Source organism: Macrosteles quadrilineatus, unplaced genomic scaffold (assembly GCF_028750875.1).
Source record: "Macrosteles quadrilineatus isolate MER2022 unplaced genomic scaffold, UCM_ALF_1.0 Scaffold_3__2_contigs__length_128488019, whole genome shotgun sequence".
Classification (NCBI taxonomy): Eukaryota; Metazoa; Arthropoda; class Insecta; order Hemiptera; family Cicadellidae; genus Macrosteles; species Macrosteles quadrilineatus.
Window position 1 is genome coordinate 102555401 of NW_026542596.1, and position 72089 is coordinate 102627489.

The following is a 72089-nucleotide window of genomic DNA, read 5'->3' on the forward strand; positions in this document are numbered from 1 at the left end:
ACAATCATACAAATTGAATGAATTCCTTGATTCTTTATTGAGTTCATTATTGGAAAAAAAAATCATAGTTCAAGTCCGAACAAAATTAGATACTTTGTGTGGCTTTTAGCATAGATTAAAAGAAGTACACGTGTATTATGGATTTTTATTATGGATTATAATTTTTAGAGTACTCGCTCTAACCCGCTCTTTCCCAGGGTCGTTACCTCTTCTACGACGCTCTTGGCACATCCGTACATCCGTACATCCATACATCCGTACATCTGTACATCCGTACATCCATACATCCGTACATCCGTACATCCGTACATCCGTACATCCGTACATCCGTACATCCGTACATCAATACATCCGTACATCCGTACATCCAGACATCCGTACATCCGTGCATTCGTACATCCGTACATCCGTACGTCCGTACATCCATACATCCGTGCATCCGTACATGAGGCTGATGAAAGTATTTTAATTAAATTTGACTGACATTATTTATCTAGCTTTAGAATCCGTTGGAAACTTAAATTTAAGTATTTGTGATTTACTAAGAAAAATTAAACGTACATAACATGGGTTAAATATGTTACGACATGCTTATATGCGCTACTAAATCGGTAACGAAACTATTTTTTCATAAGACCCCATACCTTGAGTGTAGCAATAAGTTTTGATATCAAATTACTTTATAATAACCCCACTGCAGCAAACCTACATCCAGCGAATTCCAACTAACCTGATTGGATTTGTATTACAATTACTTTATTAAACAATACATAATATTTATTCCCCTTTTAGATTGCATTAGATTTAACGAGTGCTCAAGTTGGTACCGGGAAGTTAAAAATAAGTTTTGATTGAATCTAAATCATATGGAATTAAATTTTAAAATTGTCAAATTCGATCAACATATATCCATAAACAAGTAAATTACAACAGTTATTACAACAGTCATTATTACAGTTTTTTTTTCTCCGAAACCGTTAATCGTAAAAACACTTAAGATTACAAAATTATAATTTTTTTACTTTACAAGATGGCTGTAATGAATATGGGGCATTTCAATTTTTTTAGGGGAAAAACAATTTTTGAACAATTTTCAAACTTAATATTACGTTTCCATAACTCAATCTTACTTGTTCGTTTAAGTTTATCCCACCCTACACCTTCAAGCAAAATTTCATCAAAATCAGGTGGAAATTACTCAAGTTATCGCGTTCACAGACGTATATATAAATCCCGAGGTGCGCCCTTTCTAATCAACTTTATTAGACATTTTAGTGAACTTTTATTACAACTATGGCGAAGGATTGTTATTCTAGGTATAAAGATTACGGGTTAAATCTCAAAAACTGAGGAAACTCCTATTTTCAAAACATACTTCCTACATTTAAAACGCTCATGCTTATCTTATGGAAAAAAGAAAACTTTTGTAGTCTGCTTGTTTATGGATACTCCTTTTATCTATGCTTTTAGTAAAGAGTGTTGTTTTAGGCAAGAAACTTTTTCTTAACGCTGAAGTGGCTAAATTAATTTGGTCTCAGATAGCATCCCAGCATATTGAGGACCATCAACCCTTAGGTTAAGGTTACTAAGAGTGTTTTTTGACGAATTTTGGTTCTGGTGAATTCTGATGATTTCGTACGATGTCATCCTAACGTTATCTAAAAAATTTCAACACATGTTCTCTAATGAGTGCGTATACAGTAGCAGTGACCTTTACGTCACAATAGACACGAAGTCGTCAGAACAATTTGTGCGTTCAAACAAGTTTGATTTTTTCATGCGACCTGCGACTGTTTGGACCAATGATTGTGCGTTGTAGCAATAGTGTGTTGAATTTCGATTATTTCACCACTAATAGTGGTAAATCAATCAGTCTTGTGTATACAAATGTTGCTGGTATCATCCTAAAATATTTATAAAAAGTTTTTTTCGGTTGGTCCTACAACTCGTGAAATCACATTTCAAACTCTCCTTTCCCTTCTCTACAAACATCTGCTTATTATGGTTTGTTTTTCCACTATTCAATAACAATAACTTTAATAACGGCCCCTCAAGAAAATATAGTTCATCAAATGCATCCATTTTGCTGCATTAGTTGAAAGCTATTTATGATCAGCCTGGGAACACCTCGGCAGAACAGGTTTTGGGAACACAATTTTACAAGAGAGAAGTACATTTTTACCACAATACTATCAGTAAACTATTGTAAAAAGCATTGACTCACTTTTGTCCCATAATTTCTTATGTTGACAACTGTACTAGGTTACGTATATTGTAATGCTTCCATTCGTGTTCTTAGGTTGTTACGTGAAAGAAACCTGTTTCATTCAATACCGATGAAATGCTTGCGAATTACAATACTTGGTGCAAACGTAATCATAAAAAAGCCATATGTAACATCGATGTAGGGTGTTGTCCAATATCCCAAATTTTGAAAGAGGAAAAAATTGTTTTACTAATACAATTTATTCTTTGATACTAATTTTTTTGGGTGGTAGAAAAACTTGTTACAGCTGAATACTATGTAAATAAGTGTCTTGTATAATAGGCCAGTAAATATACAGTGTTAAGAATGCGGTACTGACCAATAAATTAATCGAAAATTAATTTTTATGTTAAAGAAACGTGGGCCTATACTGCAATGTTCGATGGTTGTCGTAGTTCCAGCAGTTGCCGATTTTCAGCGCTCTCCAACAATGCCAAACTGTGCTGCACTCTAACGTGAACTTCGGAAACTATTACATAACAGAAGGAAAATAACATCTTGGGGTAACATGTATATAAGAAGTTAGGTTCACATTGTGAGCATATTATGTTAGTGCAATTGAGCATAAATTATGGTTTGACATTTAGTCATAAATAAAAGTGTTTCGTACTAACGTACGTAGATTACTGTGTAGGAGATATATTATTATTCAAATAATTTGTAATAATTTTTTAATAATTTTTAATAATAAATAATAATAATAATTTTAAATAATAATAAATATTTTTTTATAATAAATAATAATAATAATAATAATTTTAAATAATAATAAATATTTTTTTAAGTGTGGTGTAGGTGTAAATGAATTCAAACCATGTTATGTAGATAAGCTACGCCTTACAAATTCTATCACGATAACGTGTCCAATATAAAATGGGTAGCCAGACTCACAGAAGCATAAATGTGGCTTTAAGTTGACCCATAAAAACATTAGGAATCAGATCCAGCTTATTCGATGATGTACGAAATTCAACCGAAATAGCAAATTACAATTTTATTTGTGCCCCAATTGTCAAGAAAATGCTTAATAATATGCTAGTGCTACAATAAAATGTACAATCTTGAGTAGATTTTAATCTTACAAAAAAGTCAATGAACATTTTGTCTAGGACACTTGTGTTAACTCACGAGATGGTAAATACGTACAAAAGATGGTAAGTAAAAAAATTGATTATAATGTCTAACCGAAGTCGATCACTACTTACCACTTTTTTAAAATTTTCCCGTCTTTTGAGTGAACATTAACAGTATAAGTGTAAATGTATGTGTTAGGTCTTATTGATCGTGTTTTTATTTACTTTCCATAAATTCAATATCACGTACAATATTCGTAAAGAAATTAATAAAATTTAATCTGCATCTATATGTAATAGTTATTATTCTTTGTTCACATATTTAGGAAAAATCGTTCATTTAAACGATACATTCCCTAAAAATCACTTTTTTATCTTTATCTTGTCTTGCATGTTGCCAAAAATTACAACACAAATAGCAACTAGATGGGAAATAAATTTCACTATATTTAAATCAGTATAAACGTTGTATAACACGTATATACCCTAAAACTTCAAAATGGTTTCAATGAGCCGACTCTTTTCCTTCTTTTACACTCACTATTAACCTTTGGGTAGCTTGTAGATCTATTGTCCAGATTTTAAAACTCCTTGATAAACTCAGCTTTGCTTAAGGCAATTCTATAAAACAAAGTTGCCGCTAAGACTCATTAATATAAATTGAGCCGCGGGTTTGGTCCGCCTCATCTTCCTCTTCTTACTTTTGAGAACACTTTGGTCATACAACAGCTGTTCTGAAGTAAGGTTGACAGTTAACCTTTAAAAGCCGTAATTTCCGGAAGCTGTTCTAACTGTTCTTGTAAGTTCTTCACCTTTTTAATATAACAATTTAAATAAACGGTATAAGTAATCTGACAAATACTTTCTCTTATTAGCTCGTCGACAACCTTTATCATGGGTAAACAATGAGAGTAACTAAGATATTTAATAGATAAAATCACAAAAGTTTCATTAACTTTTGAACATTAATTTTTAACAGGAATTAAGGGATGCACTACTTTGTTTAGAATTCTAAGAATTATAACAGAAGAGTTTCATTCAAAATCGGTTTTGTAAAAAAAAATTAATTTTTCAGTTTTTAAATTGGTGTTTTATGGGAAAATAGCATAAGTTACAATAACTTTTGAACCATAATTTTTACAGCAATGAGGGGGGGGGGGGTTGCACTATGTTCAAAAATACGATTTTCTTTTATTTAATGGGGTTTTTTAATGGCAAAATAACATGATTTACAATTACTTTTGAACCGTAATCTTTACAGAAATGGGAGTTGCACCATTTTGATCAGAATTTAAAGGGCTACAACATACAAATTTTTATCAAAATCGTTCTGGCCATTTTTTGAGAAAATTCGATTTTTCCGTTATTTGATGGGTTTTTATGGGAACATCCCCATTAAAAATCTAAATTTCAAAAAAATGAAAAAAACATCTGGAGATACTATGGATTAGTACCTACATACCAAATTTCACCAAAATCGGACTAAAGGTGTGGTCTGTAGCTCTGTACACATCCAGACACACGCACACACAGACACACACACACACACACACACTTCGAAAACCACTTTTTCGGCTCAGGGGGGCCCAAAACGGATATATCCACTCAAAACTCAAACTCGAAAATGTTGACGAAAACAATACTTTCTCCATATACTATGTATAGGGGGAGAAAGTAAAAACAATCAAATTTGCGTTATTACATTTTTAGTGGAAGGGGCTCCGATGTAGAGACAATTGACTTCAGCCTAGAGGTCTATTGTTTATTTACTTGTATGTTATATGTATAGATTTATAGCCTCGTTTGGGCTCCAAACCATGAGGTAGCTAAATTTATTATTACCAGGATAAAAGCCCCCGATGATTTTAATAATTAGTTGGACTTGAACCCGGCCTCCAAGCCAAGAAGTAGGCCTACACTGTACTGCTCTATCCGAAAAACTACCGTGCCTCAGATATAACTCAGTTTAACTTGAGGGATGTCATAAAGATGAGCTATTAAAAGATTTTCTAGTCATGAGTAATCCCGGCTTTGTTGTCAACAAAATTTAAAACAATAAGATAAACTTCACTGGAGTTAAATTTTAAATAGCTTCGAAACTCTGTCCTGTATTTTTCATTTTCAACGAGACGTAATTTAAGTTTATTTTTGCTAAAAACTAGTACAATGTTCAAATCTTAAGATACACATCAAGATAGCCAATCCACCCCTTCGCATAATTGAGTGTACGTAGTTTAGTCATCTCACACTTAATATAGATTGACTGATCAAGATTATGCATGACACGCCACTAGTTTTGTCGATAAAACTGAATACTTCAGTCCTGGAGCCACCGGCACCAACAACAGAATTGTTTTTACTAGACTCTAACCCTGGAGTTGTTTATACATTACTTCAGGTTAGGTATGGTGTATGGGTTCTGGTGTTACCTTTTAGATAAAGTCCATTTGTGGTTGGAAAGCTTTGAAGCCAGGACCTTGGTGACCAAACTCCCACGTTCTACCACCAGACCAGCCAACTCCCTTACCATCTCATAAGAAACTGTGACAATCCCCTAGCAATGTTAAAATTTTGAGACAAATTAGTGTAAGGAGGGTTTAGACCTATGTGCAGTATTTAGCAACGGAAATGATATGTGTCTCAAGAGGGGAAACTACTCCTGTATTAAAGAACTATTTCCAAAATCTGCATAACAGTTTGTTGAATGTAACTCCCATATCCTTAACATTAAAAAATACTACTTATAATTGTACAAGAATCAATTAACATATCAACAATATATCAACCCTGTAAACTAATCGTACAAAAATAATCTTATAACAATCACCTACTCTTGGGTGAGCATACTTAGTGTCGAAAGGACATGACATCCGAAAGTGGAGTAGTACGAGCTTCACTCAGTCATAACACTGCGGCAATGATTTACTGTCTTGTAATTGACTATACTTGTTCTGTAAAAATTAAAAATAATCCACTTAAGTTTTTCATTTGTCTTTATTTACTTTTCTTTTACATCCTATGTTTTTCTTTTTTCTCGGGCATTTATTTAACATGGTGATTTTGAATCCAGTAAATTGATTTGTACATGTTGATGGTGTGAAAGTCATAATTCATAACTAATGTGAATGATTTAATACCGAACTTGCATTACAAAAAAACATTGTTTCCCCAATTTTCTTAGTCCAAACTAATCGGAATCTTTGTTTATTTACTTAATTTAAAGTTATCAAATATTATTTGTAAAGTAATAAATACAAATTGATTCCGGTACTCATTACTGCAAATGTTCAATGACAAACACGAGTAAATATAAATACACCCGTACTAATCAGGACTTTGCCGCTTTTCCAAGTGGAAAAGGAGAAAAGTTTTAATCAGGGAGGCGCGTGCCGTGTTTGTGTGACGTCACGCTAGGCTGACTCCCCGATATCAGCTGGGGATGACGTCATCCGTGAACCCCAGAGCCATTGTCTCTCCGAGTCTACCGAGATGAGTGATCAGCAATGCAAGTGCTAGTTGTGGGTTCTCTGTCTTATGTAGTTTGTTTTGCTTTTATTTTCATAAAATGAAATAATATTGACTATGCAAAAATTAATTTGGTATTAACATTTTGGATTAATTTCAAACTTATAATATAAACATGAGACATTGGCGTGCTTTAGTAGTTGAAACTCGTAAAAATCATTCGTAGAATGTATTTTTATTGTTTCATACAAATCGATTTACATTTGCACATATATTGTAACACCGAATAAACAAATGACTGCCGTTTTGGTTGTGAGCTTAACCCTTTTATTAAAGGTCAATACATAATATTTCCTAAATTTATTACTTCTTCAGTAATCCGTTGCAAATTGAATAAGAAGATTAAGCTTAAACAAGCATGATGCACAATTTTCGATTAAACTTAGTACATTTGTTTCGTATAGGTTTTAAAATGTAATTAAAATTTTTCCTTACACCTATAAAATGATATAAGACTATCAATGAATCAACTAATTTATAATATCGTATTACATGATCCCTTAGTTCGTGATGGTTGATTAAAAATCACTATTTTGACAAATATAATTAAAATACTTTAATACTTTTCCGATATAGATTCTTTAGTTTGAGTATTAAATGTAAATTTTCAATTCACTATATTGAAACAAATTATTTTCACAAAACTACTATCATCGGGTAACATGACGTATTTTACAAAACGAAATGCATCAATGACCCATCTCTTCAAAGGCCATCCATTAATCCGTATTAAAAAGCTATTTGCAGTCATTAAAACGTACAAGTGGATAAAACATCAAATGGGAGTGGCCAGGGGACACAAGGGTTGTATCGCGGTGGAGGGGAGGGGACCCAACAATATGTTGCCATGGAGACAACAATGGGAGGGTGGTGGTGGGGGCAACAATGCGTTGCTATGACGACAGCTGAGGCGATGCACGCTGACGCCGCGCCAGTGTCTGACATGTGCCCGCTCAGCAATGCTGCCTCTGCCGCTACCGATACTGCTGACGTTCGTACTCATAGCCTCTGGTACGTCTACAAGTAATTAGTAAATAAAACATACCCCTGTCCATTAATATAGCTAAATTGTACAAATAGTTAAATAAATAGTCTTAAGTTGCTTAGGTAAAAGAATGTTTAAAATACACAAAGCACACAGCGAAAAACTGAAATAAAATTAAATAGTTTTTTGTAAACGTGTTTTATAACCAATGATATTTTAGTACTAGAAGAGTATAAGTCAGTTTGTGAAAGATGAAAATAAAACAGACGGTCTGATTTTACAGTCAAACATGAATATTCACAAATTTATTTATTTAATTAATCTAACTAATTTTCTTCAGCTCTGATCCAAAGCTATGCATTATACTCTTTTATTATTACAAGAAGTACAAACAATATGTATTGGCAAACTTGTCAAATGTTTCAAACCCTAGTCAATTCTAAGAGGGTAATTAAAGGAGGATTAAACGTATTGCAGTCCTAACGTTTAATATCTAGTAAAATATTGTAGCAACATTAATGCACCATGATGAATAGTTTGTTACGATAATAACAATAAATCCATTTTCGCAAAGTTATTTTCCCATTACGCGATAGTCGTTTGATGATGTTGATGGTATTTTGATAAAATGTTAAAATGTTTCAATCGTAAGTATTTTTTTATGTTTTCTTTAACTAATATGGTTTTTAATGAAAAGTATTATTTTATGCAACTAGCTGTTACCCACGGGCTTCATCCCGTTTGACTTTTTAAGTATTAATAAAACTATTTGGTTAAGTTATGCTGAAAAAAAATAAGAGTAATACAAACAAATAAGTACAGCTGAGGTATTTTTAACATTAGGTATATGGAAAGTTCCCTTTCGAGAGAAATTACGACCTTTAAGAGCAATTTATGAAATAATGGATAGTTTTTTGCAAGGTTTCTCGTCATGACGAACATTTTAAGTATGTGGTTAATGGGAGTGTGACTTTTAGTTTTCTCAAAAGTTAACGGGTACTTTGGGATTTATATTACATGCAATATGTTTTGTATGTAGTCCAGTGAGAAATATTTCTTAAAATCTTTGGACATTTATTTCAATTAGTTTTATACAAAGTTCAATTAAAGGTGGGATGAATTACAGATTAGTGAATGATAAATGTTTTTCTGACCTCAATATCACCATAAATGTCCTTGATTCGTTTCTAACAAACATTTTTGAATTACCAAACCACAGTAATAACAATTCATACGACTGCAGCTCATTTCTACTCAATGCTGCATTTTTACAGTTATTGTTTTCAAGTACTTTATGAAACTAAAAAAAATGACTAAGCAATACGTATTGATTTAAAGAAAATAGTATTTTCCTAAACAATTTTCTTGTTTGTGATAGTTTCTTTAAGACAGTTAATAAAAATATGTGGGTTTGTATCGTAATACTATACTACTAGGTACACTTCATGAACTAAATATTAGGACCATGTGTTGTTGTTTAAGTTATTCGTCTCATCAACACAAAAGCCGTTTAAAGTCATTAATACAATATTAATTACAGACACATTTATATAAATAACACACAATATAAGAGTGCGGCTAGACTAATAATTAGAGGGCAAGTCTGTTTTAGAGCCCCAGGTCTGAATTCAGGCGATTATAAAATTTATATTAGTTCTGCGGCAATGAAATGGATATGTGGTTTGGAACTTATCTTCAGACGTTCTTCTACTAAATTATAAATAATGAATATATATTAATTTCTTGCCTACTTCGCAATCCAGAGGTAATGCGGCTATTTTGGAGATCCGTGTTTGAAGTGTTAGACTAAACTAACAGTTTTTATTGCGTCAAAGGTTGAAATAAATATTGTATACTCGTACGACATTCGACATGAAAACGAAGAGATGAACGTAAATGGTTTAAATATTTTCGTTCAACTGCAATATATAAATAAAAACTGCAAAAATGCAAAAAAGGATACTCAGGCGTGTAAAATATCCACTGTGTTAATCCTAAAGCCAACAGTCAACTAATATTCTGTGTTAATGTGATACTATTGTTGAACTATAGTGTAGTTACTATACCGATAAATGAGGCTTACGTCAAACGACTTTTTAAACCTACATAAATCTTACCTACCAATGTAAAAACAGAGTTAACCTAGCACAAGACAAATTGAAATCAATAACTTATCCGCAAATCCCAAGCATGTTCAAATATGAAAAAAGCAATTGAAATGTTCCCAGTTAAATCTAAGAGTTCTAATAACGCTTTCATGACATAATGTTCACGTTTATCGCGAATGCGAATTACGTCATAATTTAACTCAGACTAAGCGGGTGGAGAAATTCGTCCGGAATAAAAAGGGGAATCTTTTACAAAAGCTTTTCGTCAGTGAATTTAAGTTTAAATCATTTGCGAGCATCATTGTGTTGAACGTATTGTTTCTGACTCGCTGTTAAACTTAGTCTAGAAACAATGGACGATACAACTGTTAAAATGCACTTCAGGGTTAAAACTGCCATATAAAAGCTATTTTTATGTTTTGTTTCACTTTTCTGTAGCTGGATTGTGTTTATTTGTAATGTTTTAAATATTAGAAATCAGAAAATCTTTATTGTTTCATAGATTGAGTGAGAGCGTACACACATATGTTTATATAGTGTATATGATTGTTTCGTATGGTTTTAAAAGTACATTAAATATTAAGTCAAAAGGGTGAACCATGAATAAAATGCATTAAAAGACACTTAAGCATTATTTGTTTTAATCTAAAATGATAATGAAGTTATATGACTCTTTGCTGTTTAAATATACAGTATAAAATATAATTTAATAAAATAGAAAAAAGAAACACTCTTCACTTTTTAGAAATTTTGGAACTAAATAAAAAAAAAACAATTATTTAACTGTTGAAAATAAAAGGGTGATTCACTAGTAAGAAAATGTTAAGCGATATGTTATATTTAATAAAATAAAATCATTAATGCACAGGAGGAGGAATGAGTATTAAATTCGTACAATATTGAGTTTTAAAACTTCTTTTCTGCGTTAGGTTCCACTAACACAATTTATATAATATTTTCGTTATACTATTACTTCGGATTGCATCCTACGTATTCTTTTTCTAGAGATTTTTCTAGACTCAAATCTGTTTTTAATTTACCAGGCGAATGTTTTAATAATTATCTTTCCATTGATTTAAGTTTTAATACCTTTGTAAATAAGTTCCACAGTGACGGTTAGTCAGGATTGAATTAATGTTATTAGTAAGGCTTTTCTAGAATTTATTTAATGGAAAAATGTTTTATAATAAAAAGAACATAGTCCTCACAATCGTTCACATTTAAATGTGACATGTGTTAATAGACTGTTTTAACAAGGGGGGTCAACCAAATTAGACAGAAGGAACTTATCGTTTCGGTAGCTCGGATATGTACTTTATTTAATTTTACCAAGCTCTATCAAAAATCCAAAATAGCCTTTTGCCATTAAAAAAATTATCAGGAAGGCGTAACAAACATTTAAGCACAACTTAAATCGTCTTGTTACAGTAACAACCGTAAAAAATATTGATGGTCATTTGAACGATATAATATAGTTTTGAAATATAGTTTTCAATCTTTACTATGTAAATTGAGTTGTTGTTTAAATCTCCTTTCATTATATATGTTTTCCAACGACGTATTTAAACAGGTATTTTATGGAATTCCCATGTAATCAATGTATCGTCTAAAATGAGTCAGAAAAATAAATAAATAAATCCAAACACACAATTTACCAAGTCATTTCATAAAATTAGAACTGGAATTAGAATCCATGTTTTCACTAGAGGGAACGTATAAATTCACTCTAGTAGAACATTTTTTACTTGTGTTTCCTTGTTTAGAAGAATCTATTCTAAACCAAAGCAACCTTGCCTATCAACAGAAAAAATATGAATACTTTATAGTAAATTTTTTTATGAAATAAATCTCTTTATTTAAAACTTCACCCAACAGATCTGAGGGCATTCTAGAAAATGCCTAGTGTAGCCATTATATATAATGCTTAATCACACGCATAAAAGCTTAAGGAAGAGGCAGAATGCCTGGAATAGTTATGTTGCGATACACTAGCGAAACTTTTTTAATTCACCAAAGATAGTTTTGATTTAATGGTTTCTTTAAGGTGTATTTCAAGTTAATTAAAGATCGACAAATAAAATTAATATTTTAATTTTAATTTTTGAATGGTATAAAAAATGCCAATACAAAGTTCACCTTTAATATGAACCCTTTAAAAGCTAAGATATCCCCGTTATACAGGGTGTCCATAAAAAACGTTTCAGGACTTTGGGATATGAATACTCATACTACAGTATAAGGAAGAAAATAATTTATGTGAAGGTATGTCCGAAAATTCACATTTAACTAAATATCAATTTTGTTTTTTTATACATAACTATTTTTATTTTTGAAGTTTTTTAACTGATGATTACGATAACTTGTAAGCATGCTACACAAGACCTGTTATAAGAAAAATTACCCCCGCCACAGCAAACCTGCAGACTAAGCGAATTTAAACTTGTCTGATTACATTTTTACTCTAATACTTCCATAAATAAGACATAGTTATTACCAATTTAAATAACATTGGAATCAACGAGTGCTTAGTTTTGCTGCTACGGGGAAGGTAAAGCGTGTTTTTTGACCATAGGTCAATAGTATAGGATGAAAAAAATAAATTTGCCAAATTTTATCAACATATATCCATGAACAAGTAAACTACAACAAATTTCATTTCCTCCATAAAAATAACATGGCAATTTTAAATAACTTTTTTTTATTTTCTCTGTGACCGTTAGAGATACAACAACGCTTTAAGATACTAAATTATTTCTATTTTTAAGCTCTACAAAATAGTTTAGAAAGAAATTGCAAAATCTTTTGTTTTTAGGGGAAGAAATGGTAAAACCCCATTTTACCCCGTAAACCCCCGTTTCCATGGTCCGATTATGCTGGTCCGCGAACTCGTTTGAATAAACATAGGTTTACACGTTTGTACACAATTTCATCAAAATCGGATCACTTTTGCTCGAGATATCACGTTAACGGACCCACAAAAGTAAATCGGTGCCAGGTCTCACCATGAGACCTACGGTAAAAGCTTATTCCCTATATGGGAAATTCGCAAAAAAAAAAAAAAACAAAGTTGGTCCGATTAAAAATTTCAAAATGGTGGCAGTTTAAATTTCTATAACTTTAATAACTCGAAAATGGATAATTTTATCAACAAATGTCAAAAACACTTTTTTTGCATTTTTAATTCTCTATCAAACAAAACCAAGATCAAAAAGATTGGACGGCAAGTAACTGAAATAGAACGTTTTTTATTTGTAAGATAAGACTAAAGGGCACCCTGACTAACTTTGCATTTTTACACCAAAAACGTTCTATTTCAGTTATTTGCCCTCTGACCTGTTTGATCTTGGTTTTGTTTGATATAGAATTAAAAATTCTAAAAAAAGAGTTCTTAAAATCTTTTGATAAAATTATCCACTTCCAAGTTATTAAAATTATAAAATTTTAAACGGTCACCATTTTTAAATTCCTAATTGAACCAACTTTATTTTATTCCTATAATAGGTCTTGTGTACGTTAACATGCTACCAACTTTCATAATCATCGGTTCAAAAAATTAAAAGATAAAAATAGTTGTGTATAAGAAACGAAAAGGCGGATACCTAGGTAAATATGTATTTTCGGACATAGCTTCACATTAGGTGTTTGGTGTATACAGTAAGAAGTGGTATGTGTATACAGTAAGTAGGTGGTAGGTTTATACAGTTATTAGGTGGTTGGTGTATACAGTAAGTGGGTTGTATGTGTATACAGTAAGTAGGTGGTAGGTTTGTACAATAAGTAGGTGGTATGTGTGTATACAGTACGAAGTGGTATGTGTGTATACAGTAAGTAGGTTGTATGTGTATACAGTAAGTAGGTGGTATGTGTATACAGTAAGTAGGTGGTATGTGTGTATACAGTACGAAGTGGTATGTGTGTATACAGTAAGTAGGTTGTATGTGTATACAGTAAGTAGGTGGTATGTGTATACAGTAAGTAGGTGGTATTTGTGTATACAGTAAGTAGGTGGTAGGTGTATACTAGCGTGGTTCCTACGGACTCTACGATCTACTGACACGGCATATTGATTGTTAATCCAACTGTTCTTGAGTCTATAAACCCGTTGTTTACACAGACCAGCCACGAGGGTTGAGCTCCTTCTTGAAAAGAAACAATCCACCGTATTCAAATTTGTAAGGGATCAAATTGTTTGCTCATTTAATCCCATGCCATATCACCGTCATGATTATTATTAGAACGGGACGCAAAGTAGTTTTTAAACAACACAATAGGGAATGCAAGATGAGTGTAGTGTAAGAAAGATTCAAAGATGTCTTAAGTAGCTTCTCGTAGTAGTAGTAGTGGTGGTTTCTACCTAAGATCGGCTCTATATTTAATCATTTATTTAAGACTTACGATCAAAGTCAACTGGGACCAGTTTGGAAACATAAAAAAAATAGGATCAAACCGGGGTTTTTCAGATTGTTTGGCAAACACTGACTTGCATGCGAAATGTCATTATATTAGTCTACTAACTACAATTTACAGTTACATGTTATATAACTTTATTAATTATTTTACTACATATTTTGAAGTGTTTTGAGTAAAACAATTTATTACTTGATACTAATTGAAATGATTACTGAAAGATACTGTTCCAACAACCTTCAGTATGAAAGAATATTTTAATACTATCCACATATTGTTCATTCTAAAAATTACTCATTACATTGATAATAGGTGAGTATATAAATATTATTTTTGTGTAAACTTTAATACATGGATATTTCCGCATAAATCCTAAAACCGAATCTTTTTCGCATAAGGATATTCTATTGACTTAAGTATGAGTATATGCTATAGAATAAAACTACTGACTCAAAAGTAATACAAATTAATCTTAAATACACTTACCACTTATTAAAATCCGAAATAATATCAAAATCGTGATTTTTTTAAAGTTGTAAGAGATTTAAGAAAATATGTAAGCGCGGATCAAATGTAGAATGTTGTAAGAAGATTGCTTTGTGATTTTTTTTTTATCGAGCTGAGTGCTCAAGCGTATGTATTTCGGCCAACAATAGACCCATGTTAATGGTTTAGGCTATAATGTTTCTTTGGCTACTTGCCTAATAGGTCTGTAATTCACTTGTTGCATGTTGTTCCCTTCATATCCAACGCACAGTTTGAGAGTCAAATTACACATACATCAAATATTAGAAAGTACTAGTTACTCGATACTGTGTCACATATAAGGACTCTGTGGAGTGTTATCCTATCAAAGGAAAAGAACAACATTTTGTGCAACGTACATTATCATTGACATATAAGGTGGCCTAATAAGATTAGATAATAGTTCATGTATGGCCTTAAAACTATTAACTTTACATTTTTCATTTGGTATCTATCAACTTATTGACTAATCGATATTTTATAAGGGATCATTTTTTAGCATGCATTAAAAGTACTCCTTTACCATTGTTCCCTTATAAAGTCAAAATATTTATCACTCTTCGATAAATAATTTGTGTTTTTTCCCTACGATTTAGTTAAATTTTAATTACATTACATCCATTTAACCAAATAAAACGTATAGTTGTAAAATATATCTTAATATCCAATATTACAAAAAAACAAGCGTTGTAAATCGTAAGCTGAAATAATGCATTACTTTCTCGATACAAACGAATGAAGTTCTTCCTAAAATCAAGTAAACTTTGGGTTTTTTTACGTTAGTCCATCCCTTTCAGTCTAATAAGTCTTAAAAGCCTGTTCAAGATTATTGAATAGATTCTTCTTCTCTAAGAGGCACGTATACAAGTACCTTGATTTATCAATCAGTGTAAACGTTGACAGAAAGATACGTGCGTAGCATGTTACCAGCAAACCGCTTTGAAATGCCTTCCCTTTCACCTGCTTAGTCGAGACACACTGTAGACCAGGCTTACAACTAAATAAGGGACACCGCTTTGGAAGAAGCTATGGCATTTAAAAGTTTCCACGGTAGAAAAAAACCTACGGTGGAATAGTTCCAATCCTACATTTGTCCAATCGTTATGTCAAATTAAACATTTAAATAGTTCTTTCTAAAGTTAGATTTCAAAAATCGTACATCACTTTATATATGTGAGAATATAGCCTATATCAAAGGTGTGTTTGTGTTAGGCAAGCTTTTAAATTGTTCAATAATATGTCTAGACGTAGTTTAGCTTGTTTAATTTCGTAAAAAATACGACTGCCTAGTTTGAAATAGACAAGCCAGTTGTGATTGCAGTTAAAGATATATTTTCATAAACACAAAAATATTATTCATCTTTAAATTGTCAAGTCATAATCTTCTCTATTTGCATTTGGTAGTATTGGAGTGCAACAATGATTGGATTAGACCTTCTTCGTTATTTATTTTCGTTAAGAAAACTCAATCTACATATTTTATATCGTGTATTGGTCTTAGCCTAAACCTTTCTTTAACTAAGCACCGTGAAGTAAAAAAAAATCACTTGCAGAAAACTATCTCCTTTTACAGGAGGTAATTCACGTTTTTTATACGAACTGTTAACTACGTTCACGTTTAGACACCGGTTTTATATGGATTTTGGTAGACTCAAACGGTAGGTGGAACCTTCGGACAATGTGTCTTATAAGACTATAGTAAACAATCAATTGTCCTTAAGCCGGGTTTTCCTAGGCGCGGAATCGGCGAGCGGAGAGAGGAACGCGGAGAGCGGACTCCACTTGTCTTGGGCAATTTAATGTTACTGTTTTCCTAGAAGCGGAGCGGAATGTCATGTTAATTTCAATTCCGCTCTCCGCGTTCCTCTCTCCACTCTCCGCTTCCGCGCCTAGGAAAACCCAGCTTTAGAGAGTATCCCTGGTGTGGATTAACGTCCGCACGAGTGAGTAAGACTACTATCCGCAGAACTATCATGAAAATTAGACCAATTCTTATATACCAAAACAAAAATGTGGTTCTGATTCCATTATAAAAACTGTAGGTCCCTTAGTTGCCATTAGCTGTATGGGCTATTAATTAACAGCTGTGTCTAAGGAATAAGTCGGCCTTAGTCACTAACAAGACTACAAGATCGCGCCACTCAACCTACACTCATATCCATTCATACTTGGCTTAAAATACCTACTTTGTATGGTCGCCATTTCATTGTAAAGTAAAGTATTAAAGAGTAATACCATTGACTATTGGATTAGTCGAAGGTAATACCTTGATAATTTCATCTCAAAACCTGTTTAGTAGTAGTGTTGTGTGTTTAGTAGTACCGGTAGTGTGTTAGTAGTGCTAATTTGGATCATAAAAATATATTTTGTCCTTATATTTTCATGAATTGGTTTTTTTTCTATTTAACATTTTTAACATTTACACAGTCCACAGAAATGTTAAATCACGGTAGTAGTACTATGCCCTTAAGTTTAGGCGCTGGCTTAAAATTTTTGTTTTCTCGGGAAAGCTATTAAAAAAAGGTCCAACCACAGTATGTGTCACAACTGGAACGGAATGCTATTACAGTGTCAACACAAGAAGTTGTTTGGACCGTGACAACAACAAGGTGTATTAAACGTTACGTTTACTGCTATAACTTTCGTGGGGTTCGTTCGTTTATATCTCTAACCTCTTAGATCATAAACAACACACACTTTTAAGAGTATTGAATTAAATTGCCAATTGAAATTAAGGACCCTAATGCGCAATAATTAAAATGTGGCTAAAATTAAGACAATTTGCATAACCCTTAAATTGTTCATATGAAAACGTATTTCCTGGGTGGACTTAGATTTTCCTTTACTGTTCTTCAACGCATTATTTCATTTGTATACACGTGTAGGAAAATATATTGAAATGCAACCGAGTTGTTCAATAAGAATACTTATTTTTACCTTCTTTTGGACCTTCCTCAATTAGATGAAGTTAGAACAAATTAATTTCCTCAATTAGAACAAATGTTTACGATCAAATTAACTCATTACTGTACTTTTCTGTACAAAAGTAAATATAGTACAGATTTTATTTGAATTTATTGAACATCAAATTGCTCTTTGTAAAACGATAGACTGGGTGTTAAATAACAACCTTTCATCCGTCGACTTTTGACAAACAGGAATCAGATTAAAAGAAAATACTTGGCTGATTCCGAAATTATAAAATAGAAATAGTGAATACAATTATTATCAAATGCACCAATAATAGGGCTACCCTTAAACAGAGTGTTTTTAATTTAAACGCCACCGAAATTATAGGGACCAAAAGACAGCTTTTAACAACAAAACAAGCTCAAAAGATAATAACCCCGTTTTCTTTACTTCATTACCAATCAAATGTTATGCATAGTTCTCGAGTTTAAGTATTATTAGAAATTTATTAAGAATAAGTCTCAACATGATGTTTTTGCAGGCTCAAACAGTGTGTGTTGTACATTAAAATAAATCATTGGTTTGAAATTAACATTTCTGGTGTGACTACGATACTAAAAATATACTGCTCATAGAGCTATCAAAACTTTTTAAGGAAACCTGATCTGTATAAAAAACCTACACCTACAATGTGAGTGTATGAAAGACCCACGTTGAGTCTCATATACAATGAATTATCAATACAACTAAACCTCATAGATATACATAAAAAATGCACATTAGCTGATCGTCACTTTAGTATAGAAAACAGGGATGAAAATATATTAGCTGGTTTTGGCGTTAAACAGTGTCTCGCAATAGTTGTAATTATTTATGTTGAGTTAAAAAAAAACAACCTGTACGTACCGTGAGAAAGTTAGTTTACAAATTGAATATTTTACATGTATCCATTAAAGCCCAAAGTACTCATGAACTTTTGGGAAAACTTCAAGTTACACCCCATAAACCATATAGGCCTAATTTCGTCATGACGAGAAACCTTGCGCAAAACTATCCATTATTTCATAAATTGCCCTTTAAGGTTGTAATTGCTTTCTAAAGGGAACTTTCCATATACCTAATGTTAAAAATACCTCGGCAGTACCTTATTAAAATCAGCCGTACTTATTTGTTTCTATTACTGTATTTTGTTTCGTTAATTTCAGCTTAACTTAACCAATCATTAGTTTTATTAATACTTATGAAGTCAAACGGGGTGAAGCCCGTGGGTGACGGCTAGTTGGATATAATGCATACGTTAAACTAAAGGGGTAAACGTAAAAATCACATAATATAATACATAATAGTTTCTAGCCTAACGATTAAAACGACTCAGCAAATATTACTGCAAGTGTAGGTAACAGTGTAGATAAGTTGGCTAACATCGCCTTACTCTGTGTAATTTGATCACGAATGCGAACTCACGATTGTGCGATATTATGGATTAACTCCGAGAAACTTTGTTCACAAAGGTTCCTATGTCTCATAACAGCCAGCGAGTGTAACTTCCTATTTAATATCACAACTGTTTTGGAGTCTTTAGCTTTACGGAAGTTTCAAGCAAAATGTACTTAGTTGAGCCTAAACTTTAATAGTGGTGTTCTTATGTGTTATCACTTACTAATATTACTACTTGGCTGTGTTAGTTCAAATAGTACGTTTATGATTAATTATCTTTTTTGTGTAGAATCATAGAATTTTTTGTGGGCAAAAAACTTCTGAAAAGACCTTGGTTTTGGCTAGGTTCTCCTAGGGCAGAAGACATGAGCACTGGATTCCAGTATTGCCCCTTTCCTGATTTGTATACCTTTCACAAAAACATTAAGCCCAAATAATTAATCATCGTTTATCTTTATTTTCTCAAAATGCAAGCACTAACATTTTAACTATTATTAAATATTGTATTTTCAAAAAGAATTATTTTTTCTTAAAGAACCTACTTTTCTTTAGACTTGCCTCCTAGTGTAATGATGCATTTAGTTTTTAAGTGATTACAAACATTCCATTCGTCCCATTAGAAGTAATATTATCACAAATAATCCATGACAAATTCCAATACGCAAAAAAAATATTGTCACAAATCATTTGTATAGCTATATCTTTTGACAAGTTCAAAAATCTATTGTTCGACAAACTGTTATGAACCGAAATAGATTCGACAACCAATAGATTCCAGTTGTAAAAAGATACATTTAAAGCTAGCAGGTGAATCTAAATTCGATTTCGTTAAATCACATTCCAGTAGCACACCTTGACTTAAAATCGAGGGTAAGTAAGAAAGTTTGTTCCCCCGACGGTAGTTAGCAGTGAGATGTGTTGAAAAGCGGCCATCAACGACTTAACACTCCTCAACAAGCTGTAAACCCCACTTTAACACTATCTTGTTTCTTACAACTTACTTTGCAGGAAAGTCTTAATTATATAACGGTTGGAGTTGTTTCACATAATGCAATGTATCAACGTAGGCGTAGGTCAAATTTTCTAAATTGAAATTCATCCATAATAATTCTGCATGCATCTCAAAAATTATTTTATTTTTACAATTGTACTTTTCCATTATATTTATTGTGTGTGCTATGTATTTTTTTCATTCGTATAACAGTTTTCTGTATTTACTATTCTTTTTGTTTTAAAACCCCCTTAGTGATTCACGTATTCAGTTATTCATATATAGATCGAATTGACAAACGTTAGTATTGCACTCTTTTAATCTGTACTTAGTTATGTTTGTGCTATAATACTCATGAAACTACTATGGGTCTAGAAAAAAGGTGTTATTATAAATAAAAGTAGGTTTTCTTTCCCATAAAATCTTTAAATGGGTTCTTTAGATTATTTTAACACCAATTTCCTGTGAGAAGAGCTCAATTATAAGCAGCATCTATAAAAAATTATAATACTTAAAACCCACTTACACGTTTCTACTGCATACTAAAACGAGTAAACGATAATCCACAATTTTCATTTTACAAAAACCTACAATTAACAATAATTTAACCAAAGAAGTTGTTAACCTCAATCATTCGCAGACGAGGTTCACCAGAAATGACCACAAAGACGGGCAAAACAGCCAATAACTTGCGGTGCAACTTTTGGTCCTAAACTTTGCTCAATATAAAGCGTAGCTCTAATACAATCTATCCATATTTTATATAAGTGACCAATATAACAACGTAACAATTGAAACAGCTGATTCAGTTTGAAGAACTTAATTATCTATTGTTTTCCAGACGCTATGTTTCAAAATAGACAAATACCCCCGCCGCAGCAAACCTGCCAACTAAGCGAATTTCCATTTGTCTGAATTGATTTTCAGTTAAATATATTTTAATATCATTAGGTTTAACGAGTACCTAGGTTTGCTGCTACAAGGAAACTAATAAAGTGTGTTTTTGAGTAAAATATTGATAGCTTAGTACAAAATAAATAAATTTGCCAAGTTTGATCAAAATATATCCATAAACAACCAAACTACAACATTTGACAATATTCACCGTAAGAATAACATGGGAATTTTAAATTTAAAATTTTTTTTAATTTTCTCCGTTACTAATAATCGAACAAGAATACTTTTATATACTAAATTATTTGTTTTTTTAAGCTCTTTAAAAAGGTCTAAAGAGAAATCGGGAAATTTTGTGTTTTGAGGGTCAAAAGTGAGAAAAACCAATTTTTACCCAATAAAACCCCCCGTTAAGCCCCGTTCCAATGGTCCGATCGTGCTTGTTCGCGAACTCATTCATGTTTATCCCGCTTTACACCTTTAAACCAAATTTCATCAAAATCGAACAAAAATTACTCAAGTTATCGCGTTCACGGACGTATATATATATATATATATATATATATACATATATAAAAATTTGAACGAATGGTGTTTTTGGCCTCTGGGGACATCAAAATGAAAAAGCAAATCGGTCCCGGGTCTAGGTCTTACCGTGCCACCTACGGTAATAGCTACTTCTCTATAGGGAAATTCGCTAAAAGAATTAAATATACTGTCAGCCCTGCTGCGGTTACCATAGGTTCTGGCGCACACCGCTGGGAGCTCCGTGTAGTTACGCAGCCGTACTACATGGCGCTCCTAGCGGTGTGCGCCAGAACCTATGGCAACCACAGCATATTTAGTAGCTCTACTTGTCTATGGTTTCAACCAAATCGTTTCTGAATTAGCCATATTGTAATTTGGCAGAGTTACACATTGGTTATATACATGGAAGAGCCTTACACACCAACAACAAAATGTTCTTTAGAGGATGAATTAGTTTTAGTTTAGTAAATTTATAGAGCCGTCGATGACTCGCCGGTCCGACCAAATGCGTGCACGCGACTGTTATTCCAATTAATGTTAAGTTTTCTTTAAATGTCAACGTGTGTTTTGCGTTTTTAATTTTAAATGTACGACGAATCGTAGAAGAGGACGAACCTGATGATGTGGTAGTCGCCACGAAACATGACGAACAAGGATATTTTAAGATAAAAAGTATTTATATGTATTCATATTAATCAAGATCCAGAAGTAGGACAATGATTTCTGAAAAATAAATCATCTATTATGGTATAACGGGGCTTAGCAATGACTTAAAAAAAATTACTATTTTAAGCATTGGCCTGTGTTTTACAGATTTAAATTACTCAGTATAATTTTAAGAGCGGGACAAACCACGTAAAATAAATACGACTTTGAACTTAGAAGAAGTATCCAGAAAACGATAAATTGTGATTCATAATTTCTACAGTGTCTAATTAAAAACTGCTGAGTCCAACAGATGAAGTCAGCTAATCATTTATTAATGCTGGTGAAAAAGATCCGTCCGATTTCTTTACGGCAGTTAATATTATGAAGTATCCTCATATACCAATTGTTTATTTTATTATACTCTTCTTGCATTATATTTTGCTTGATATTGCAATGAAGGTCCTAATTATTTACTACTTTGTTTCAGTTTGGAAAAAACACTTTAATAATAATTGCTTAAACTTCTGAAGTGTGCCTGTTAAACATTCTACCCACAAAATCTTCTGTATAAATTGTCTGTGAAATAAAAGTACCGAATTTCTGTACTCATTAAGACTTTAAGCTTTGTCCACAAAAATAAAAATACATAATTTAGTTTTGGTTTGTAAAAAAATACAGAATTACTAATAGAGATAATATATTTACGATTTCTTATTTCAGTTAATTATTTAACACTGCCATTTTTCTTTTCATTCCACACATAACTAACTACCCAATCTCAAAATAACGAGCAGTTCAAGTCATATTAACGATTTAGCATGAAACATTCTTAAAACACGCATAAGTCAACAATTTTACAATCACGAATCTGGTGAATCAAACCTCGACGTTATTCGAAGATTTGCTAAGTAAATCAGAAGGAGGGAGTCATTTAAAAAGAGAGGTTGGAGCATTCAAAGGGGCACGTCTCTGGTACTCTGATTATCAATCAGTCGGTGCTGACACAGCGACGCGTGGGCTGCATGACACCGCGTAGTGCCTGCCTCCACACGGCTACATGGTTATGAAGATCTAAAATTACTATAAGACTGCACAGAATTGTGATTTAATGGATTTGTGAAATAGCTGATTTGCTTTTCCAACCAATTTATTAAGGTACACTTCGCAGTGTTGTCCATTGGAACCTTATGTTGGAGGACATTGAAGATGATTGAAAACACCCTTTAACACTGCATTAGGGTACATTTCAGCATTTCCGCAATAACAGTTATGAGGTGTTATGGGAAAAATTATATTAATGTATGGATACAAACGTAATTGGTGATCCAGCATTATTGCAGTGTGAGATCTCCAAAATCGTTTTACATTTGTTGTATTGAATTGTGATGCTGTTTGTTGTCGAACGTTTAAGTACAAAGGTTGATTAAGTAAGTCAGTATGGCCTACTTATTTATTAGTAAAGTCCATCCAAAGTTACCATAGTATACGTTTGCGCATACTGTATCCAGAGAGTGAGTTTGAAGAAGTGAGCAAACCTGAAGAAAGATTTTTTTCACGTATATAACATGAAATAGACGTATGGAAATCGAATGTTAGTTTAAAAGTTAAAAAATACCTAAACAAGATATGTTTTATCACTTAATTATTATAGTTTTCCTAGCGCTATGAGTCATTGCTCACAGGTCTAATCAAAGCTTGTTCATATTTTTGATTTTTAGAAATTTTTTTAGCGCAGGACTAAATCACTTAAAGTAAATATTTAAACTAATTCTTGACTGTGACTTAAGAGAAGTTTTCACAAAACGGTAGATTGTGAATCATAATTTCTGCAGTGTCTAATTAAAAACTGCTGAGTCGTCCAACAGATGAAGTTTTTCATTCATCTCAGTTAATCATTTATTATCGCTGGTAAAATCTAGAATATATCTAGATTTCTTTTTTTAATAATATATTTTCTAAAATGTCTTTAACAATAATGTACTAGTGTACCTGTTGCTCGAACTCGAGCAATTGCTAAGTATTACAGGCGTTATTTTAAACCGAATAACAGTCATTATTTCTGATGACTTTAAAAGATTCCACTTAAAGATTATGGATATACTCAAGATGTACATAACAGATCGATATAATCAACATTTCTTGTAAATATCTTATCATTTTTCAAAACCCGTTCTTGTTTTTTTAGCGTTTTCTAAAATTAGCCTTACAAAAAAAAAAATATATATATATATTGTCTATTTCTTCTCCTTGGTGGTGTTCTATGACGTTTCTATGTTTCCATAGCTTGTAAAACGACTCTTTCAACGATTACTAAGAAATGCAGCACAGTGTTAGGGCCTAATTCAGTTTTCTTTTTAGCATATCAAATTATCCAGACTCCCTCGCTTTTTTCCATTGTAATATGTACGCCAACCCAAATTCAAATAGTAAATATTTAATTTCAACCAAGTTAGTAAATGTGTGTAGCAAACTTATTGACAGTTTACAATTTACATATGTTCTTCTTCTCACTTTTAATTTCTGACAACAGCTTGAGTTTCATAACAATGTATGTTTCCCGTGTTAATCTTATGGAGAAATACAAAACTTTAAAGGGCCCCAGGGCCTCAATCTCTATTCATTTCCTTTAAAAGAAAGTTTCCTGCACAACTTCACGTTACGTTCTTTCGAATAACGCATTTAAACATGTCAATCTGTTCAGTAGTTTCGGAGGAGTAATTGTCACATAAAACCTGCTTGCGTATTAAATAAGTATAGATTGATATAGATAGATTCTTGTTATAGATTATATTTCTTTTACAAAAATTCATTATTTGATTATAAATTGTGTTTGCATGAACTTCGCTTCTATTAATTTTTGAATATTTTCGGATAGGATATACGTTAAGTAGAGATATGGGAGGGCCAAGTACATGGAGATATGGTGATCTAACAATTAATTATAATGTAATTAAAATTATATTTAAAGTATTTACTTCACCCTATTTTGAGAGGGCATGTGAGTGTTAGATTCTGCATTAAGTATTTCAATAACGACCCAACTTACATTAGTAATAAACTTCCGAGTAAAATTACAATACAAAAATATTTTACTACGCTTAAGCAAACTTTCTATCCAGTTTGCAAATGTTTCACAATCCAGAATATTAAGGGAGTTTCGGACGAACTTTTGCTAGAAATCAAAATTGTGAATTTGTTAGAAAATAATGAGATTATATATTGCACTTTAAAATTCATTTGTGGGGATCATAGTGAACGTGAATTATGGAATTAATGTTTCAACTTTCAACACAAAAAATTTACAAATGTAAGTTTACTCGTTAAAACGTTTGTTAAATGATACAACAAAATATATTAAACACACATTTATAGATACCAGGCTGGAAGTAAAATATGGAGATAAAAAAATTTACGCATTTCAGACCATTCAAACTCGGCACCGCAAACCTGTTGACTGAGCGAGTTTTAATTTGCCTGATTGTACTTTTTAAAAATTGTTTGGGGATTCATCATGGTTTCTTTATGCTATGGAACGATTCCAAGTCTGTTTGTGAAACCCAGGGTTGAGGGAAAGTACAAGGACTTGATAGAGTTTGGAACAGTTCCTTATCAGGAATCAATATACCGTGACGAGGCACCGTCAGAGCCAGTGGCACGGTCTAGAGCTGCATCAGATGGATATCATTTTATTAGCATCCGTCTAATGTGACCACAATCACTAGTAGATCACACTCCCATGAGGTTCTTTGATATAGTGTATATTCGGATATTTCATGGTAGTTTTTTATACAGGGTGTTGAAAATGTCTGGAACCAACATTATATCTGGTGAGTGGTTAAAGAAAAACAACTGATATTTTGTGTACGGATATACTATGGTTTTACCTATCTTTTGGTGCCTTATGAAATTTTTTACCACTTATAGGGAACGTCCTGTGGAGGATGCAGTAATAGGTTTTAACGGAAGCATATGGTAAATGATACATCATTTTAAAGGCCATTTTTTTCTGAGTAAGGAGCCACAAGTTTCATCTCATAAGGACCACCCTAGCAAAAATGGCGACTGTTTGAAATTTAAAAACATTGCTATTTAAATGGTCCGTATTTGTTTCCTTTAAATGCCATACAAGCCAGTTACGAAGTACAGTAGTTTATAACGTGGTGAACTGAAAAGTGACTAAAAAAAACATTTAACTAAATTTTTTGTGTTCTTTTACTAAACTTATTTTTAACATAAATACCAATTATGCTTTCAATTATTTTCAAAAACTTCAAACAGTCGCCATTTTTGCTAGGGTGGTCCTTTAGAGATGAAACTTGTGGCTCCTTACTCAGAAAAAAATGGCCTTTAAAAAATGATGTATCATTTACCATATGCTTCCGTTAAAACTTTTTACTGCATCCTCCACAGGACGTTCCCTATAAGTAGTAAAAAATTTCATAAGGCACCAAAAGATAGGTAAAACCATAGTATATCCGTACACAAAATATCAGTTGTTTTTCTTTAACCACTCACCAGATATAATGTTGGTTCTAGACATTTTCAACACCCTGTATAAACATTTAACATGTTAGTGTATAGAATATTTGCAGGGTTGTTATGTTTTATGTTGGAAGAATTTTAAGAATAATTGGTTTTCAAGTTATCAGAATATTTGTATATGAAAATACTGCATACCGGAATTTATATTTGTATATTAAGAATCTTAAGTGGACAATATTATTATTTTATAGCAAATGCCTTCAAATCTGGTTGCTTCTTCAATCCTAAGCGTTGTCAATTTTTGACCCAGATTCCTGTTGTCATTGGACTACCAATTGGTGATATTTTCCAACTAAAGGTTAACTATGAATAGTAGCAGATCAGGGAATGTACTCTTCACCAAAGAAAATCTTAATAAATGCATTTTGCAAAGAAAAACACAAAAACAAGTATGTGTTAGGGTTTGTATTGTATTAATGTTTATTATCAAAACTCAATATTTTATATTGGTAACCATATTAATTTTTCAATATCTTAAAAAAAAACTTGGTACCGTGTCAAATTATAAACCGTACCTATTTATGAACCTAACTCTTTTGGTCTTCCTCAACAACACTTCCTAAGATATAGATTTTTTTAACTTCCCAAGTAATCTATCTAGAAGACTTCAAAATGAGTAACATGTAGCTACTAAATATTTATTTTTTATAAGAAGATGAAAGGCACGAGCTAATGAGTGCTGTGGAGTCTGTTTGAACAAAACTGCGCCCATATTTTATGCACCAGCAAATCTAACGTCGGTCATCGCTTGTTCCCGTTTAGCGGCGATTCTTTGTACCCGCATCACTGTGACATTTGTGCCATCAGATCCACTCGATATGTTGCTGCATTTAATTTGTCACCGTTTAAAACGACCCCAGTAGATTATAGATTGATCATTGACTATTAGTGTAACTAGCTGTAGTTAGTATTATATAACAGTGGGGTGATTAAAATACCAGTGACACCGTTGTGTATATGGATTCAGTATATTATGGGCATCAGTATTAGGTCCGGATCAAAAAATCTTCATTTGTGAGTTAGTAAAATTCGTACGGTTTTTAAACGATAACTAATTAAATAAACGAATTCATTCTAAAAAGCTTTGAGCGCTGTGATTGTATTTGAATTTACTTTTTTTGTTACTTCTAATTCAATTAACACAAAAAAATGATGGTTGGATTTATTTGTACATCTTGAATTGCATTTATAAATCTTAATTTTAATTTCAAGGTCAGGTTTAAATCGATAAACGCTTTACAGTACCTAACCGCTGCGTAGATAAATAAAAGATATGTGTACCATGTCTTCAACTTTATAGTAAAATCTGACTTTATTCTACAAGAAGACACCCTTCTTGTAAAATTATCCCTTGTGTGCTAAATAAAATTTGAATGAAAAGGGCTAAATTTGACCAAGCAAACAATGTAATAACTAAACAGTGGTCTATTTGGACCCAGATTTGCTACTTTTCCATCAGATAATTTCTAACAAAATGTCTGTTAAACGTATCAAGGCCAGTGTTAAGACTATTTCCCTACAACAACTTTAAAAATCAATAAACACCTTAAATAAAATCAGAAAGGTAAAGACAACAATTTCTCAATCCCTTCACGGCAACTACTTTCAAACAAAAGTAAATTCTCTATGGACAGTGTTCTTTGTGGGCTAGTTACTCACACACGTCTGATGTACGTTCTAATACAGTTTAAACAAAATACGAGTACAGTTAATAAAATAAAAGCAGTGTGAGGAGATATTCAGCCAGGCGGATACTGTGGCGGAGTAGGCTCATTGTCCACTTTGCATTGTTCTAGTTTGAATCACGCTTCAAGTAGCTTTTTACTTACCTCTGTTCCACGATTATGTGACTCTTCGCACACCACTTGTCTTGGCTTTTATACATGTTTTTGTTTTTAAACTTCGTTAAACTCAAGTAGTGTCATTTTTAGTTTAAACAAAACTCACTCAATATAAGGCCCTTCTAGTGAATTTTCCTATAGGGAAGTAGCATCCAGACAATAACTTGAGTAATTTTTGTCTGATTTTGATCAATTTTGGTTTAGAAGTGTAAGCAGCTAACCTAGGTACTTGTTAAACATAAATGTTAATTTAATAGATTAATTGAAAATCAATCCAGGCAAATGGAAATTCGCGTAGTCGGCAGGTTTTCTGCGGCGGGGTATTATGAATTATATGTTGATTTACAACAACACTCTTAAAATTTGAATCAATAACTATGCAAAAACTATTGTATTATTGCGGTAAATGTTTCCATTTATTAATTTTGTTTACTGAACACTCTTGTAAAAGACATTTTACATTATGTTTAAAAGTGAGAGATATTTTTATTTTATTTTGTGTATTATGTTCATTGTAATCATTGGTCTCATTTTAATCATACTCATTTTAACTACGTTTTATGTAATAAAGTGATTTTTCTTATCATACAAAACGAAATTGGAGTAGAGCTTAGCTTTTATAAAACTGTTTTTGTTTACTATCCTATCTGATGGATTTTTGTAGTCATCAAAAAATATAGAGGCAGATGACGTGATTTCTGTAGTAAATTTCCTGCGTATACAAATATATATTTCTCTAATCATCTAATAAAATCGTCTAAGTAAGTTACAAAAAACTGAACTAGTCCACAACCATCTTCGTAATTAAAGAACCTATGCTAATTCACCATTTTCTATATTACAAAATATATAAAGCTTTCCGTTCTAAGTCTCGTGGTTACCAATTACGCGGGAAATGAATGAATTCCGCGCCAAGCCACGTGTGCAAAGTAATCCGGGGATAAAGTGGGGAATATTATCGACAATTTGCGGCCCAGATAGCTGGAGCTCACATATTGTGCGCTTATCTCTCAAGTTGGCAAATTAATTATGATCCCAAACTATTGTGCTTTCAGTAATTGCTTCAGGAATCGGGTCTCGACTCCTCGACTGCCATTATACGGTAACGGTTTGACGAATTGTTGATTAGAATATGTTCTTAGCCAGTCAGCAATAATAGATATTAAGATGTATTTGCTGGTCACGAAATATTGTCGTAGTTTAAACTTGTTTATAGTTGAAATTATTTTATTGGGATTTGTAAAAAATTTCGTACAGTTTAATACACGGATTCCATCAATTTTTACGTTTCATACGGATGCCTAACTAGTTAATTTCTAAACTTTGAAAATTTTTCCTACAGCAAGTGCTTTATAACATTTTTTAATAAATGATCCAATCCCAGGTCTGCAAAGTCAATATTAGATTAATGTCTTTATATTTGGGGTGAAAATAAATCTTCAGTTTAGGTCAATATAAATAAAATTAGCTCAATGAATATTTAAATTATATGCCTTAAATAGATGCCTGAGGTATTTTCAAATAATCTATTTGCATTATACATATCAACTTGAGCTTCTAAACTTAAATTTGAATAATATGTTGTCAAAGGTACCAACTTTATAGAAGGATTTGTACAAAAACGTTATAAATTTAATTTTAAATACATCTGTTCAGACAAGACCTCTTTTCTGAGGTACACAATAACATTAAATTTCCTTTTTACTTGGATAAATTAAGGCATAGATTAATTTATGGGAGTATTTGATGTATTAAACATTTACTCGGATCATTGTATTCGTTCTACTGTACTTGTTTGTATCGTAATATTAACCAACCAATGCTATTTTGTTTCGCTCTCAGAGCTAAGCTTAGAGATTTCACGTACAAAAAAAATTTTAGTTTGACAAAAATGTGACCTTTAATCAGTGTAACTTTGCCCTATAAATATTGTCAAGTGTTTATTACTCTATCAAACCATTACAGGTCCCGGTAGGGTCATTACCGTTAATCTCAATAGGGTCGCTGTCTAGGGGTTGGTCCTCGGAGCTTTGGTTTACGTGTCATTTAACAGTTGACATTTGCCAGGGTCACCCCCTCCCCCCCCCCAGCAAACCCCTTCCTACAACCGCTGGTATATCTCAATTTGGTGTTAATTACAAAATTATACACTGATGCATTATTTTAATTGAGATTCAGAAAATGTTAATATAATTGCGGTACGGCAATAAGGATTCTTAAAAAAATATTTATAAAATTTGTTAACTTCGTAGTTTTAAAATTACTATGGTGTGTGTTCGATCACAATTTATTACAGAAAAAAATACAGACTAAAATAATAATTATTTTTCATGGTGTCGTGTTTTAAATTTGACTTAAGGCTAAGGAATTATTCATTGAGACCTCCTGTTTTCACGATTACATCTCTTCAAAATTATTGTTTTCTGATTTAGAGAATTTCCTATAGAGGGAATAAGCTATTACCGTTGGTATCATGGTAATACCTAGACCCAGGACCGATTTACTTTTTCGTTTTGAGGTTCCTATAGACCAAAAACACCATTTGTTCAAGTTAGCACGATAACTCGAGCAAAAATTATCTAATTTCGATGAAATTTGGTACAAACGTGTAAACCTACATTTATTCAAATAAGTTCGCTAATCAGCATGATCGGACTAATTTTAGTAAAAATTGTCAGGTAAATGGAAATTCGCTTAGTCTGCATGTTTGCTGCGGCGGGGGTATTTTAATATCTTGGTGGTGTATTAGGCTTATTTGTTATGCTTTGAATTGAATGTTTATAAGTGCACTATACTTAGCAGCACTTCTAGTGTAAGCATAAAAGGAATTCAAATCAATTCCTTATCAGAAAAGTCTCCCAATTCGACATTGGTTCCGTTGATGTATTCTCATAGAAAAAAGTTATAAATTACTGTATACAATTTTTTTTTCCAAGATATTTTGAAATATAAAAAAAATATCATAAGTGTGGGGAAATACAGCTTGTAAATTTTAGTAGTAATAGGATATGATATTTTTACTGACTTTGATCGGTGCGAGAAAACTTGTGGGAGGGGAGTTTTATCATCATTAAAATGATAAAATAACATTCCATAACTTCCCTACCTTAGTTTTATGGCCGTCCACAGCCATTGAACAGTCTGACATTTACCATGTGGCCCTTCCCCCCTTCGCCACCCCTTCACCCACCCCAACCCTTCTCCCGTGACAATTTGGGTTCGATATATCAGCCGTTTATATCACCCCTCCTACCTTAAGTCATATTCAAATTGTTTTCACCTATGTTACAATTCCATTACGTTTATCATGATCTATTATACAGGGTGAATTTTAAATGAGTTCCCCCCCCTACTTTTTTCTACATTTCTTAAGATATCAACTTCGGACCACGTCAGATCATTGTAGTGTAGTAAGTACTTCGTTTTGACTGGGTAAACATTTTTGGCCGCCATCTTGGATCCGCCATATTCGCCATATTGGATACAAAATTTATTTTTCAAATGTAAAGGTAGGGTTGTGACCCATTGTTTCAAACTAGAATTTTACGCTGATTACAATGCCGCAATTAGTTTTTAAAAATCTTGATCCGTTCTAAAGTTATGAGGACTTTTTATAACTTTATTTTTAGCCCATTTTAACATTGTATTATTATTATTTTATTAAATGAAAGTGGTGTTGTGACCCATCATTTTGAACTAATTTTTTATGCTGAACTCAATGCCGCAATCCGTTTTTGTTTCTCAGGCTTTCTTGATGAAATATTAAAATTATTTATATAAATAAAATTAGAGTTTTGTCTGTACATTGCTCAGAATCATCCATTTTTAGGTCATTTTTACGTTTTACACATTAAAGAAGCCGAAACAAGTCTCATCTAAATTTCTGTCTGTCTGTCTGTCTGTCTGTCTGTCTGACACACTCAAGATGGCATTTTACGCAATCTTCTCCAGGAAAACGAGAGTACCTATCAAGACCCAAGTCATTTTAATGTATTCACTGGATTGGCGAGAGTGTCTTTAGCCATTAAAATATGGTCTCACTACTTTGTAATTAAAATTACGGCCGTTCAAAAATGCAGTTTTGTGCGATTTTTGTCAAGTTTTCTTCCAATTTGTATCACATAATCATCTATGAAACAACGAACAGCTGTTCGGATCAAGATTATTTTTTCTAGCTGTCACTGAAATGTTTACAAATGTTGTTTACAAACACCACAACCATTTCCGATCACGTTTTGAAGGCAAATCCCATCCAAGTGAGATTAAAAACGTTTTTATTACATAATGGATTTAATTAATGGCAAGTGGAATAATATAGTGTAACCGTAAATTAAATAACCAGGCATCATCCAGGTCAGGAACCAGAAATATGTGTATACAATTGTTTTGGAGTTTTGATAACCAGAAAGAAGACATTGAATCAAGATTGAATCAGTGTTGTATACGGCTGGGAAACTTAAATTTACTAATGACCGTCGCCAATAGCTTAGAAACAATGTTCCACTCATTGACGGCACTTCAATGGCGGTTGTGTAAAGTGTAAAGCAAAAAATTACAACTGCAGTGGGTGATTGTAACAGAGGTTTACGGATGATGCTGAACTCGATTTTCCAATGTGTCACTTTCTATTCCTACCATTGACTATATAAAGTCAATAGTTCCTACTGACCGTGTGATGCAATCGCTGGACCATACAGCCAATAGGCCCATAGCCCTTCTCTTGGGTACGTGTGGTACGTATGCTTACCCAATTATTTATAACAACCCTTTCGACAACGATCCTTGATACCGGTACTTTTCCATAGAATACACGGCCTACCTAGGTACTTAAGAAATAAAATTATAAACGTCCAAAAACCCAACGTTGTGTGATTTTTGTCACATTTCCTTATAATGTTAATATATATACCAGCAACCATTGTTTAGAGAATACGTAATCTATTAAATAACAGAAAGTTATGTTGCATAAGGTTTTTTTTCAAACTGACACCGATAAGTTTACATTAAGAGTTGTATACAAATAAATCAATTAATGGGAAATAACTTTGATTGCCGATAACTTTTTACGAGAAAATCCAAAACCAAGAGATCAATAACCTTGATTAACGCATATAATTGGTCGGCTGTACTACAGTTCTTAACTGTAAACGTTGGTTTTTGGTACGGTACTGGTTCTTTTCCTTTTAACCTTTAGTAGCAGCAAGAATCATTTTTACGTACCAACACATCACAGTAATTTACAAATTAGTTATCGTTGGTGTTGCACCTTATTTATTACAGGCGTAGGCCTATTCAATTTAATTGATGTCTTAACTGTATAATTTTTGCTTTTTCTGTCTGGATTCCAAAATGTTATGCTAAGAAAACTATAACGCATTTTAGTAAAACATTTATTCAGCAAACCATCATGAATTGTTCAACCACTTTGAACGTTGTTTATGTATCAATAGTTCGTGGCCTATTTTGGTAATTTTTATTACAAATTACCAATCTAAATCGTCCATAGTAGGCCTACTGTACTTCATTTCATATAGCAAACCGATTCAGATAGCATTTCGACAGAATTTCGAGTCATCTCCGGTCCAAGCAAATATAAATTGTTATGATCAAATTTTATGTCATTTACAAAGATTTCAACTACTAATTTTATATGTACCTTTTTATGCTTAAAGCGTAGCAGATTCCCTAATTAAGTTCGGTATTTTTGTGTGTATGTATGATGGTAACGCATTAATGTCCTTGTTTCTCAATGTTTCACGGAAAGGACAAGAGCGCCTTGATAATGAAAATGTCAACCCGAATAAAGTGTTAAATTAAGAGGTTGAGGTAGTACCTTAAATACTTTTAACCATTATGTCATAGTCCTTTAAATTCTGAACAAAATTGTACAAATCCCATTTCCGTATATTTACTCTCACCGCTTACACATGATAAAGGTTGTTGACAAACTTATGGGAGAAAGTATGTGTCAGAATGCTGATACCGTTTATTTAGTTTAATCATTGGATATAACATATGGACCAACAAGATCCGGGTGACATTTAATTGCGAAGCATTAGTTTTGGCTTGAAACTGTCAGATACTGTATTTGCGAAGGAATAGTTCTGTCAGCATATCTGAAAGTATGCAAACCAACTGCTGTGCTTTATATAAGAAGGTTTTAACTGACTATGATAAGATCCCCGTGCGTAGAACGGGCACACAGCTAGTCTTATTTAAATTTCCAATATTTCAAAAAACAAATATGAAAATGCAAAACTGATTGCGACATTAAATTCAGCATAAAAAAAATAGTTTGAAATGATGGTTCACAACACCACCTTCATATTTAAATTAACTTATCACATTTCAAAATGGCAGATCCAAGATGGCGGCCGAAAAAAATACATCCGCCATAACCAAGTGATAATAGGTCGACAATGAATGGTGGTGTATACTTATCTTTATCTAGCACTATTTTGAGATTATGGTCTTAGTTTGTAAATGCACAATGTTAAAAATGGGCTAAAAATAAAGTTATAAATAGTCATCATAACTTTAGAACGGATCAAGATTTTTAAAAACTAATTGCGACATTGTAATCAGCGTAAAATTCTAGTTTGAAACAATGGGTCACAACCCTACCTTTACATTTGAAAAATAAATTTTGTATCCAATATGGCGGATCCAAGATGGCGGCCAAAAATGCTTACCCAGTCAAAACGAAGTACTTACTACACTACAATGATCTGACGTGGTCCGAAGTTGATATCTTAAGAAATGTAGAAAAAAGTAGGGGGGGAACTCATTTAAAATTCACCCTGTATTTGGGGACTGTTGTTTATAATGTATCATAATTTAGTTTACTGTCCAAACCATATTGAGGCTGTAGCTGCTAAACGGGCCTATCTCGAAAACTGATGTTATGCGATAATCGCTGTTAAAGTTTAGAGGTTATGTTTGGCTGTCTGCGTTGGCAGTCGTCTATGCATAAAAGGCCTGGTGACACCAGCTGACTTAAAGAGTCATACGAACAACAAAAAACTGAAATACAACATTGCAAATTATTAAAGAATATACTAGAACATACAAGGAAGCGAAATAGCGAATCTCATCTATAAGGGCCCATCTCGCCTTAGGCCCCTTTAGCAGCTACAGCCTGTATGTAGTTTAATAGTAACTGTACTGTAATTGGGTGCTCTATCAGCTGATACTGGTAAGAAAACCAGCTGGTTCTAGAGAATATAAATATATACAATGAATTTTATCTATTTAACCCTGATATGCTCATTTTAGATCGAAAAAAAAACACAAGACCTGTTCTTATTACTTTAAAATATTTTGTGGATACAGTTAACATTTTGTGTTACATAATACTTGTGTGTTTTAGGTAGAAAACCAAGACAAGTTGTAACTGGAGGAATACAATCGTTATTTGAAGATTTTAACATTGGTAAGTTTAAAAATGTACAGTATATTATTATTGTCTCTTATATTAAATTTCTTAAATTTAAATCATACTAGACTTCCAGTAGCCTAAGTCACAGAATACAAAATGCTTTAACTGTAAAGGCTTTTCATACGCGGTTTGAGTATGCAACTTTATACATTTTTAATGAGTATTCATTATACATATTTAATTTAAGTAGAATTTTTAATATTTTGCCACTATAACAGATAAGGGTAATCCAGGTGTCAGTAAAATACAACGACTCTCAAACCTTCTACAGCTTTGAAAATTCAAATGATTGTCACAGCGATTTCTGTTACTACAATTTTTAAGATTTATAACATTAGGATTAATATTACTTCAGATTTATCTTGCCTACACTACTATGGTTAACGCTCATGTTGAAACCCACAGTGCGATACATTTATGTATCATATTGCTTTATTTATTTACGTAATAGAATAAGGGGTTTGTGCAGAGAAACTCCTTCTCTCCCCTTTAACATCCCTTATTCGCGCGTCCTACTTACCCAATTTTTACCGTTTAGGTGTCATCTCAAAGCTTATAATATATCAGAGGGAAGAATAATAACCAACAAGGTAATTATTTAGGGCTTTCTTTCCCAGTTTTATTTATTTCTTGAGTGCAATATGAATGGCCCAGTTATGCTGATAGTTGTCTTTATACATATTACGGTGCTGTTATATCTAAGCCTTATAACCCAAGTGAACGCTGGATCCAAACTTTCCAATATCTCGTATTGTATGGCAAAAGATTATACCATTTTGAGAGTCGGATTTGGAGGAAGAGAGGTTGAACTTGTAAAATTGCCAGTTATTTTTTTACCAACATTATCTTTGTAGAGGAAAAGCTTATTGGATTATTAATTTGGCATAATAATCAAGTTTAAACTCTATAAAATGTGAAATTTGTGTACGGGTCCCCTTTATTTAATTTTTAGAGGGTTAAGAAAGGTCCGTTTTGATTTTATTTAATTTCGGTTGAAATATGTTGTTATGTATGTAATATTATAACATAAGTACCTTGTAAATATGGTGTTACCCGGCATAACAATTGGTAGGGGTGAGGAATATTTCATATTACCGGTATTTTATAAGTAATCTCTGATACAGATCACCAGTGTTTATCTACACAGCTGACCCAGTGGGGTTAATGTTGTTCTACTATTTAAAATGTTCTAAAATAAAAAAATAATGTCATTCCTTACAAAAAGTAAACCTTTATGGAGTGTAAAAAATTTTAAAACATTTTTCATAAATAATAGTAACAACAACTAACCTAAACAATATAATTTCTTTTATGTGGCAATCAGTAGGACAACTCAACCAGGCCAGGAAACGTCACATTTTATCTTAAAGCCAAAACCATTCAATATTTCAAACCTCCAGAAGCGGTTTGAGAAAGGTGGGGTTTTACAAAAGCCATTATTATTGTTTTACATTCAAGAGCGAAGACTAGCTGGAGAGCAAATGGAAAATCTTGGAGATAGTATGATTTATTCAGCAGATATCTCCTCAAATCCGCAGATCCTCACATCATCGCTTTAGAATTCTGAAATATGCTTCGTCAGCAAACATTGCCCCCGTCTAAATCCTTCATTTATAATATTTTCGTCTGCGGTTCCGATCGAAACAATAACAAAACTTCGTGAGTTGGTTGAATATGCGACGTTATCTCATTATTTTATTTTTCGGGTGATAATTATTTACAGTATTTTGGCTTTATATGTTAGCTTTTTATTTTTAATGCCTACTTGTTTATCACTATACATCTTGTCACATACTCGAATACATGTGTCTTCTAATACTCTATGTATTTATTATTGGGATGGTTTCAAAACTAGTTTAGAGACAATAATGGCAAGTTTACTATATTGATCTATTAGGCTTTCTAAAAACAAATTTTTCTCCAAAGGGGGATAAAGTAAAAACTAAGCTCCTGAATTTCCATAAATATTTGACTAAAAATATGTATCCGCATTTTTATTTTAAGCTACAGAACAAATTAACTGCTCTAAAAAATATCTGCGTATTAGGAAAACAAACAAATATTCATACAAACATTTTGGACATAAAAATATCAAGTTAATCGTATTGCACCTGAAACTATTGAAGTTTTTTTACAGAACCAGAACAAAGACACTGTTTGATTTGGGCCTGGTAATGACCGTTGTCTCAGAGAAAATTTTATAGCCTGTTAAATATATCATATCGTCCTACAAATAATTAAATTATTGAAACCCTAGAAAATTGGAAATAGTTACAGTGTTGCTGTGTTTCTAGAACTACTATTTAAACATTTTGAAGCTTTAGTTTGATTCCAAAGTTTTACTTTTAGCACCGGATTGGTCTCGATCAATTTAATTAGTTTTTTTAGTTCCAATCAAAACTAAATCATTGGTGTATTGAATCTTGAGTCAAGAAACCTAAAATATAATCCAGAAGGGTCCTAGAGTAAGTGGCTAGCGGTAAATTATCCAAACCCGCATGGTCCAGTTCAACCGAGGGCACAAATATCAGTAACATTGTCTTCGAGCTTTAAAGTATCCTTTACTGCAAGTCATCACTTTTTAAATCTCCTAAATTCAATATAATTGGTTCAAAAACTGAATAAAATACCAATATAATTTTATAATGTTTGCACATTTAATTATAAACTCATACGTTGGATTAAAAATGTTTACAACTCTACATATTATTCGTATAAGTGTATAGTTTCTATATTAAGGCTACTATTTTGATAGTAACAAACCTATCTGGTTCGCTTCTATAGTTACATTGTCTATATTTGTTGCTCTACTTAATATTTAATGGTTAAATACTTTGATATGAATTTAATGTTTAACATCTTCCGTCAAAGCTCTTCTAAGTTTTATCTAAGTATGTCACACCTATAGCGACAAACAGACAGTTTTAATAATTATTTAAATACCTTCAGTTATCCAGATCGAATAAGGTAGGTTTTCTGCGATCTGGGTTTCAGCCCGTGCCATCAACAGGCTCCATATATTCCACTGAACGTCGTACATGTAGACCTACATTTAGTTCACATGACACTAACAAGGGTACGAATAAATAAACATTTATCGACAGTATTTGCTAAATAAATTTCGTAGAAGGTTTTTCTTGGGACAGTATGGATTTTAGAGATATTATTTCTTTAAATAACACAATTTTTTTCAAATATGTATACACTTTTTTTATCAGGTCTATAACTAATTCAAACTTACTTGCTTATTTTAATTCTCTACGGGTTGCGACAAAACATAATTACTATGGACGAAAATTAGCAAAATACTGTTGCAAAATACTAATTGAACTAAATACATTTATACAGGGTGTCCTGTAACTCTCTGGACACATGTACATAGCATTATTGCTTAGGTCAAGACAAACACATTTCACTATAGGAACATGCGCCTGTGGTGCCTAGTTTTCCATCTATGTTTATGTGTTTTTTACAAAAGATTTAATAACTCCTACATGGTTTGAGATACAGCGTTGAGATTTAGCAAAAATGTTTATCTTATTAAGACCTATTTTCGTAAAAAATTATACTAAAACACCATCAACAGTTTCACAATGGTGGCCATTTAAAATCTTTGAAGCCAAATTTCACGAAAACCTTCATATCAATATGTGTCCAGAGAGTTACGGGACACCCTGTATATTCTTAAATATTGTAATTTAACTTCGGCTCAAGTATTATAAATTCCGAGTAGATGGATGAGAAGGATTATATCCAACACAGGCTCATCGTCACTCGGCAATGCATGAAGTACTGAACGACAATTTAACTTTGATGATCCACTTTTGATTGTGTTTGTGGTGATGCCCGTCGAGATAAGAAGTTTGATGGAATCCTTCCGCTATAACTCGAATCATAATGAAGACCAATGTTTGCATTAGATTCGTGAGGGACAATATAGTTCAATGCTTGCCGATTAGTTTGCACACGTTCACACGAGTGCAGTAAATGAAGTTTTGATATATACCGTTTCACCACGAGTAATAAGTACCAAATTAGGATAACTATTTAGCTTTTTAAAAGTAAATTTATCAACTTTATTGTTTTTTTATTCCTAGAACTAGCACATTTTATCCGTGTTATGAATACAGAGTGTCCCACAGAAGGTGTCACAAATTGATTATCGAGGAACGGCTTAACGTACAAGGATGAAATAAAACTATTTCCCGCTAAACCAACCCCAAGGAATAACGTAAACATATTTTTAACTTTTTTCTGATACAGGGTGTGCCAAAAACTGAAGTTCATCTCGTAATTTTCAAAAGTAAACATACGTCGTGTTATACATCGTTTTAAAGGTATTTAATAAACAAACATTTTGGCAAAAACAGAAATGAGTATCTTTTTTCGTTTCAAAATGGCGAAAGTTTATTTGGAAGAATCTATATGTTTTTAATAGCCTACTCTGTGTTTCCTATACCAATGCACTTAGCCCTTCTCCTGTAGAATTTTCTTACTCGTTGTGAAATTAAATTTAAAGGCTTAAAAAAGTTAAAAACATGTTTACGTTATTCCTTGGGGTCGATTTATCGGGAAATAACTTTATTTCATCCTTTTATGTTAAGCCGTTTTTCCGTAATCAAATTTGATACGCCTTACGTGGGACACCCTGTAAATATCTTTCTCATCTCTTTTAATATATGCTTTAAAAATGTGTAGGTCTTACAAAACATAGCCGATTTAAAATACAAATTAACAGCTTTGGTGGAACATGTGTTGATTTTTATATGTTACATCATTTATAGTGCAGTTTATTTCGAATGATATGCATCCGCACGTTGGTATTATAAAAGTTGGTTTCTAATAAGTGAGTCCTCTTCTTTAAATTTCATTATCCAACTAACCACTCATCTTCCACTACCTTCGATAAAAGCCGGTTAGTCAAATTCAAGGGTACATTTACAACGTATTCTTTGCTTTCTGAATGTAATACAGATTACATTCAAAATATAAGTAACAAATACTAGCTTTTACATACGGGTTTCACCCCGTTTGACTTCATAAGTAGTAATAAAACTATCGATTAGTTAAGTTAAGCTGAAATAAACAACAGAGAATACAGCATTAAAAACAAATAATCACACCTGAAATTGAAATAATAACAAACAGATAAGCGCAGCTGAGGTGTTTTTAGCATTAGGTATATCGAAAGTTCCCTTTTAGAAAGAAATACCGTCCTTATTGGGCAATTTATGAAATATTGGATGGTTTTTTGCAAAGTTTTTTCGTCATGACGAACATTTTAAGTATATGTATTATGGGGGGTGTGACTTTTACTTTTCTCAAAAGTTCATGGGTACTTTGTGATTTATATATGTATACCATTATATTGAATTGAATTATTTTCATGTACGAGAGCTCACCCCATGTTCGGAAACTCAACCAAAATTATGTATTGGGCAAACTTATCTCTATTTTCACCCCACGCTGTAAATAAAACATGTGATTGGAATTTCTTCCATTTGTTTTGATTTCCTGCTTATATTTTGTTGTTATTTCGTCACCAGCATGGCAACCCATAAGGTCCATGTAATCTTTTTAATTTTAAATTAATTTTATGTATGTATTTTTGAGCCATTTTAATTTATAAAGGGATTATGCACATCTACAGGATTTTTTTTTTCATTTGGTGCCAACAGCGTGTAATTTGGTCCAGTAGTATGGTCAGGCTAGCTCTCATAAGCTTTGCAAAATTTTTTTTAGAATATAAGATGTATCAATCAATAACGGAATAGTAGGGAAAACGCACTCTTCATTCTTGGACAAAAAACATTAAAATATCTCCAACTTATGCATAAAGACAAGAGGGAGTGAAGATCAACAATTTAGAATTAAATTTTACATAATGTTACAAACTTTGGCAATTCACTGCTTCGGTTTGTTAATCACTACACTAACTGAGTCCAGGACTTGGTAGCCAGGATCAATGTCTGTGCAGGATGTACAATTAGCTACGGCAGGACCTGGCAGGAGGACCCTTGAGGCGGAGTGATGGCTAATGCTCCCTACCTCTCTCAGGGACAATCGGCCCAATGTTGCCATCTTTCTAACTTCTACACAGATTAGTCAACAGCAATTTGTAAGACAAGAACTCGCTTGTTAATTTCGAACCTCTAATACAGAGTTCAGTAAAAATATATGATAATCATTATGTTTCGGGTGTAACAATAACCAATATAACTCCTTTCTCTTCATGTGACGATGGTTCCTATGATAATTAACGCGTAGGAAGTCGATCATGATTAATTATTTATCATTCTTTCCGCGTACAAGCTTGATTCAAAATATTTTACTTAAAATATGTTTTCGTGCTAAAACTTATTTTCAATCAGGAAATGGTGTATTAGTAAACCGGTCTTCCTCACCAATCGCTTTTAGTCATTCCTACATATTTTGTATGTAATAGCAAGACTTGCAGTCCAATCATTTGTCTCAACGAAGATTATCAAAAGTGATTCAAGAAATCGATCCTACGCCCAAAGGGCAGAAGTACGTTCTCTACCTTATAGGTCGAACTAAGAACTTATTCTTCACAATTTTCGTTATAAGTTTTGTAGGCAAATGAACATATTTAATAATGTAAAATGTGACGGGACCACTGAGAAAAGTTCTCCGATTAATGGTTCAGTTATCTTTACCGATACAGTTTAATATTTTTAAGACGAATAAGGAAACTTTTCAAGATGTTTTTAATGTCTTTAGAAGCACGACGTGGTACAATAACTGACCTAAATTATTGTAGGAGGGATTTTGACCTGAGCTCCATGTTTGCAGTAAGTAATACACGGTAATACACAGTTTTTTAACATAGCTCAAATAATCATAATACCATGAAACACTTTTTAACCAGCTAATATGTTCGTATTACGGTTTTCTTTACTTCATTGCTGATCGGCTAATATGTATTGTTGCATCGATATCCATGAGGTTTGGTTTTATTGAGATGTTATTGTAAATAAGACTAAATATGATATTTTCGGAAGCACAAATAATAGCGCATGGATTGTAGGTCTACGTATTTTGGGTTTTTACAGATCAATTTTCCTAAAATTTTTGACAATTCTATGAATAACCGATTCTTTAGTACTGGAATCACGTATTGAAACTTAATTTTAAAACTATTTATGCATTAAACCAATGGTTTATATTTAATGTATAATACATACTCTTTAAACTTGCAAAGATCCCACAAGTCTTAATAACAAATACATTCCCAATAACACCATAACTCATACCATAGACAAAAAGGATTAAAGGTAGACCGTCATCTGTGTTGCGGTTACCATAGGTTCTGGTGCACACTTCTGGGAGTGCCATGTAGTTCCGGCGTACGCGCTACGTGACTACACGGCGCTCCAAGCGCTGTGCGCCAGAACCTTTGTTAACCATGGTAACCGCAGCACGGCTGACGTTTTGTCTATGGTTGTGTATAGATATTTATGCAACAATGAATGCTAATTGGGAACTAAATAAAGAAAACCGGGATTCCAATATATGAGCTTGTTTTGTTGCTAAAAAGTGTCTTACAGTACTTGTACTTTGGGTTGCGTAAAACAGCCTGCTGTTTTTTGTGTTTATGTATATCTAACTAATATGTACCTTTATGTTATAGTAACTGAGTCGCTACTGCCAAGGTTCGCAGAACCAATCCCAAACGTAACAGTCACTGTAGGCAGGGACGCGCTCTTAGCCTGTGTGGTGGACAACCTGAGACAGTACAAGGTAATATAATACAGTGTTTAATCAAATTTTGTTTTAGAATCCCACCAATAGTATAATATATCCATTTAATTTCAAACACTTCCCTTCACTAGTTTTTATCCCTTCAGATATCAAACGTAATTAATATCTTGGTATAATACATACTTATTGTATTGCACTTTTTGTCTTCAAAATGGCAATAGATTTAAAATGCAAGCAGTGCGCTATATTTAAATAGACATTTATATAAACATAATGCAAAATTGTCCTAATATCAATTGAAGGATTCTGAAAAATAAAGCATTACAACTCAAGACTTTATTTTGTCTAAGGAATCTTATTTAAGACAATATAATCACAAAACTATGTTTTTTTCCTGCAGTTTGGGACAGGTTTCGGTTTTTGAAAAATTCCCATGTTATTCTTATGGAGAATATTGTCAAATGTTGTAGTTTGCTTGTTTATGAATATATTTTTATCAAACTTGGCAAATTTATTTATTTTCTACTAAGCTATCAATATTTTACTCAAAAACACACTTTATTAGTTTCCTTGTAGCAGCAAACCTAGGTACTCGTTAAACCTAATGTTATTAAAATATATTTAACTGAATCAATTCAGACAAATGGAAATTTGCTTAGTCGGCAGGTTTGCTGCGGCGGGGGTATTTGAATTACAACTTTAACGCAATGCCAACAACTAGTACCTACAGTTACACATTAATCAAAGGTTTTAGGTTCAAATGGTAAACATATTTCATGTTCTACTTGAATACCCCTCCTGATTATAGTTGTAATAGAAATGGGAGCTAAATCCAACTTCCACCTAATTAGCTTGAATAGAGTCGGGTAAAAACCATCATCCCATCTGAGAACCTGCCAAAGAGGTGTAGGGCCAAAAGAAATCGTAGAAAATATGCTATCGTAAGTGAAGCATTTTCTCTTGACTTTAGAAGTACGGATAGGATGCTGCTCATTGGAGGGCCAAAGTATTGCCTTTATTTCCAATTTTCAATTAGAACGCATATGATTTGGACATGTGGATATCCTATAACAAGTTTTACTGAAGAAAAAAACTATATTTAACACTCTTGATTTATGAAATATCGAGTGAATTTTTTTAAGAGGTTCTTTAATACAGCGATAGTCTTTCCACTTTAAGTCATATCCATTTTTTCAACCTTGGTTGGGCTTTGAACCACCGCACCACGGCCTTTCCTCATCCATGAAATATGTTCGTGTTTGGCGGGATTATTTCCCGGGTGTTCAACACTTAAATTCCACTGGTTGCCCAATATTACTGTTGTGTAAAAGATACACAGTCAATAAACATTTTTACTAAATAAATATTATTATGTGCTCAGCACAAATTTACCCATAGATAGACATGTAATGCATACATATGAGTTGGAACGAAGATAATATTAACATTCATTGTAGTTGCCCCGGAACTGTAATCTTCTATATCTATAAAAAAATATCTATGTATGTATGTATACTTGTGGTATACCTTATGTTATACCTCCGAAACCACTTGACATATTGTAATGAAACTTTCAGGTATTATTAAGCATTATTCAAGGATGGGTTGTGTAAAGTTTGGTACAGATCTGTTAAAAGGGCTCCACCCTAGAGGGTTTTAAGGGATCCAATTTCAGACTTTTGAAACTACAATGTTAACAAATAAATATAATTTAAAAGCAGATGTTTAATTTCACCAACTGTTAGTTTGAATAATCACATTCTGTGTTAGTCATAATTTAGAATAGTGCAACGATATTTCCACAGAATGCAGGACATAAAACTATTTTACTTTTCGATAAGTCCAAATATATTAACCCCCAATCGCAACACACCTGTGTACTCAACAACGTTAAAATTTTCGCTTACTGTATTAAATATGTAAACATAAAAGTAAAGACCATTATCAAAGTAAACCTAATATATTCATACACCTAATAAATATATAAATATATAGATTGTTAAGAGCAAATTACCATTTAAAATAATAGTTTTTAGCGCAGCAACACGCGCCGGGTAACTGCTAGTAATGAATAAAATTGGTTTAAACCCAATTTCAGTCAAAGGAGATATTATGTTAAACTGAAACCCCAACATCTTATAACACCTTATTAACACAGATGTCGAACTACCCGCTACGCCGCGCAGTGCCGTATCAGCGTTTGAACTGCCAAGTTATGCAAGGCAAATCTACGAGTATAATCACATTCACTCTGTTCCGCTTGCGAATTACTTGAACTGATGGAGTTGTGTATACAATGCAGCACACTTCTCGCTGCGAAACTTAATTCGTTGCAACCAGCTTCATGCATCACAATAGCTGCAAGGCCTGGATAATTTTGAACAAAGTAGCTCTATACGAATCAAGCTTGTTTCATATTAGTTGAACTGTTTTCAGTTGTTTTCATAGAAGTGTGAGCTAATGAGGTTAAGATTCGTGTTATTTTTCATTACAAACTTTTGATACGAAAATTTTTCTTTGCTTTTATTTTGACTTTTACCTTCTATGTATCAAAATATTTTAATAGTTTTAACATAGACAAAACGTTTAAATTTCAAATACAGACTATATTTAAATCAACTATCCCACACATATTAACGAAAAACTTCGTGTTGTTTGCAAAAATACAAAAACCCAACTGTTCTGATGAATTTTAATAATTTCAAGGTTGTCACAATATCATCAAGTCATCGATAACACAAAATAAAAAGTTTCTCATGTTTCGTCACAACTGTTTAAGATTTTATTTAGACCAAATACTGTATTACCAAACTAAACCAATTACCCAAAAAATATCAAATTTAAAATGTATTCCTTGAAAATAAAAATAATGACCAACATTTAACACAAATTAAGTAAATACAAATTTTACAGTTGTGTCCCTAAAATCATTTATATGGCCCCCCTAAGTCCACAGAAACATATTAATTTAAGGAGCTATTTCACCTACAGATATTCCAAAGGTTCGGTAAAACACAAGAATAAACAGTAAACTTGATGTTATTTGGAAAGAAAACAAAGCGATATCCCCGGGTCATATGGTGGCGCGGCGATCGTAACCAACCAATGTAGTATGGACGGAGGCAACGCACGTCCCATCCTAATAACTGGAGGCATTCCACTCACGTGTCGCCTAAGGGAAATAAATACCGCCATCGTCTCAATGTAAACCTCTTATATTAATTTTATATTGCACAAAAGCCCTCTTGCCTTTCCAGCAACAAGGAATACTGCCTTGTGATTCCTGAAATGGTTGTGATGGGATTAGTGTAGTTTTTTAGTCTATGTTTACTATTGTTTATTTACCAATAAGATTCTATACTATAAGCATTATTTAAGCTGTCCGTTTGATATCAAAAACAAATCAAGTCCTTTTGATTAAAAATTTGACGTTGTAAGGGTTTGATTGGGAATTATGTATTCGTTGATACATAAACAAATAAAATTATTGTTGACAAATAAAAAAATCTTCAGCAGTAGCATATATTTATTATATAAACCCAATATTTAACTGTTGATTTTAACTTCTATGATTGATAACTTCTACAAAGCCTATCTATAACAATTTATAACTCGGCCTTATCGTTCATTACACATTTAGAGACTAACTGACATTTTAATACTTATTTTAAACTAATATAACATTTTTCCCTGAAGAACTGAAAATATTTGTTTCAATAAATATTAAAATAAAAACAGGACCAATATTTTACTTATTTTTATTTTTATGAGGCCTTTCTTGTGAGTTTATGAGGTACGTTTTTGTGAAGTGTCTGATGATGCAGCATAGCTAGCAAAAGTGTTTTTAAAACAAAAAATAGTATAATATTATTGACGTTTTATTTTAAAATTGATAAAAACCAATACAAACTAGCTCAATGCGTTTATGGTTTATTGAAGGTAGACATTGCCATATAAATCCTTTTACAAACCTTTCTATGCGAAGGCTTTGTGGTTCATACGATGATAGCGAAGCAGCAATAATTAGTAGTAGTGGATAAAAGTGTCGAGTGTGGGATTTAATATGAATGCCTATTCCCACTACCTAGTTCCAGGCTTCATTACTAAAATACTACCTAAATGCGTTTCAATAATCCATAGACAACAATGCTGATAACCTATAACTGTACAAATAACCCAAAATAACCTAAAACTGCTAAGTAGCCTATATACCACTATAAGTTCAATACTTATAAGAATAAAAAAACAAACAAAAAAAACGTGTGTTTACAGTGAAATACAGAATTAAAAGTCAGTTTACCAATGCATTAATGCATAATTATGAGGGTATAACAGCAAAACTCCTTCAATTACTTTCCGACTGATTGAATATGTATGCTACTTAACATCATCATTAACTATGTATTGCAACCAACCAAATATTACAGGATAATGTGTTTTAAATGTATGGCAAACATTGCACCAATACACGACTTTGCCACAGCGTCTACTCACAGCGATCACGTTGTATTGTTTCCTTTACAAATACAATAGGCCACATTGGCATTCAATTACGTCATAATTGCCTGCATTATTCCAAGGCTCTCTTGATTAAAACCGTTCTGCCCAGAATGTGACGGAAAGTTTAGGTAAAACAGGTGAACTTATAATGGGCCCCATGGTTTCATAATCCTTTACAATTCTTTATCAGGAGAAGAGAACAGGTTTATGAATATTTTGTAAATAATTAGTACACATTTAAGATTGACCTATGTTTACCTCTTTCAATAGTTCTATTAACGATGGTTTAAAGAGGTAATAATGTATTTTGGACATTCAAATAGTTTGGCGACGATAGTTAAATACTTTTTACATGTTTTCAAAATATATCTGTTGGCAAAAGATTGTTACAACAGTCTTTTGCTTTCTTAAAATTGATTTTTGTCAATTTTATGGGTTTTAGATTATCATAGATTAAGATTTTAGATATTATCTTGGGTGAAGGAAACAACATGTTTAGTACGTTCTGAAAGTTTGACAATGCTGATGTAATGTATATTCCAATTTTCCTGAATAAATCATAAATGAGTATTTTTTATTTGTGTACAGATAGTTTGGGTGAAAGAAAACACCCAAACCATCTTGTCGATTCATCACCAGGTAGTGACTCAGAACCCTCGGGTATCCTTGAGCTACAACGACCACCGCTCCTGGTACCTCCACATCATGTATCCGTGTATAACATATTTTGCTCATGTACAGGTAGCTTGGGTGAGAGTATACACCCAAACCATCTTGTCGATTCATCACCAGGTAGTGACCCAGAACCCTCGGGTATCCTTGAGCTACAACGACCACCGCTCCTGGTACCTCCACATCATGTATCCGTGTATAACATATGTTGCTCATGTACAGGTAGCTTGGGTGAGAGTAGACACCCAAACCATCTTGTCGATTCATCACCAGGTAGTGACCCAGAATCCTCGGGTATCCTTGAGCTACAACGACCACTGCTCTTGGTACCTCCACATCATGTATCTGTATATATAACATATGTTGTACGTGTACAGGTAGCTTGGGTGAGAGTAGACACCCAAACCATCTTGTCGATTCATCACCAGGTAGTGACCCAGAACCCTCGGGTATCCTTGAGCTACAACGACCACCGCTCTTGGTACCTCCACATCATGTATCCGTATATAACATATGTTGTACGTGTACAGGTAGCTTGGGTGAGAGTAGACACCCAAACCATCTTGTCGATTCATCACCAGGTAGTGACCCAGGACCCTCGGGTATCCTTGAGCTACAACGACCACTGCTCTTGGTACCTCCACATCACGTATCCGTATATAACATATGTTGTACGTGTACAGGTAGCTTGGGCGAGAGTAGACACCCAAACCATCTTGTCGATTCATCACCAGGTAGTGACCCAGGACCCTCGGGTATCCTTGAGCTACAACGACCACCGCTCCTGGTACCTCCACATCATGTATCCGTATATAACATATGTTGTACGTGTACAGGTAGCTTGGGTGAGTGTAGACACCCAAACCATCTTGTCGATTCATCACCAGGTAGTGACCCAGAACCCTCGGGTATCCTTGAGCTACAACGACCACCGTTCCTGATACCTCCACATCTTGTATCTGTATATATATATAACATATGTTGTACGTGTACAAGTAGCTTGGGTGAGAGTAGACACCCAAACCATCTTGTCGATTCATCACCAGGTAGTGACCCAGAACCCTCGGGTATCCTTGAGCTACAACGACCACCGTTCCTGATACCTCCACATCTTGTATCTGTATATATAACATATGTTGTACGTGTACAGGTAGCTTGGGTGAGAGTAGACACCCAAACCATCTTGTCGATTCATCACCAGGTAGTGACCCAGAACCCTCGGGTATCCCTGAGCTACAACGACCACCGCTCTTGGTACCTCCACATCATGTATCCGTATATAACATATGTTTTACCTGTACAGGTAGCTTGGGTGAGAGTAGACACCCAAACCATCTTATCGATTCATCACCAGGTAGTGACCCAGAACCCTCGGGTATCCTTGAGCTACAACGACCACCGCTCCTGGTACCTCCACATCAAGAACGTACAAGACATAGACAGAGGCTGGTACATGTGTCAGGTTAACACAGACCCCATGAGGAGTCGGCAGGGCTATCTGCAGGTTGTTGGTGAGTGAAGCAGCTAAATTGATTTTAATTCTCAATTAATTAAAAATATGGAAAGAAATTAACTCGTGACAACAACTGAGAAAAGTATAGTTCTGATGCAGATGTAGGGGTGTTTTCTTGAATTTTTTTTTCAATTTATATAAACCCTTTTTTAATTTTTTGTCCTATGACTCTAGGCAAGAGCCCGGAATTGTGTTTTACACTATTTCACGCTAGATCTAGGGGTTATCACTTAGTTGAAATCCATTGGTGATTTAACATTATTTAAACCCGGGACCTCTTGAACCAAAGTCCCGCGCTCTAACAACTACACCAGCTCCCCAATTGTATGAATACAACACCATATAAACACTTTAACACTTACACCTTATAGCAGGTGGTATTACTAAATTCAGATATTTTACCTACCCATACTTAGGATAGATAACATTACCTAGCTTAACCGAGATCTAAATTAAAAAGTATTCCGACAGTACATACAAAGCAGCTCTCTCATCAAATAACAGAGTACATTTTCAAAAGATCAGAGGGTTTTTTAATGTAAATTGTTATAACACCTCTATCACTGTACAGTGGATTGTCTATATAACAATTAACTCTCTCATCAAATTGTCCTTTTGGGATCTACCAAGTGGTTTTATAATCTTACATTCTTCTACGGGATATATTTCTTCAGTTCCTCCTAAGATCATGGACCGTGACTCCAGCACGGACCTGGTGGTGAGGGAAGGCTCCAACGTGACCCTGCATTGCCACGCCGTGGGACACCCGGAGCCTTACGTCATGTGGCGGCGGGAGGATGGTGACGACATCAACTACAACGGCGATATAGGTGAGGGAGTAGAGTTGGAAAATTATAGACCAATATGTATAATGGCAAGGATATTTAACATCGAACCGTGTTTCATTAGTAGTTAAATAAAATTGTCAAGGAAAATTTTATTGGAGGATAGTAGTATATTTTGCTTTAGTATTAATGTTTACTAAATGAAATCCATTTGATGGTCAATTTCCAAAGAAATGTTTCAAGCAAAATTTCAAAAATTGAGGGGCTTGGATTGTTTATTGGTTCTAGAGAAACATTATCAAAACATTTTGTGATCTTTGGAAACAATATGATTTGGACACATCTTTTTTTGAAAATGATCATCCATGAAACATTAAGAGGTTCATTTACTATAATGAGAAATCATTTATATGGCAAACATCAAAATTAATCAGTCTTATAGATGTTGTCCTTCAATATTTTAAGTGCAATTTTTTTCTGTGTCATTGACAACCTTATTTTTTAAGGCAGACGTGTTTATTTTTATAAATAAATTCTTTTCTTTCCTAGATTTATTAACTTTTAACTTATTATTTCCTTAGTTTTACATTTTGCATGAAAAACACTTAAGCCATATTTAAAAAATCAATCCTATTAGTAAGAGCCTTTCAAGTTTCGAAAAGTTACTGTCACTAATTAATAATATAGGCTGATATTGATGTTCAACAAAAATGCATCTTCAGTAGAACCTATTTACACCATAAAGGTATGGAATGTTGTTATTGAAAGGACTTTTAGTGAAACGACACACGTATACCAATGGGGTCAATAGAATGTACACACTCTGTATAGTGATCTAAAGTTTTTACATTAATAAACAAAAAAAAACTATAAAAAGAGCAATTTTACAACTTTTAAGACTTCAGGATATTTTGGTTATTGCAAAGGAATTTCTATTACAAAGGGAATATATATGCTACATATTTTACTCTTTTAATAAAATAGGTAGTGAAAAATGTCTTTATTCACTTGCTAAGAACACAACAATCCTTTAACGATACCACTTGTAAAACAACTTGTTTACAATGCAGTACATTTCAGTCAACTACAGTACTAAAATGGAATTGTACAATTATTTCAAAGACATTTTTCAATAAAATAAAATAAATCCATTAAACAATTTTCACTTACAATGTTAAAAAAATATTTTTATCCATAAATATAGAAAATAATTAATAATATCAAACTACTTATGAAACTGTTTAATAAATATTTAATAAATATTGTTGTTATTGTAAATATTTTTTTTTACCTTATAACCTCTTAGTAAGTTTATTCAGTATTTTCGCAGGAAAATTATAAAGTTGAAATACTGCTGTAACAAAATTACAATGACACCTGAACAAGTGTGGCGTTGGTCGTGAACAAGATAGGGTTGTGTGGCTGTGTGGCACTTATCAAATTACATCTCGGAAACCTAGTTAATAGACACAAACACCCTGTGTTCTCTCTTATGATTCTGTTCCACTAATCCAAGTATTCCAGCGTCCCTATCTTGGAACAAAACAGATGTGACGAACGTTAAATATTGCGTTGCTTTTTGTCTAATAGTTAATCTTATACATTCATGTCAGTAAAGTTACATAATGGACCGACAGCGATGATGCATTGGGTAATGTATGGTTTAGAGGCTCTTAAAATTTCGGTATTTTAATGAGAAAAGGTGTCACTACTAAAATGTGTCCTATGCGAATTAAGTTGATCTAAACACGTTATGAGACTCACCCAAAAGTATATTGATGTTAGGCTAGGCAAGGTTTGGTAACTGTTTCTTGGGTCTGCATGGAAAGAAATCCAGAGTAACAAAAGCTGGCCTTCTCCTACTCAAAACGTCAAAGAGGCTTTGCTTCATCACCATGGGATGGTGAAGTTTCTTACGAAATGCAAATAAAATGATTCATTTCTGTGCATTAAATGTATATACAAAAATGAATTGGCTGTTTCTAATTGAGATGGGGAACATACATGTTTCTCAATGGGAACAATTTCACTAGTGGCGGCCTTCCTTCCTGAAAAGACCCTGAAATGGTATTCACCATCGTATCAAACATCGCACCAGTGATACCAAAAACCCCAAATGACAACCTTGCATTCAAATATTATCTTGTCGATTGTATGTAGTATTTACATACATTTCACCTCTTTGTTTCAACCATATATCTACGCGTATTGTGTGTTTTAGTTAACGTTGTGGACGGGGAACTTCTACAGATCGGGAGAGTCAGTAGACTTCACATGGGAGTTTATCTATGCATCGCTTCCAACGGTGTTCCCCCCTCTATTAGCAAGAGGGTCGTTCTCAGGGTACAGTGTAAGTATTTAGAATTTAATATTTAAAGACATCCCTGAAGAACAGTACTAAATAAATGTTTAACAGAAATACAGTACCTGGCAAATCAAATTATCATCAGAAACGGTCATGGCGACATTTTGGGAGCTAAGATTAAACGTTGTGACTTTTCAAGCACTAATTACTTTCATATGTTACTTCAACCGTTGGCATTTTTAACCAACAGGTCATAAATATTCCAACGTTTTGACGACCAGACTAATTTCTCAACATGTTTTACTAATATTATATGGGAAATACAAATTCACTTTGGTGCAGTCTACGGATGAAGTGTTTGCTATATTCACTCAAAATCTTTAATTAGTAAAAGGAATGGTATAAGATAACCCTATTAATGGCATGTTTTAGACCAAAACCACCTACAATCAATGTTATGTATAATGAGTTAGGTTGTAGCCAGTTTCCATCATGTACACCCACACATGCACATACATTTATTAATCGACTGTCATGACAATGTTAATATATATATGCTATAATAAATTGGATTTAGTGGGAATGCAATTTACGTAAAAAATTTCTTTAATTTCCAATCGACAAGGCAGCACGATGAGAAAGACAAGAAAATTGTCTTAAAACCAAACAAGTTTGTTACTTGTTACTTGAATAAGATTTTGAACCTAGGAAAATAATCAGTAGAGTATACCTTTAATATACTTGATATATGACCCGTTTTAAGTAAATTTATACATTTTGTTCTACGTCAATACTAAATAGGTTTGAAATCTAAATTTCTCTGCTTATTGTGGCATATCTTATGTATTAAAAATTTTGCAAAACTTATGACACCTTGCCTAACCATACTACTGGACCGATGTAAACGTGGGTTGTAGCAAAATAAATGTGATAGGCCCTATTTGTGCAGATTTTATTTGTATTTTGAGAAATTTTATGTTAATTGGGTCAAAAATGGAAATTCAACTTTTCCTATTGAGATTTAACATTGGGCTAATTCTATACATAGACAAGCACGTTTATTGAAAATCTTCTTTCTCAGCTCCTGTGCATCGCAGGGGAAATATTCGTTTGCTGTTAGAAAGATATTTGCCTGTAGACGTGCAGAATCCATTTATAAATTAAAATCGGCTCAAAAATAAACACATAAAATGAACTTAAAATTAAAAAAAAACTTATATGGACCTTATGGGTTGCCATGTTGGTAACAAAAAAAACAACGAATGGAAGAAATTCCAATCACATGTTTTATTTACAGCGTGGGATAAAAATAGAGAAGTTTGTACAATACATACTTTTGGTCGAGTTTTCGACCACGGGGAGAGCTCTAGTTATGAATGTAAAAGTATTTTTATTTAGTTTATCAAACTATTACAACTGTATTCCCGCAGTCCCGCCTATGCTGACCATACCTAACCAGCTAGAGGGCGCCTACCTCGGCCAGGATGTTCAGCTTGAGTGTCATACAGAAGCCTACCCTACCTCCATCAACTATTGGACCACAGAGAGAGGAGATATGATAGTGTCTGGTAAGTAAAGTGCATAGAAAAAGAACATTCTCGATATTTTCGTTTTTAAACTCCTTAAATTTGATGTAAGTTTTTATTTTTATTTTATTTTTATTTCTCCATGCTTTAATTAGCCTTTTTACTCCTCATAAATGAGTTTCTATTGGTAAGCGACACTATTCATATTTTATTTCAGTATCACTAAAGTATAAAACGTAAGTGAAATGAACTCTAATTCATGTGTTAAAATTAACTTGCCACCTTAAATTATTATTGAGGAAGAGAGGTTAGGAAGGTTATTGCAGTTAAAAAGCTGTACTGTCAAGATAGTAAACTAATTAAATTTATAAAAGAACGATGATTAGTGTAGTGGCAGAATCCTAAAAAATATTTGGAAAATCCAAGGGGGGAAATATTTTTAACAATTTTGTCTAATGCAAATTTTACATCTAAGCAGAAAACAACTTTTTCCCACAGTCAACTGACAAAGTGGCCTTCCTTGCATTGATTATAGCACAGAAAGTTGCTAATTGCTGCATCTACTTACTTTTGCTGCACAGTTATACCTTAGCTGTTGTTCTTATTTTGCCGAACAACAGTATTCCAACCAAAAAACACAAAACAGCGTGATTTTATTAGACACGAATTACGTGTAGCCTAAGCTTGAAAATAGGTTGGCAACACTAAAGACATTAATAGTACAATCGTAAGATACGGCTGATGCAGAGTTTCTCATTTCGTTCAATGTTTGGATTTAATCTAACCTAAACACTTGTTGTACAGTGTTTGAAAGACTAATTACTTTTATGCTTTATAGTAAGTGTAGGGGAAATATAATGTGTAACGCAAGTGCAAACTGCATTTGCCGCACTCGAGAAACTTTCTACACGCCTGCGGCTCGTGCGTAAGCAGTTCTCTCGTGTGCAGAAAAGTGCCAATTCGCCCACTAGTTACACAAATAACTCATGATGTGTATAACGCAATTTGATCCCATGTCTGTGTAGGTGACAAGTACGAGGCCGTATCTATGGACAACGGCTACAGCAAGTACATGATGCTCAAGATACGATCAGTAGCCAAGGAGGACTTCGGCTCTTACCAGTGTGTGGCCAAGAACTCGCTGGGGGAGACTGATGGAGTCATCAAACTAGATGGTCAGTCTACCACTAGCTTGTTGTGTTCTTTCAATTAATAGTGTTCAATAAACAAACTTAGTTCTTCAGTTAATTAGGTAATTCAAAAGAAAATTTGTATTTGTATTAGTGAAGTTGAAAAAATATAAGAAAATATATTCTCTAATCACACAACATGATAAGATATTTATTTCAATATTCTTAACAACTTCTTGATTAAAAAACATATGTCAAAAAACACTTAAGTAAGGGGTGATCGATTTCAATTGGACACTACAATCGAAATCGACCACCACTTAACATCTTTATCTTATTAATCTGTGTATACTGTCTTGTGAGTCAACAGAATAAGTGTAAAGATATTACTATAAGTTATTTGACGTATTTTATGTGCTTTCGTTGAAATATGCTTAACCTTATATTGTCTTTATCTTATATTTATTATTGTTTGATTTATTATAGACTACTCAATTTGCATTTGCTGGGTCTTCATGGCCACTAAAGTACACTGCAACACACTGACATGCGCATTCAAAAAGGGATATTAAAACATAACGTAGGCTAATTCAATCATGTAGGCAGTTAATATATACTGCTTAAACAAGCGTAAACCCCACTGTATATTAATGAACCTCATAATACCATTCAGTAGACCACAAAAGTATTTTTTACTTTCTCCCCCTATACATACTCGTATACTATAGAGAAAGTATTGTTTTCGTCAAAATTTTAGAGTTTGAGTTTTGAGGGGATATGATTTTTCTATTTTTTATTTTCTATAATCTATGTGGGGATATAAAATGCATCTAATGATTGATATACTTAACACATATTTGTACTCGTATTTGTTCCAGAAATACCTCCTCCAGCAATCAAACCATTTCCAAACTCAAACATATCCGACGAACTTAGTAACTTCATTTATAAAGGTAAAGATATTGGACTTTTTCACATTTACCCTATGTACACTTATAGAACCCGTCCATCTCATGTACTTTAGAACGTATTTTAGTTAGGGGTGTTTTAAGTACTGTAATTTGTTTCCAATTTTAATGATAAAAATAATAATTTTTTCGTAAATACTATTCATAATTACTTAAATTTTATCAAGGTTTTATAATAAAACTGTGACCCCAGGCCCTTTTATCTTTTAATCAACTTTCGTTTCAAGATATAGAATGGAATTTTCAAATATTGTGCGATTCACGTATTTAATACAATCGTTAAATATAAAGACTGATTGAAGAGTTATAGTAAACTATAATATACGGTTATTTAAGTAAATAAACAAATAAAGCATTACATTTATTATTTCCTTAGGTCGAGGAAGGTTGCCTGTAAGTGACGAACTAAGTAACAACGCCATCAGTGACTACCAGTGGCAAGAGTCTGGTATGTTATATACAAACTATTATAACTTATAATATAATATAACTTCTGGTTTATTACATCCACCAGAATGGACATTGTTGTAATTTAAACTATTCTCTGACATCAACGTTTATGTAGCGATTGCCTGTCTTTTATGGTCGATTCACACACATCAGTTATGGCACGTTGCAGTCCAGTCACTTCAAGCACGTCACAGTTAACCAAATTATTCGTTAATGGATTTTCTATTGTGCTATCTACACTTATCCGGCGCAGTTCCGTCAGTCACTCTGTCGGCATCCGTCAGTCAATTTCAAATTTATTTTCACCGATAGTTTTGGATTGTTTGGACGCCTGACGTATGTGTTTGAGGTTACATAGTACCTTTTTTATATTTAAATGAACGAGTTTATATTTTAAGTAATGTTTGTAACAATCAACAAGACAGACGATGAAAATTTAATAGAATATTGTGTTTGAATTAAACATTTTTGACTGTAACAACACTGTTAATAAAGTGACGGAAGAGTGACTGAAACCAAATGACTGGGTTGACTGAAAAATTGCGGATGCAACTGTGTCTGGACTGTGACCAGACTGATATGTGTGAATCAACCTTTAAGGTTATACATTATATAGACCGTTCCGTCTACAAAAGCCACGCATGACAAATTCAAGACAATAATAATAATATTACTGCCAGAAGGTCTTTAATTAACATTTTTTTTCGATGAGCTTTCTTGTACGACCAATTTTGGATCGAGTACATACGCCATTTATTGTTTGAGTACTTATTTAACATCACACAAAGTCCAAAAACTTAAGATTTGTTCAGCAAGTTTCTTTTATCGTGATGTAAAATCAGTTCTATTGTCACTCGAGGCAATAACTTTGATGTATATCATATCATTTTACTGCATCATTTTACAAACTAAAATGCATCATTTTACTGCATCATTTAACAAACTAAAATGTGTATTCAGAGTATGGAGAGCTCGGTTACGTCCCTCCGTCTCCAAGGGCTCCTATGCTAGGTACAAACGCCGGCAGTGGTCCTGCACTGTCCTGTCGTCTGCTACTGCTGCTGGTGCTTATCAGCTGACTATAGACCAATCAGCTGTTCTCAGTCATCCGCATTGCACATGGGATATAATAATGATACAATATTTAGGTAATGTGTAAATAGCGTACTTGTAAATGCTGTGTTGCTAAATTTAAGTTTACAAAATATCTTATGTAAGGTACAATGCTAAATAGATAAAAAAAAACGGGCAGTTAACGGGCAGTTAACGGACAGCGTCCACTGAGCCAGAAAGCCAGGTAGCAAACGTCTTTTGAGCCCGGTCTAAATTAGGGTCTCCCAAAACGAGCACCCACTGAGCTCGTTGACTGTCTATTTGTAGTTTTATAACAGGATTGTAGCGAATGTTTGTAAGGTCAAAATTAACGCCCTAATTGGACCCCTGGATCAGCCGTTCCAAAACTACCTAGTCCCTTTTGCTCGTTTTATCACCCTAGACTTTTTCAATCCTTGGATTCCTGGCTCAGTTAACGTTAACCTCTTGTTATTTGTTGAATTATTCAAAGAAATCGTTGAGAAAGCTATTGGCTCTATGAATCTGTACTATTGCAAATATGTTTTAGTTTATAAAACCATGTTTGAAAGTACTGAGTGTGTACCGTAAAATAAATAGTTATAAAAGAAAACTAGTAAATTACCAAAGTATTCAGCTTCCTACTAACTTCATTCAAAATGTATATCTCACTCAATTTATGTTATAACTTTGTGTCATTACATCCGTTTCAGATGGGTAATTTTTCATATCAATAAACTTCCTCTTTAAAAAACTATTACAGTGGATTAAAATTAATACTGTAACTCCATAACACATTTTCATTTATTTGCTTTAGCTTTTGTTTATGTAGCTTTCTTTTCTTACAATGGTGCTGTTGAACCTTATCAAAACAATACTTCATTACTTATTGTTGACAAATGAGTTCTACATAATGTCCAAGGGTTAAAAATATTATAAAAACAAATCTAATGTTTGCTATTAATAATAGTTCATAGATAAGTTTACCTAAAAAAAAATATAAAGTCATATTAGATTTACCTTCTTGTAGGTAAGACTTTTAGGTCACCCTACCCAGTTCATTCTCTTGCTTTAGTGTGGCATCTTTAGGGGTCTTCTTAAATCACTTTATCACTATCTTATAATATACCATTTACTATAGTGTGAGTGATAAGTATATGAATTATAAGACTCCTGGAGATGCCAAACTCAAGTTCTCGAAACTGAGATGGAAAAAATTAAAGTCTGTTTTCTAAATAATACAATACGAGAAAGTTACAGATCAGTGTTAAATGGTGCTTCATTGTTTCCTATTTCAATCAATAGTGCTTACTTATAGAAATATATTGTATTTCATTGTATTTTACTTAATGAGTGCCATATGTACATATTACTTGTTCTATTCAAATGTTTAACTGGTTTTCGTTTAAACTTCCAGCAAATAAAAATCTACTCCTCAAGATTACGTTTGCCTTATTATAACTATATTTAAAACAATCATTACTCGCAAACTTTCATTTTATTGAAAAATTTCTGGGTTCCAAAAACTATAGATTTGTTCTAAAAGTTTTTTTTATATCGTGCCATGAAATCAGTTAAAAATCCGCTGTGCTGTAATTTTGTAGAATTTTAAACAGACTTTAGTTATATTACAACCCTTTTTATACCATCATTGATTAGCAATATTTATTCAGCCAAATTAAGCTCTATATTTACTAGTAAAAGCTGAAAATGTAAAGTTGATACTATTAAAGTTAAGTATATTTAAACTATAGATGAATAAATTGAATTGAAACCTATCGTTGGGTTAGTCATGAAACTGGCCATCGTGTATATAATATATTCAAAGTTGTTAAGCTACTAGCTTTATACAAAATGTATTTCATCGCTTTTTAAAGCAATAAACTTACTGTTGTAAATAAATGTTTGACAACTTGTGATATATTGTACAGCTAGATGTTAGAACAAATATGCGTCCTACAATAGGTTACTAACTATTAGTTATGGTGTAGTATTTTGTGTATGCTATTGTAAAATGATTGTAAAAAAATGTAAATATGAAAATATAAAAGCCTTCTCTAAAATAGTGTAAATTTGTTCCCCAAGTCATTATAGTAACAAATCCAAGATAATCGAAATAGCTATTTCAATAAATACTTATTCACTACTAAGGAGCGGTTACATAACATGCTATAAGTTTCAGGCAGTTATCATTAATGTGGTGTCAACTGGTTATTTCATTTTATAGAAATGGAAAATTTTTGCTGCTATCGCTTTCTGTTGTAAAAACGTGGGTAAGTAGGTAACTAGTATTTTATAATAGTAATGCGACAATAATGAGACACCGTACTGTGGAGGATTATGAATTATAAACTTTGTTATCTGATAAATATTCCAATAGAACTTGAAGTTTAAATTGAACTTGGCAGTAATGCAAGTTCTATTTTACTAAAAGGGTTTATAGGGAACTCTAGATACATTGCTTTACGAATACTTTTCAAAAATGTTAATTCCACCAAATAGCCTGTGAATAAACAGTATTTCCAACAGAGACTGTACTACAGCCAATATCAACACAATGGCAACAATGGTGTTTAGCAGGAGTGTATCGCCTAATGGCCAATGTATACACACTGGAGTGTGTAAACTGCACCAGGCTGCCATTGACAAAATCTAAATGAGGAAACCTTTTGAACCGTTTGGAGAATAAAAGCAACTGAACAAAGAGACCAGACCTAAAATAGGAATCATTTAGAAATTGTGACCGTTCTATGGATTATGATACATATTGAACAGTTACCAAAACCTTTATCAATATGAGATAGGGTACATAATATTTACAGCTTGTTTACATATAAATAATTTTTAGAGTATAATTTTTCAATTACACAAGGCGAGTTTTGTTTTGTGTGGCTCTTGTATAGACATTATACAGCTAGTAAACTAGCCGCAGTCTGCTCGCCACACTCACAAGATGGGTGTCATTTCAAAGGTTCTGGAAAGAGTTGGATCTGCCGGCGACTTTACATGCCTAATACTGGATGTCAAGCAAAATATATCACAAAACCCTCCAAATGTATTTACAGTTATATATAAACAAGTTTACGAATAAGATTAGTCTTGATGACGTCGGAGCAATAGGTTAATAGCGAGAGTTTAATTTCATACTCTTTGACAAACCTGCTTTTAACTCGAGGGCTCGTGGATTGTAAATTTGCCCTTTTAAATGAAGCCTTAAAAGTGTATCAAGATAGTTTTAACTTTGAAAATATCAGTAATTATTAAGAGTTTTTTTAAATAGTCTGCAAAATCACCTAAACGGTGAGTGTAGGCTTGTTTTCTTCTCAATAACCTGTGTTGTGGCATAGTCAGCTGGACAACAATGGATCTGTCTACACCAGCTGTGTACGACATTTGACTGCCCAAACATTAAACTGACCTCAGTATCAAAACGGCTAGTGTGGAAGAAAAAAATTTGTGTTGCTTGGTTTCATAAAAGCTGATCTGTAATAACTGTTCGAAGGTTTTGTTTAGGGTATGGCCGTTATTCTCTGTGTAACAATATTGTATAAAACGGTGGTACAGGCAGTTTTAACTGATAGTGTAGAACAAAGAAAATGTGCTGGTAAACCTCTCCAGTGGTGAGGTCGAGGTCTAAGTAGTTGAAATCAGACAACCAGCTTTACGTTGAACCATGAAGAGCACTTGGAAATAGTTTATTTAGTTTGTTTGGAATTATGTAACAGTAATCTTTTTCTCATTATTATGATAAACACTGTATTAAATTTGCTATTCAATAAAACAATTCCCTTGTTTCTAAGTTACTTGATTATTTAAAAATGTATTCTTACAATGTGTCCAATAATTAATGACCACTCTGAATATCTGAAATTTACGGTGAAATTTCAACATCTAACATTCCTTTCCATTTAAGTTATGTTATATTCATATACTGATCTCATACTTACACATTCATAACCAATATCTTTGATGGATATCTCAATGTAATGTATTGAAGGAAATATGTCATGATCGTGAAAGAAGGAAGGGCTTGAGAAATGGTTTGCAAACGTGTTATTTGTTATATGACTACAAGATATTGGCTGCGTGTAGTTTGCAAATTATACCATCTAGGAAAAATGTCTTTATTACACAAAGGCTCATTACGTGCTAACTTGCCGTTTTACTTGTAACAAATATAATTTTATGTACAATCTGAGTCCGTTTCTTTCATGTTTGATTAAAACAGGTTCCACCATTTACAGTCAGAGAGTTGATTGATGGTTTTTGCTGAATTAAGTTGGAAAGTTTCGTTTTAAAATCTAAAAAGTGCCCAATGAACGTTGTAAAATAAATTAAAAGGATTTTTATTTTTATTTTTTTCAAATAAAGAGTTTTAACACCAAAATGCCTGATTGGTTGAATTTGGAAAATATTGTTCACTTGTTGCAAATATATTTGTATTCCATATTGTGTTTTCCATATTTTCATGTTGTCGATTTTGTATTTCTTTAAAGAGGCCAAAAAGCGTGACAGTGAGAGATCGAAACAGGGATAACTATGTTCCGTCAAAGTTTCAGCCAAGCCACACATAGTCAGTAAGATTCAGCCACTCCTGGGAGACAATAAACAGGGTGCGTGATCTATGCGGCAATGTGCATTATCTAAATCGAATCAGGAACATACGTCTCACATTACAGTTTTCGTTAGGATACAATGTTCTGTGACAGTTTCAGCCAAGCCACACAGAGACAGTAAGATTCAGCCACTCCTGGGAGACAATAAACAGGGTGCAAGATCTATGCGGCAATGGGCATTATCTAAATCGAATCAGGAACATACGTCTCGAATTCTTTGTGTGGCTTGGATAAAACTTTCACAGAACACTGTATCTTAACAAATACTGTAATGTGAGATGTATGTTCCTGATTCGATTTAGATAATGCACATTGCCGCATAGATCACGCACCCTGTTTATTGTCTCCCATGAGTGTGGCTGAATCTTACTGACTCTGTGTGGCTTGGCTGAGACTTTCACAGAACATTGTATCCTAACAAATGTTGTAATGTGAGATGTATGTTCCTGATTCGATTTAGATAATGCACATTGCCGCATAGATCGCGCAGTCTGTTTATTGTCTCCCAGGAGTTTGGCTGAATCTTACTGACTCTGTGTGGCTTGGCTGAGACTTTCACAGAACACTGTATCCTAACAAATACTGTAATGTGAGATGTATGTTCCTGATTCGATTTAGATAATGCACATTGCCGCATAGATCACGCACTCTGTTTATTGTCTCCCAGGAGTGGCTGAATCTTACTGTCTCTGTGTGGCTTGGCTGAAACTGTCACAGAACATTGTATCCTAACAAATACTGTAATGTGAGATGTATGTTCCTGATTCGATTTAGATAATGCACATTGCCGCATAGATCACGCACCCTGTTTATTGTCTCCCAGGAGTAACTGAATCTTACTGGCTCTGAGTGACTTGGCTGAAACTTTCACAAAACATTGTATCCTAACAAATACTGTAATGTGAGATGTATGTTCCTGATTCGATTTAGATAATGCACATTGCCGCATAGATCACGCACCCTGTTTATTGTCTCCCAGGAGTGGCTGAATCTTACTGACTCTGTGTGGTTTGGCTGAGACTTTCACAGAACACTATATCCTAACAAATACTGTATTGTGAGATGTATGTTCCTGACTCGATTTAGATAATACACATTGCCGCATAGATCACGCACCCTGTTTATTGTCTCCCAGGAGTGGCTGAATCTTACTGTCTCTGTGTGGCTTGGCTGAGACTTTCACAGAACACTATATCCTAACAAATACTGTATTGTGAGATGTATGTTCCTGATTCGATTTAGATAATACACATTGCCTCATAGATCACGCACCCAGTATATTGTGTCCCAGGAGTGGCTGAATTTTACTGTCTCTGTGTGGCTTGGCTGAGACTTTCACAGAACACTATATCCTAACAAATACTGTAATGTGAGATGTATGTTCCTGATTCGATTTAGATAATACACATTGCCGCATAGATCACGCACTCTGTTTATTGTCTCCCAGGAGTGGCTGAATCTTACTGTCTCTGTGTGGCTTGGCTGAGACTTTCACAGAACACTATATCCTAACAAATACTGTATTGTGAGATGTATGTTCCTGATTCGATTTAGATAATACACATTGCCTCATAGATCACGCACCCAGTAAATTGTGTCCCAGGAGTGGCTGAATTTTACTGTCTCTGTGTGGCTTGGCTGAGACTTTCACAGAACACTATATCCCAACAAATACTGTAATGTGAGATGTATGTTCCTGATTCGATTTAGATAATACACATTGCCGCATCGATCACGCACTCTGTTTATTGTCTCCCAGGAGTGGCTGAATCTTACTGTCTCTGTGTGGCTTGGCTGAAACTTTCACAGACCACTGTATCCTAACAAATTCTGTTATGTCAGATGTATGTTCCTGATTCGATTTAGATAATGCACATTGCCTCGTAGCTCACGCACCCTGTTTATTGTCTCCAAGGAGTGGCTGAATCTTACTGACTCTGTGTGGTTTGGCTGAAACTTTCACAGAACACTGTATCCTAACAAATATTGTTATGTGAGATGTATGTTCCTGATTCGATTTAGATAATACACATTGCAGCATAGATCACGCACCCTGTTTATTGTCTCCCAGGAGTGGCTGAATCTTACTGACTCTGTGTGGCTTGGCTGATACTGTCACAGAACACTGTATCCTAACAAATACTGTTATGTGTGATGTATGTTCCTGATTCGATTTAGATAATGCACATTGCCGCATAGATCACGCACTCTGTTTATTGTCTCCCAGGAGTGGCTGAATCTTACTGTCTCTGTGTGGCTTGGCTGATACTTTCACAGAACCTTGTTTTTCATACTTAAAGCCACTTAAATTTTTTTTATATTTTTCTCATTAAATAATATTATAAATATTTTGAATTAAAATTAGTCCTCAAAGTAAATCTACATCAATAGTTGGGTGTTTGTTGTAGTTTATGAACTTGAATAGTTTTGTTTAGATTAATATGTGTTGTTGGTTAAAAACATGTATTTCAGCAATGTATCGTGACCCAAACAAAGGAGATCTTGTATTCAAACAAACCAGTCGTATTTTATTTACTGTGGCATACTCCAAGAATTTAGTATAACTAATTGGTAACATTGTTTCAAACTGTGTGAGACTAGCTAATTACTAAGGCATATATGAATTGGGTGAGGGGCAAGCTGGTCTAGTGTTTCAGTGAAGGACATTGTTCCCCAAGGTCCCGGGTTAAATTCCTACCAATCACAAATAGATGATATCCATTTGATAATACTGCAACCCTCAAGACCAAGTCCACAGTTATTTGTAAATAAGATACATTGTTTAAGTATTCTTCTCTCTTAAACACTAAGGAAGTAATTCTTTTACCTAATTTTCTGTAATCTTATTAAGCGCCAATCACCCCTCTCCCTGTTTCCAACTGTCACCAGCTGCTGGCACTTTAATTTAATCTTAAAACGAAATTGACCTACAGTCTTGTCTAGCACAAAAACATTTGAAAAAATAAATTATTGTATTTAAAGATTTATTATTTACAAGCTGCTATACCCGTGCACTCACGGGGGGGGGGGGTTGTGCTTTAGCAACGGGAAGAAAATGTGACCTAGAGAGCTATTAAAGTAATTCTGATGTGTGTTTTAAAATACGGAAACTTTATGATTTAGTTTGAAAATATAAACTGATTTAAAAGTGTAAACCTGCTTACTTCAAAACCCTACTTTTTATGTTAATAGATCCAAAAGAATATGACAACATACCTTAGTGTAGCAATAGCATCAATTGATTCATATTGATGCTTCACGAATGACATGTTTTACCATAATTCTTCAACTTTAGTCAAGCCTCTTTACACTTAGCTTACTATATAAATTACAAAATGAAATCTTTGAGCAATTCTTTACAAACCGTATACAAACTTTTCTTTAAAACCAAACATAACCCACCTAAATCTACATAAAGCGTCACAAACATATTTTTCGAGTAAATAAACAAACACCAGTTCATTGTACTGACCAGCTGTTTCATTAACTAAAATTAAATTAAATCGTGTAAACTTAGGAAGCATGCCAAGCGTAACCCTTTGAAAATTAGCCTGTGGGGCAGAGCCCTTAGGAAATTCGTCCATATCAATACTTTTCGGCAAATCTACACACTCTAAGCTTCATTTTGATGTGCCATATGCCTATATTTTCATTTGGTAAATGGCCTTAACCGTTTACATAAAATTTGATTGTATCACTTTAATAATATAATAGATTACCATACAATTGTTCACATTATTAGAATACATTTTGTCCAGGAAAACTTGATTGAGTTGCATTTAAGGTTATTGGTTAATATTGTATCACACTTTTGGCAAAGTGAGATTACTATTGCTTTGGTACATTTCCTTACTGGGAGTATTCTGATATAAGTTTTTAGTTTAGTTGAAGATTATGATTTATTAAAGTAATAATATAATGTACTTTATACATTTGTTGGAATTTTGTATATAATGTAATATATTTTGGTTGAAATTATTCTCATCGCTTCACAGCCATACACAACACATATACACTTGTATCTCGTCAAACCTTTCAATATAACAATTCCACACATCCATCAAAGATATTGAATATGAATATTGATGCATGATAAGGTCATGAATAAAACAAAGTTTATACGCAGTGCAATGTTAGGGTACTCTTACTAAATCACCACACAACTCAAGTTGTAACAATATAGTAGTAGCGTTTTTCAAATAAAATATTATAACTTATTTGAACTGTAGCCTTTACATTGTTATGCCGTAGACAATTGATATAATACAAACTAACCATAAACTTATGTTACCGTTAACACTTTACCAAACCATTTTTACAGAATCTAATTGCTATTTATAGCAGGTTCTGTTCATAATATAGCGTCCTTTGACACCATTCCGTTTTTACAAAACATGTAATGAATAGAGTAGTTATTGTGAGTAATTCCGCAACACTCTGAAATATAAGTTCCATTAGCAATAGAATTTAAGATGTATTCAATATTTTTACCATGACACATGTAATAGTTCTGTCTACAATAAAAATGATCCTTAATATCTAATATCTAAGTCTGGTCCCTTTGCTCAGTGGCTTTAATTCAAAACGGTTCAAAAGGTTTCATGTAAAAGGTACATTTAGATTTTCTCAATGGCAGCCTGGCACAGTTTACACACTCCAGTGTGTATACATTGGCTATTAGGCGATACACTCCCGCTAAACACCATTGTTGCCATTGTGTTGATATTGGCTGTAGTACAGTTACTGATATAAACACAGCACAATGTGGCTATTGATAGAGGTAAAGTGATCATTTCCTGTTAAAATTGTGTAGGTAGAGAGTTAAAGTATACAAATTGACATTACTGGATTGCACCATAATATACAGAGTTACTGATTTCAAGTGAATATAAACGTAAACGTTTACCCCAAGCTAAGAGAAAATTTACATTCAACTTAGTTTAAGCTATAGTGTGGCTTTTATGTAGTATACTGTAAAGAAACAGTGTCAAAACCTAAAGGGAGAAAATAGAACTTAAACGAAAGCACATTTAGTGAGTAGTCTTTCAACTATATTTTGTTTGGGTATAAATTGGTTACTTACTATTGGGCTATTTATACTGATGTCTACTTAGATATCCAAAACCGATGGGAAATGCAGTTATACTTCGATAGAATGAAAATTAGTTAAGTTTGTTCGTAAAGTCAACAAATACAGTAGGACCCATCATACATATAACGAAATCGAATAAAACAATGTGATAGGTTTGCCTTAGAAACACAAGATTTCAGCTTTGTCCCAAGTGGATTCCGTATACAAATTATAAAAACTAATACCAGTTTCGAAGCAATAGGTAACCTTATACAATAATTTACGGGGAATCCACACATTATGTATTCTTTACATAATATACAAGTTCTTTATTAAACATGACATATTAAGAAAAACCCTTTAAGTAATGTTAAAGCAGACAAAAGTTGGTAGAGTCATGGTCAATGGAGTTTTCACACAAATATCAACATTCAACTTGTTGTGCCAGGAGCGTTCTGTCCGAGGCCACAGTTTGAGTCCTCAGACATTTCCCACCACAACCACGAGGTTTGACTCAAGTATTTTTGTTGTTTGAATACTATAAAATCATTAAATGTTATCAGGCCTTTGAAGCCTAAGACAATTGTTTTTGCTGTGTCCGGCCGATTATGATTGTATTAATAAGTTATGGAAATGTTAGGTTTCTCGATCGTGTAAGCACCGTGAAATAGTAAAAGGCTCTGTTCCTAAGCTATGGTACTTAACTACAAAATTAAAACTTTGTATTGTGAAGATATAACTTTCATCACATAAGTCAATCGCAGATTCAAAAACCGTGTAACAATAGACAATGGGCACTTTAAAAAAAATACATTTACACTTTTACATCATGTTTTCATATAAAGTACGGGAATTATACATAAATACCCCCGCCGCAGCAAACCTGCAGACTAAGCGAATTTCCATTTGACTGATTGGATTTACACTGAAATGTCTACTTAAAAATATAACATTTATTCTTGATTTAAATAGAATTAGTTTAACAAGTACTTAGGTTTGCTGCATCAGGGAGGGCAAAACTGTTTTTTTTTTTTTTTTTTTTTTTTTTTATATATATAAAATAGGAATAGTTTGTAAGAAATAAAAACATTTTCCAAATTCGATCAAAATATGTTCACAAACAAGCAAACTACAACAGTTTACTTATTCTCCATAAGAATAACATGGGAATTTTAAATTGACAATTTTTTTGAATTTTCTCCGTAACCATTAGGCGCATAATAACGCTTCAAATACTAAATTATTTGTTTTTTTAAGCTCTACAAAATGGTTTGGAAAGAAATTGCTAAATTTTATGTTTTTTGGGTCAAAAATGGGAAAACCCTATTTTTACCCCATAAAACCCCCCGTAAACCCCCGTTCCCATGGTCCGATCATGCTGGATCGCGAACTCGTTCGAATAAACGTACGTTTACACGTTTGTACCAAATTTCATCAAAATCGGATCATTTTTGCTCGAGTTATCGTGCTGACGGACACACACACATATATATATATATATATATGAATTTGAACGGATGGTGTTTTTGGCCTCTAGGGACCTCAAAACGAAAAAAAAATCGGTCCCGCGTCCAGGTCTTACCATGAGTACTACGGTAATAGCTTATTCCCTATATGGGAAATTCGCTAAAATGTTAAATGGGAATTGGTTTTCATTTCCAGTCCCAATGGACTGGGAAATAAAATAGCATCCAACGAAATACATAATTGGGCACTAAACATTTAAAAAAAGTGTGTCTTGACAGAAAACATTCTCTAACTTACATATTCACTAATATTTCTACAAATTTGAATAATTATCCTTCATACGCAACTACAACAATATGCCTAATTAATTCTTTAAGGCATGGAGGATGGTTACTTTTTTTGTAATTTTGTGATATGGATTTTTGACTCAATTGCTTGCCTAGAGCGTGAAATGTACATCTTAGCACAATTGCAGACTTCATTTTTGCATGAATATTCTATACAAAAATTTTTTGAAGAAAAATGAATTAAGTATGCGAACCAAACAGCAAAGTAAAAGTTCAATATCGATAAATTTGTTTGTCATGCAGTTCAAATATTTTGAGGGTTAATTCCTCTTACTGCTACTTTTGACGCTACCACAAGGTATTATGACCAACTGTGAAAACGGTATACTGGTATTGTCTAATCTTTTTGAAAATACAAAGTACGAATCTTTGTCATGCTGGCGTGCTGTTGACTGTGAGTCAACAGTCACTAGTTTCGTGTAATGAATCACTGAAGTTTAAAAGCTACTGATTTTTTAATGCATAGACGCACCCACCTTGCAATATTTATCTCTCCAAAGATCTCCGCATGAAACAATGGTATATCTTTGTAAGATTATGGCTGTTCAGTTGACAGAAATTAATTAATATTTATGGCTTATATAAAATATAAAAATAATCTGTCAAACAGCATGAACAAATCATTATTCATTAATGATTTTATTACTAAATTACTATAGGTACTACCCTGCTTTTGAAAATACACTTTGACTCCGACAGTGTCACTTGTACTAATCTTGACTGCCTTGTCCATTAGAATAACCAGTATCCGACACTCCTATCCTAAGTTATGAGAGAGACCTAACCTTGCGTTTGTCAGTTATTGGTCACTAGGTAACAACTATAATGTGTCACAGTTACATGGTACAATCTGCAACACGCCTCCATTACTACGTTATAACGTCAAAGACCTGTTATCATTACGTAGGCAATATTTTCATGTTTAGAAAATATCAAGATTTAGGCTGAACCATTCATCGTGATTGACTAATCGCTTTGTATGTCCGATCAAAAATCGTAACAGGGCAAACCTAGCTTCCCTGCACGATTATTTAATGATAAAATCCTTAATGATGATCCTTATTGCTAAAAGTTATTAAAACGAGGTAAAAAAAATGCATTTAACAAGCATTTAGTCATTGGTATGTTATTATGTATATGAAATAATAGGCAATCTAACTGTAGTTTGGGGGCAAATGTAATTAATCTCAATTTACAAAGCTTTTTATCCACTTATTGTGTCTATTCCGAAATGTCTTGATTAAATAGGCCTACAAGTTTTTAATATTTTTACTTTTAATACCCATATTCTAAACAGTACAATTATTTAATAATTTAAAATATAATCAAAATTTTTATGGAACATGTAGCCTACACAGTTTTTAATGAAATCGTAAACCACCACGTTATTATTTAATTTGATTTATATGTATAGTTGTTATCATAGAATATTGTAAACATTTTTAAAATAACTCTTTGTTCCTATATTTATTTCCCTAATCTGACATTTTAAACTGCATTTTAGAAGCATTTTAGCAATCTTTGGCCAATATCTAAAATACACCAGTTTACTAGTTCCAACGAATCACCGAAATTCGTGAACACGTGAAAGAAATGTCGAACAACAAAATGAGAAGAATGTCTCCCTTCGGAGTTTTTACCGCACGGATTCAGAGGTTGGAATACATAATGGGAGGTAACCCTCAGGTATCCAGCCCGACACAACCCTACAAACTTCCACACACTTTGTCAACTTTTGATGATTCCCCCCTTGAATGTTGATTTTCATTTAATTTATTGTAACACGTAAACACCAAACATTATCATAAAAAATATTTGTTGTCTATTC

The 72089-nt window shown here is 33.2% G+C and overlaps 1 protein-coding gene across 1 annotated transcript; it reads left to right on the forward strand.

The window, feature by feature from the left end:
- The first annotated feature begins 7816 nt into the window (after window positions 1-7816).
- LOC128989423 (lachesin-like) lies at window positions 7817-58912 on the forward strand. Its single transcript, XM_054411312.1, has 11 exons — window positions 7817-7875; window positions 36050-36112; window positions 43770-43879; window positions 50316-50523; window positions 51200-51355; window positions 53532-53660; window positions 55046-55183; window positions 56167-56316; window positions 57150-57224; window positions 57616-57687; window positions 58650-58912. Exons 1-11 carry the CDS (start codon window positions 7824-7826, stop codon window positions 58766-58768), a joined length of 1272 nt encoding a protein of 423 aa, XP_054267287.1. The 5' UTR covers window positions 7817-7823; the 3' UTR covers window positions 58769-58912.
- The last annotated feature ends 13177 nt before the right edge of the window (window positions 58913-72089 follow it).

What these genes read in the sequence shown, in the direction of transcription:
- LOC128989423 (XM_054411312.1), top strand. Translation starts at nt 7,824, where the DNA reads ATGCTGCCTCTGCCGCTACCGATACTGCTGACGTTCGTACTCATAGCC. An exon ending in AGGAGATATGATAGTGTCTG is followed by an intron (nt 55,184 to 56,166) that starts GTAAGTAAAGTG and finishes ATGTCTGTGTAG; the next exon opens with GTGACAAGTACGAGGCCGTA. An exon ending in CTACCAGTGGCAAGAGTCTG is followed by an intron (nt 57,688 to 58,649) that starts GTATGTTATATA and finishes ATGTGTATTCAG; the next exon opens with AGTATGGAGAGCTCGGTTAC.